The following is a 72089-nucleotide window of genomic DNA, read 5'->3' as shown; positions in this document are numbered from 1 at the left end:
TTCCTCTCTCCGTTTGGCTCTTCTGCCCATCCTCTTGGCACTGGCCTCCCAAGGGCCCAGGGTGGTTCAAATATTTGTGCTCCTGTTCAGATTGCTCTTCCTCCTGCCACTAAATACCCCTTTTAACCACAGCTCATCTCTGGCCAAATGGATTAACTAGGCTGCTGGCTTCTCAAGGGTTGGTGCTCTGCTGCCCCCTGGGGGTGCACATTCTATAGGCTAATTTGGGAGATTCCATACCTAGTGTAAACCAAAGGAAAGCTTTGAATTTAACATTCTTCCATTACACACTTTGCCTTCTTTCCTCCACACCCCCTTTCTCCTCTCACAGCTGCTCCTAAGCCCACAGATGTTTTTCACATCTGCAAAGCCTCTTGTGGTGGCCAGGTGAGAATGCCATGGTTTTCCTTCCAGGATGGGGGAATCTCCATCACCCTTTTCCCTGGGGATGGGGGTCTGTGGAGAGAAGGCTGTTTCCTAACTGACTGTCATTCTTTTTTTTTTTTTTTTTTTCTAGGGAGAAAGGAATCATTGTAGATTTGCTCCAACGCGGGCTCTGCTAGAACAAACACACATGTGCACATAACACCCACATGCCAAAAATTCAATTTCAGCAAATAACCAGACCCTTCTAATTAAAGTGTCTAATCCATTTAGATGAATGCAACAATTAATTTAGCCAGACAATAATTGGGCAATTTGAATACTTTTCCTTTTCATTCTCATCTAGTTGGATGGAAGACTCATTTCCTGCGTGGGGGCCACACCTTGTGATCTTTGAAATGGATTTCATTGCTCAGCTTCCCTCCAATGGAAGACCTCCAATCTCACTTGTCACCGACGAGACTGGTCCCTGCTTTCAGGAAACCTTGGTATATTGGATTGTTTCTCGTTCAAGCCATGCTGATGGAGAAACACATAGCATCAGTCAGATTTATCCCCTTCCTGAAATGCTGCCCAACTTCAGGTTCCTTCCCTGAATTCTCTGCCTGGGATGGGAAGATTTGGGGCTATGATTGTCTCCTGTGTTCTGGTCCTGCTCCTTTCAAAGATTGCCATATTAGCCCTATTAGCATCAGGGACAGAAAGAGGAGAGAAAGATAGTGCTACAATTTAAGTTTGTTCCCACCTAAACTCATGTTGAAATTTGATCCAATGTTTTGGGAGGTGGGGCTTAGTGGGAAGTGTTTGGGTCACAGACAGGAATCCCTTATGAATGGCCTGGTATTCTCTAGATAGTGAATGAATTCTTGCTCTCACCAGACTGGGTTAGTTCTCACAGCAATATTCCCTTGAGAGTGGGTTGTTATAAAAGCAGGATACCCCCAGGGCTTGCTGTTCTTCTTCACACATATCCACTTCTTTGACTTCCTTCACTTTGTTATGATGCAGAATGAAAATCTTCATCAGAAGCCAAGGCCATGCCCTTGAACTTCCCAGCCTGCAGAACCATGAGCTAAAATAAAACTCTTTTCTTTAAATTACCCAGCCTCAGGTATTCTGTTGTAGCAACATGAAACAGTCTAAAATGAATAGAAAGTAGAGAGACAAAAAGAGACTAAGGAATTGAGATAGAAGGAAAGAGAGAAGGAAAACTTTTACCCATGCAATTTGAGTATACAAAAGATAAACATCAGAGACATATTGTGCCATGACTAGGGTGCAGGCCCAGGAGTGAAGGGCTGCCTCATGCCCCTCCACTTGGTCTACTCTTTGTCTTCTAGCTCCACGAGGCCTTTCATTTATTATGTGCAATGCCATGTAAGGCCCTGAGGTGGTTGCTGGAAAGAAATAAAACAGGAACGTGAATAAGTATAATGTAAGTAGATAGTGATGAGTGCTGTGAGAGGGGTATGAGAAGCTGCAGCTGTGGCCTGGGACACCCACACAAAATGGCATTGGTGAGTCATAACTGGACAGAAAGAGGGGCAAGGGCACTCGAAGTGGTGTTTGCATAGCAAAAGTACTGTTCTTACTGAAATTCAAAGCAGATCCAGTTTTTTTTTGGGGTGACCTGATGCTTATTAATTGGAAGGGAGGTTACTTAAGAAAAAAAAAAAACAAAATTGTTAAGACAGGATTTGATGTAAAATTGAATATTTATTTTATTTTATTTTATTTTATTTTTTGAGACGGAGTCTCGCTCTGTCGCCCAGGCTGGAGTGCAGTGGCCGGATCTCAGCTCACTGCAAGCTCCACCTCCCGGGTTTACGACATTCTCCTGCCTCAGCCTCCCGAGTAGCTGGGACTACAGGCGCCCGCCACCTCGCTCGGCTAAGTTTTCGTATTTTTTAGTAGAGACGGGGTTTCACCGTGTCAGCCAGGATGGTCTCGATCTCCTGACCTCGTGATCCGCCCGTCTCAGCCTCCCAAAGTGCTGGGATTACAGGCTTGAGCCACCGCGCCCGGCCTGAATATTTATTTTAAATAATAAAATATATCATTGTAAATTATGCATTCTAAAAGCTGACAATACCACAAACATCACAAAATCCAGAATAATAATGGCATTTAAATGCTAACTAACTGACTGACATATTTCTATAGCACTTTCTTTCTACATTTTTTAGTTGCATACTCTTTAATGCTTCTTCATATGACAATAATTTTGGCATATTATTTTCTAAAGAGAGAATAGGAAGATAGTTCTGTGTTCTTTCTAGCACAGTTGATCAAAATTTGTTTTTGTATTATTGATAGTTAGGATTCATAAATCGTGAGACCCCACATACAGATGTACATGCTTTTGTGATTATGCTATGGGTTTGTGCCCAGCCACTTAGGAATTCTGGTAAACTCCAGCGTGAGGAATTTATCAGAACATGGAATGTTTCCATAGGCATGGAACATGCCCATATAGCATGCGCGTGTTCACAGTGCAATACAACCTCTGGCCCTGTACCTTTATGTCATGATGCCAAGTAAGTTGGTACAGTTGGTGTTAAGTGTACTCCCAGAGTCATTTATACATTGAGACAGCTAGCAATAACTTAACTATACTCCAAACGAAATATAACAAGCCCAATTAACAGCTTTCCCAATTCAGCTTCCTATTAGCTAGATCCCTATTAGCTAAACATCCATGGACACTTGGGCACCGCTGACGTGAAGGGAAGCATGATGAAGGGAGGCTGAGATGGAAACAGACTACCTGCTTTAACAAACTCTGGTTAAAATATATTACTTTAGAAAGTTTTACAAAAACATCGTAAGAGCCTTTGAATACATTGCCAGGTGCCTCTCCTGGAACCTTAGAAGGGGTCTCTGAAATGAGGGTCCTTGACATTTAAAGCTTTATTGGCATCAAAATAAATTGATCGCTGCTTAGATTATAAATTTATTTGGGATGATGATGGAAACCACAGGTAATCCACCCTACTTACCCCTTAGAGCTTAAGAGAGCATGCTGCATAGTAATTAAGGGCATAAATTGTGAAGCCAGTAGCTCTGGGTTCAAGTTCTGGCTATGCAATTTAGGAGTTCTGTGGTTTTGGGCAAACCATCTAAATCTCAGCCTTTTCATCTATAGAATGAAGATAATAATAGTGTTGACATGATGTGCATAGAGTGTAAAGCACATAAAAGGCACTCAATATATGCTGGTTGTCTTTTATTCTTTGGAGGGGAGAAGAGTTAGCTTCCAGCTTCTGGAGTGGCAGAGTGAAGGTAAAAGGAAGAATGTCATGAAGGAAAGGATATTTGGTCTGGATCTTAAAGTTCTGATATGAGCTAAATATTTGAAATGGGGGTGCATGTTATAGCAGAGATGTGTCCGGTTTGGCAGGAGTACAGGATGCTAGAAAGTTTGACATGCATTTGACAAGATAATTTGGGGCCAAGGACGGTGATGAATACTAGACTTTATTTTCCATGATTTAACATAATTAGATCTATGATTTTGAAACATGAATTTTTTTTATTATACTTTAAGTTCTAGGGTACATGTGCACAACGTGCCAGTTTGCTACATATGTATATATGTGCCATATTGGTTTGCTGCACCCATTACCTCGTCATTTACATTAGGTATTTCTCCTAATGCTATGCTTCCCCCAGGCCCCACCCCATGACAGGCCCCGGTGTATGATGTTCTCTGCCCTGTGTCCAAGTGTTCTCATTGTTCAATTCCCACCTATGAGTGAGAACATGCGGTGTTTGGTTTTCTGTCCTTGAGATAGTTTGCTCAGAATGATGGTGAAATATGAATTTTAAGACATGGGAGAGGACTGCTAAGGAGTGAGAACATGGAGTCAGGAATGGAGTCAGAAGACCCATTAGGAGGTTATCAAGACAGTCTAGGCAGGAGGTGATGAAGACTGGAACTAGACAGTGTAAGAGATTCACACACACACACACACACCACTCCACATGCATGCAAACACACATCTAGAACAACAGACTGCACATTTATGGCATGGTTACCCTGTATCTCTCTGAATTGTTTGCCCTGATCTCTGCTGGGACTTGACAAACAGGAGATCAGCCTGGCAGAGTTGTCATCAGTGCCAGGCTGAAGCTGTGCCCTTTTAGACATGCTGGGTTCTTGCGTGACAGAATCATGCTCCCTGGGTTACTTTCAGTGCTGGCTGCAGCTGGCTGACTTGTCTTCACATCTGAGTAGGCTCTTTCTGGGGGCCTGTGGGAGCTGCCAGCAAGTGCTGGCCTCCATCAGGCTGATGGGCAGTGCAATTTATTTTATGCTGAAATGACACCAGGGTGACAATGCCTCTTGCAGGGGACAATTTGGTTTCTGTAATTGCTAGCCTGGGGGCAGGGGAAGAGGTCCCTCTCTCAATTCAACATCTGCCAGATTAGCAGGGATGACAGGGACAGGCTCCTTTGAAAACAGAGGTTCAGAGACTCCTCCCCTATCCACCTGTCCTGTAGTCTTTCAGCCCACAATCTTGTACAGTGGCTCTTCTGAGCCTGGCAGGAGCCAGAAATGAAGTGATTTGGGGCCCAAAGCATTAACCAGTCTGGATGCAGAATTTTGCTGAAAGGTTTTTACCTCGTTTGAACCTAGCACTGTTCTGGAAATTTCTGTCCATTGATTCACGAGCCTGTTGTAAACCCAATAAATCATTAATGGTAATTCCTACACATCCAGTTTTAAGATACAGAACGTGGAGGCATAGATTGCTTCAGAACAGGCAAAATGGAACTTAGAGTTCCTAGTTACAGATTATATTAGATTTTCATGAGACAAACTTCTCCTCCCCTATTTGTCTATATTTGCAACTTTATAGCAGTTGTATAGTGCCTAATACAGTTTTTGGCACATCAATTAGTACTAATTTGTTGACTGACTGATTGTATTCTGAGATGAATAATAATTTGAACCAGGTAATTAATTTCTATTATCTTACTGTGAGAAGGAGGGAGACCAGTATGTGTCTTCAGTTATTCATTTATTCATTTCACAAATATTTACTGAGTGTTTACCAAGTCCTAGGCACTATACTTGTGCTGAAAATAGAACATCAGATAGGCTACAGCTCCTGACTCAAGTTACAGCCTTGTGGGAGATAGATAACTACATAACACATTACCACAGGGAAGTGCCTGGTGCAATGGGAACACATTCCAGGGGCACTTAACCCAGGCAAGAAATGCAGGAGGTGGTGGTCAAGGAAGGCTCCTGCTGTCTCACTAGGGACCTGAGGGAAGAGTGAGAGTCAGCCACATGAAGAGTGGGTGGGAGGTGAAGGCAAGACCAATCCATGGTCAGGACACCAAAGAGCTTCTGGTCTAGGGAAAGAGTTGGACAAAGAGAAAGTAATGACTTCAATAATGTGTACGTACTGAGTGGGAGAAGGCATAGGGGCTTAGAGTTTTTACCAATTAAGTTTCTTTAGAGACAAACAATTGAACTGATTCCAGCTAGGTCAAGATGAAGGACATCATGTTTGTTCACAGTTTCAATGGGAAACCTGAATAACCAAGCAGCGCCAGGGTCACCACTATTGGTAAGTCCTCTTGGATTTTGTCTCTAAGACAATGAATGCTGTAAGCTCCGACTGCCTAGTCTCTGTGTGACTGCACTCATGTCTTCTTCTTCCTAGGATGAAGAACCAGATTGGCCCAGATTGAGTCAGGTGTCTCTATCCTTTCACCAACCAGGCATGGGCAAGGAATAGGAGGGTGGTGGATATGGCCAATGAGAAATCTCTGTGAATCCTATAATCAGCCTCCATTTCTCCCTTCCTTTTTCTTTTCTTTCCTTTTTTTCAAGAGTGCAACTAGGAAGGGAGGACACTTCACCAAGAGTAGGTGCAGCTGGCAGGTATTGAAGTCAGAGAAGGTTTCCTAATGTCTGCACTGAATCTTCCTAGGTGTAGAGCAGTTTGGCCTTTATTTGGAAGGCCCATGGGTTTCTTTTATTCCATGCCAACCATGCCTATGAATGAATCTCACACAACCAGCTCTAGCACTGCTGGACTTCAGTGGATCCTCCAATGTCTCTGACAAACTCTGGAGATGGCAGAGGTCTGAGAATTTTCTAGGCTTGTAACTTGAAGGGGTTGAAGGGAGAAGGAGGAAGGTATGTGTGGAAGGGTGGGGCAGTGGAGAAACTCTCCAGACATCAGGAGGACAAAGAGAAATGTGCTATTACTTTCTGTAGTCTAATTTGGGTTTACCCAGATGAATAATTTCCTCAGGCAGCCAGGAGGAGCCTTACGCCCCCTGAGACCAAGACCACTCGGAATTTAGCCTGTTGTTCTGACAGCTTTAAATAGGAATCAAACTCAGCTTTGGGACCTGTGGGGTCCTTCACTGCTTCACTCTGCCTCCAGGCCCAGGGAAGAATCCCCAGGGTCTGAGGGCATGCTCTGCCATGTCTTTGCAGGTACATGAAAATGGCAGATGAGTCTGCAGCCACTTACCCCTCTTCATTTCCTCACTAGGCAAATGGCTTAATACTCCCTGGCCTGGAGAGTGAGAAATCTGACCTTGAATCAACATCTTCACCCACTCCACCTGGGCAGGGCATCCTGCAGCCTTTTTTTTTTTTTTTTTGAGACAGAGTTTCGCTCTTTTTGCCCATGCTGGAGTGCAATGGCGTTATCTTGGCTCACTGCAACCTCTGCCTCGTGGGTTCAAATGATTCTCCTGCCTCAGCCTCCCAAGTAGCTGGGATTACAGACGTGTGCCGCCACAACCAGATAATTTTGTATTTTTAGTAGAGATGGGGTTTCACCATGTTGGCCAGGCTGCTCCCGAACTCCTGACCTCAGGTGATCCACACGCCTTACCTCCCAGAGTGCTGGGATTACAGGTGTGAGCCACCGTGCCCTACACCTTCAGCCTCTTATTTATCCCCCTGGGTGCTCTTGGCCAGTTGGGTGGGCAATTGCTCTCATCCTCTTAGAATCCTAGACTAATAGCCAACCAAATCTAGAAGGCATCTCAGATACCTTTTAGACTATCCTTTAATTTTACAGAAAAGGAAGATGCCCCCAGAGAGAGGATGAGGCTTTCCCAAGGTTAATCAGCTAATTGGTGACAGGACTGACACTAGAACCAAGAGCTCTTGAAGCCCAGTTGAGCCGTCAGTTATGTGGCCTCTCACACCTCTACTTTCTGTTGGGAGTACTGAGTATGCTGGGATCCAGAGACAGCTTTCTCTCTTGCTGTCATCCCCTCTAAAGTTCAGAGTTGGTTTCAAGACAACCCCAGGGAGAAGGAACAACCCTTGCACCTCCCTTCCTTCTAAGAAGCATTTTTCCTTGGATAAGGAGCTCTTGGTCTAGGAATCAGACCCAGTCTTTGCTGAGCAAAGGGAGCCACCTGATTCTAAGGAAGAGCTCCTTAGGCTTCTGTCACCAATTTAAGGATCTCCTGGCCCCAGGCCCTGACTGACCCTGAGGACAAGTTTGCTCTTAGCTGAAGGCCCTTCATCATGTCTGAATACAGAAGAGAAAAGAAGTGAACTAGTGGGGTTAGCCCAGGAGTCTCCAATCCCTGGGCCACGGACCAGTGCCAGTCCATGGCCTGTTAGGAGCTGGAACCAGCTAGAAGCCTGTTAGGAACCAGCAGGAGGTGAGCGGTGGGCAAGCGAGCATCACTCTCTGAGCTCCACCTCCTGTCAGATCAGCTGTGGCTTTAGATTCTCATAGGAGCAGGAACCCTACCGTGAACTGCACATGTGAGGGATCTAGGCTGTGCTCCTTGTGAGAATCGAATGCCTGATGATCTAAGGTGAAAGAGTTTTATCCTGAACCATCCCCTATCTGGCCCCCGCTGTTTGTGGAGACATTGCCTTCCACAAAACCAGTCCCTTGGTGCCAAAAAGGTTGGCGACTGCTGGGTTATCCCATTTGTCAGCTTGGGGGCTTGTCCTCTGGTCAATTTTGTAGGAACAGGGTGGTAATAGTAGTGGTCCAAGATGACCTGGAGATCCTGGTCATGCAGGGATGATGTGACCTGTTCCAGGTCAGCTCCTTTGCTTGCCAACAGGCCTTCAGATGAGAGAGGAGCTGAACCTATCGAGCTCTTCTTTTCTTTTAAGGGAGGGTTTCTTCAGAACTTGAAATGCCAACCTCACAACTCCAAGGGCAATGGTTGTGTCTCCTTTTTAGAGAGTGTTCTTCAGAAAGAGATGATTTTTTTTTTTTTTTTTTTTTTTTTTTTAGTAGTGGACAAGGTGGAGTGATCAAAGGAAATATTTACAGTCTCACATAGAAGTAATTTGGAAACCTTTAAAAACTACTAGAAATTCTTATTTAATACAAACTCTTGAGTATTGGGCTCCCCAGTTATTTCTAATGTACAGCCAAGGTTGAAAAACCACTGGCCTTAACTAAGACCACACTGGAATGTTATTTTTATGAGAGTAGGGACTTGGTCTCTTTTGTTCACTGCTATGTTCACAGCACTAATAAAGGTACCTGGCATATAGGAAGTCTTACTCAAAAAGCCTTGTTGATGAGTGAATGAATGAATCCTTTGTATATCACTGGGTGTATGCTCATCATTTCGTCAACTCTTCCTGAGAAAGTGACGTCGGAAGGGCATAGAGAGACCATCTCTGCCTTGGACAGGGAAGGATGGAGTGAGTTGTGTCTGGGCTCTGACCAACATGCAGTTAAAATGATTTAAATAGGACAGAACAAAGCCTGTTGGCACATGGAAAGAACTCTTGGTCCACAGTGCCTGTGAAGGAGGCCGGGTTGAGAACGTGATGACAACTTTTGTGTTTAATTAATTAACATGGCTACAGAGGGATCAGGAACATAATTTAATGGAGGCTAAGATTACCCACTGGCTGGGGAAAGCTCAGCTCAAATGAAGCATCTGGAGGCACTATTTATGTAATACAATATGGAATAAAGCCTTGTTGAGAAGTAGGCAGAAGATCGCCTTTCACTGCCCAAAGTTTTTGTGAGGCATTTGAGACAGCTGAAGTCTGAGAGGCATGGGGATGGTCTATTGTGCAGGCTGCAGCTGGACCTAAGAGTCCGAGGGCTCTTCCTGCATCCAGGGCACTGTCTCCATGGAGACCTGAGGAGCTCATCCTCTCCCTCCTCTTCTGTCTTCCATTCTGTGTTCTGTGGGGAGCTATACAGCAGGTTCCAAGGAGGAAGAATTAACACAGAACCCATATAGAGGGAATGAAAGAAGGACACTGCATATGAGAGGACAGAGCATAAGCTGAGAGTGTGAAGGTGATGGGGATACAGGGCACACATGTCATGGGGGCAGAATCTGTTCAGGGGCAGCTTTCCAAGGGCAGGCAGGGTGGAAATGCTACAAAAAATGGAAGAGACATGAATGGATAGAAAGATTTGAATGTGTGTTTGAAGTAGACAGCATGGGAAGTTCAGAGGTTTTGCTCCAGTAACAGGGAGAGGGAACAAATAAATACCTGCTAGTGACCTGCTCTGTGATAGGCAATATGCATATGTTTTCTCAGTTCATCCTCACAATTCCTCTATGAGGTAAGGAGTGTCAACTCATCTTACAGATGAGTGTGCTGAGGCTCAGAGGGATGGAGTGGCTTGCTTAAGGTCATCAAGTCAAGTAAATGGAGAGTTGGATTACACCTAAATTTGCCTATCTCCAAAGCATGAGTTCAGAGAGGAGAAGCGTAGATGCTCAAACTTTGTCTCAGTGTTTCAAGAGGCTAACTCCATGTTGATATAAGTAATGCAGGTGGGAGTGTCTTCCTTCCAATTGCCCAGTCTATAGACTTTCTGTATAGAGGAGAAAACAGACTACCTGGAGGATATGAATGACTTGCCGGGGGAAATACATCACCAGTCCAACTTGACTTTCCAAGGTTTTGCCTTCCAGGTTCTCTTATGATGGGACACTCCCTAAATAGAGGAGGGCAAATCCTTTCAATGCCAAGCAGTTGGGGCAGAATTTCCAGGATATGAAGAAAACTAACTCCCCACATCCATTTTTTTTTCCTTTTCATCTGGAAATGTGAAGCAGTTGATGATAACCACTGCAGTGGAAAGAGACCAGGCCCAGGAGACATGACATCTGAATTCTAGGCTTGCCTCTGACACTGTCTCTCCAGCACCCCTTTCTCCTTCTTTGGGTAAACAGAATCCCTCTTTCCTATGGGGAACTCCTTCCATGAGGTTTTGATGAAGCTAGTCCACGGTCATTGTCAGTAAGGGCCCTGTCATCCAGGTCAGAGCTGCTGGTCACTGTCCGGTCAAGTGTGGAGATAAAGAGAGAGACAATTCTGACAATGTTGGAGCACTCGGATCCTGCTATTGTGGATTCTGTGTGTTTCAGTTATATGATTCCACAAGTAACAGATTGTTTGCAAAGATAACCCCAGTATTTTCTCCCATCTCTGTCTGCATGCTCTTTTGCAATGAGATTTTTTTCTCCTCCTATGGACAAATAGAGTCAATTTTCCCTCCTCTTGAATCTGGGATGGCTCTGTGACTTGATTTGACCAACAAAATGTGGTGGAACTCACACAGCTGGCTTCTAAGCTTTCATTTCAAAAGGCCCTGAAGCATCAGGTCTCACCCACTGGGCACCCTGAGACCATGATGCTGTAAAGAAGCCTGATCTAGTCCCCTCGAGGATGGAAGAACACATGGAGAGAGGGACCCAGCCAACCCATCAGGTTAATGAAGCCACAGTGAACTCAGGCAAGACTGGAAGAACCCTCTATCTAACCCACAGAATAATGAGGGACAATAAATTGTTAATGTTTTTAAGTCACTAGTTTCGGGGTGGTTCATTATGCAGCAATAGATAATCGATTCATGAGAGCACAGTCACTAACTTACCCTGTGACCTTGTGTATCAATCACAGTTCTGGATGTTAAGCAAAACAAGATCAGCTTTTGCTAATTGGATCTGTATAGTAATTTATCTAAAGGATATTGAATCATCAGAAAGGCTGAAATGCCATGATCAGAGCTACTCAGACGAAAACATGTTCCTAAATTTGCCGCCATCAGCATCCCTCCATAGTTATGCCACAAGTTCAATTGTGTTCAGTTGTGATGCCAGAGTGACAGAGAATCCCTTACTATCCTTGCTTCTTTGCATCACTAGCTTCTGATTCAAAGTGTCCAGGGTGGTGCTTCTGATTGGACAACTCTAGGTCAAGTGTCTGCATCCTAGCTACAAGGGAATCTAGGAAAGTATCTGTCATTTCAAGCTGTTATAATGGGAGGCAAACTTGTAAGACGGTGATTTTTCCAAATGTACAAAGCAAGCCAAAAAAGAATGACCAATGTTCTCTATAGTCCACCCCTTTTCCAAATCAATATCAATGCACCCCATTCTTTCTGTATTCATATTTCTGAAAAAAAATTTTCTTGCTAATAGATTCAGTTATCTCCTGCTTAATCAAAACCAGCACATCTTTTCTCTAGATTCTCATCAGATACTGCATCTAGCTTCAAGTTTAGGATCTGTGGTTGATATCTATTTATCCTCTAGCTCTGGCATGTATTTACATTTATATTCTGTAATTTATAGAATAAATTGTGAACCTAATCACAGTGAACATATCCTACATGAAAAAATGAGGCAAAGGGAAAAGATGGAGCATAACATTTGTTGAAATACATAAACATTTATATAATACAACATAGAAAATAATTCACATACGTCCTCCTGTCCTTGTTTTCACTTAATTGAAATATAGATATATTTTTGCTACAGTTGGTATTTAAGATTTCCTTCTTGATTAACCTGTCCATGTTTCCTTCATTTTCACTCAGTACTCAGTTCAAGTTTTTATAATTGGTGGGTTGATGCAACATTCATTTTTGAGGGATTTGATCTCTTAGTAGTTTTATCTATGTGGGGTTGCAATGGTTTTCCATCAGTCTATTACCACTGAAGTGGAGACAGGTCACCCTGTACCTGAATGAACCGAGGCACAGGGATTGAATGAAGAGTTTAATCCGTACTCTTTTGTGGCCCCAGTGTGTTGCAGCAATCCTATTTCCCCTTGATGATTTACAGCAATTCCTCCAGTAATCCTTTTCTGGGGGGAGGGCCTATTCATTCAGTGGGAATAGAAGCCATAAATGTTTAGGGTGGAGTCTCAACTTGCAATTCAATGAACTAATTGTTGTGTTTCCTAGTAGAAGCCTTCTTCCTTGGATGCTAAGATTTCTAAGCCTGCAATATAAGGATTGGAAACCAAAGCTTTACTAATGCATCATTTAGTGTAATAGTTAGATGTATCATCCCACTTTCACCCTTTGGGTTCTGGAGTCATGATTTCTGGCTAGGTAAAAACCAGCATTATTATTGTTTTTAATTTTTAATTTTTTAGGTACCTATGTGTATATATTTATGGGGCACATGAGATACTTTGTTACAGGAATGCAATACATAATAATCACATCATGGTAAATGGAGTATCCATCCCCTCAAGCATTTATCCTTTGTGTTAGAAACAATCCAATTATATACATTCTTTTAGCGATTTTTGAATGTACAATTAAATTATTATTGACAATATTCACCCTGTTGTGCTACCAAATACTAGGTTTTATTCATTCTTTGTATTTTTTTGTATCTGTTAGGCATTCCCCACTTTCCCTCCACCCCCTGCCACTACCCTTCCCGGCCGCTCATAACCATCCTCCTACTCTCTACCTCCATGAGTTCAATAGAAACAGCATTATTGATGATTCAAAGAATATACTTCATTCTTCAAGACGGTGCCTCAGCCATGGAAATGGGTTGAGTGAGGAGTAGCAACACATTTGGAACAGGCATATGGGAATATAAGCTCATGAAATTCACTTGTACTATTAGGACTTACTTGAGCCTGGTCCTGCTTGTATCATTTCCACAGATAATGATGTGCTGCTAAGCCTGCCTGATTTTATAAGTAGGTGGATCGATAATATCCTGTTCAGGATGAGTAGTCCAGGATGCATGATTATCTAGTGTCTGATGATCACTCATTCACTCTCAACCAGGGCCTAGTAGCAAGCTAACAGCTATTTCTTTTGAAATGATTATTTTTAAATTGACATATAATAATTGTATGTATTTATGGGGGACAATTTTGATACATGTATGCAATAGTAACTTGCTGAAGAAGACCTGGCTTTCTCCAAAACCTTAGGAAGCGTATTCTATGATTTTCCTATTCAACCTTGCTTCATACTCCATATAGTACCCTGAGCTGCCACAGGCACTTGAAATATCGTTGGATCTTTTGGATCAGTAGGGCCAAGTGAAGAGGTGCTTATATGACAGCCTGAACCAGTTGGAGAGCCCTCTCTAGCTCTGAATTTTGCTCAAAGTTGTTAACCTTGCTGGTGTCAGGGAAAAGGAACTGGATCAGTAAACAAAATATGGTGTACATTATCTCCAAAGCCCAAGAAGATCCTTGCAGTGTTATGCCATTTCTCTTCATTGTAAGAGGTACAGAAAGTTGTCTTACTTTAGAGAGAATGACCTCCGCCATTGGACCTCACCCACTGATTGGGCTTGTGGGCCAACTGTGCCTACCATGAGGTGGACTTAGGTAAAACTTCATTTATTGCTTGTCTCTCATTAGTACCCACTCACACCACAGTAGTGTTCTGGGTCTTCAGATTTTGCTATTTTCTTATAGCCAGTGTTTGACATTTTCAGAAAGACACTGGGTATTTACTTTCCCCCAGGACACAGATAGTCTGGTAAAAGGCTGTAGGACTCTTTGGGGGACTTCTGGGAGAAAGATTAAAGGTATAGCTGCCATGTAATTGCAGGGTTCTTACTGAAGGGTACTCACCTTCCTCTTCCTTCATGGAGAACTGAATCTGAATGAACTGAGGTACAGGGATTGAATGAAGAGCCAAGTATCAGTAGGACATTTTAAGCTTCAGTAACAGAAAATCTTGACTCAATTGGCTTGAAAATTAAAGAAAATGTATATTGCATAAAGAAATGCATGCAGACTAAGAAGTACAAGGGCTGGTTAATCCAAAAGCTCAAAAATATCACTGAGGACCTGGCTCCTTATATTTCTTTGCTCTGCCCTTCCCAGTGTCTTGGTTTGCTTTCCACTGTGGTTGCAAGTGGGCTTGCACCCTAGCTGTGGGGACCACATGCAGTTAGATTATGTCCAACATATGAGAGACTGTTCCTTCCTTAGAGTCTGTGTTTTGGAGGGCTTCCCTCCTGGAAGTCTCAACTGGACTTCTGTTAGAAAGGAGGAAGAAGTATTGGTGAGCAGTTTATTGGATGATAAGTGAACAAGGTCTGCTATCAACTGCAACTCTCAGTCATGATGACACAAGTCAGGACTCTATTCATCAGGCCTGTTAAATCAAAATAAAGACTTTACTCATATGTCCATCTCTTTTTTCTTTTTCTTTTCTTTTTTTTTGAGATGGAGTCTCGCTCTGTTGCCCAGGCTGGAGTGCAGTGGCCGGATCTCAGCTCACTGCAAGATCCTCCTCCAGGATTTACGCTATTCTCCTGCCTCAGCCTCCCGAGTAGCTGGGACTACAGGTGCCCACCACCACGCCCGGCTAGTATTTTGCATTTTTTAGTAGAGATGGGGTTTCACCGTGTTAGCCAGGATGGTCTCGATCTCCTGACCTCGTGATCCGCCCATCTTGGCCTCCCAAAGTGCTGGGATTATAGGCTTGAGCCACCGCGCCCGGCTTGTCCATCTCTTTTACCTTTGGGACCCCATGAGCTGCCATGCCAAAGATCTGTATGGGCTTGTATTAGTCAGTGCTCTCTGAAGAGGCAGAACCAATAGGATATATCTATAGATATATGAGAAGGGATTTTATTAGAGAAATTAACTCACATGATTATGGAGACTGAGAAGTCCTATGACAGCCCATCTGCAAACTGAAGACTCTGGGATTCTAGTAGCATTGCTCAGCCCAAATCTGAAGGCCTCAGAACCAGGAAGCCAATGGTGTAACTCTCACCATTCTCAGTATGAAACCAAAGGCCTGAGAACCCAGGAGGTCACTGATGTAAGTCCTGGAGTCCAATGGCCAGGGAGCCTTGAGTTGTTGTCCAGGTCCAGGAGAGGAAGAGTATATCCTGGCTTTAGTAGATAGATTGACATATTCACCTTTTTTCCCACCTGTTTTTGTTCTGTGTCCCCAGCAGATTGGCTGGTGCCTGCACAAATTGAGTGCAGATCTTCCCCACCTAGTCCACTTAGACTCATGTGCTAACTTCCTCTGGAAATACTCTCACCGACACACCCCAAAATAATGTCTTACCAGATTTCTAGGTATTCCTTAGTCAACTTGATGTCTAAAATTAACCACAGAGTCAGCCCCTTCTGATTATCAGGCTGGTCAGCTGCCTCTTCTGGTAGCCAAGCTCTGGTAATTATTGCTCTTCCCAGGCCTGTGATTTTCCCAAACCAATTTAAATCATGCATCTCATTTCCAGCTACATCTTCTCTCTACTAGCATCCTTGGCTTACAGAGAATAGCCATGCTTTTTATGAAGATGTTGGCACTCCTGTCACTAATGTATTTACCATTGCCTTAATGAAGGTAGTGTGTTTTGGGTCCTCTTGGGGGATATAGGAGGTGGGGAAGCACTTGCAATAAATCCATTCTAACATTGCTATGTCCCTAGGTCTTTAAATTTACTTTGTCTAAATTATGGCTTGTAATTTCTGGCATCTCAGCTGCATTGGAGCACTAACATACTGTACTATGGAGCACTAATGAGTCCAGGTTTCTGTCAACTCACTCAGCAAACAATTAAAACAACTAGATGCTCAAGCTAGTGCATCAAATACAGAATTACTGCATATATCAGCATATCAATAAACTCAACCTGATCTAAAATTATGTTTTTCCCTTGTTGGTCTAATACCCTCAGAATCTACTCCCTCACGTGTTTCTCATGTCTCTACTAATACAATGATCAGAGTCATAAACTTTTGTCTGTAAGCTTTTCCCTTAAGATATTGTATATGGATGAGCTTCATCCTATACTCTACTCTGCCCCAGGAACATGTTGAGATCTAACCCTAGTTATAGGAAGCAATGAAGAGTAGAGCAGGTGGAACGCAAAGAGAATGAACTTCCCCTTGCAAGGTAATACCCTCAGGTTAGATCATTGCAAAATTTTTAGGCAAGATGGGAATACACGCATAGGAAGGGAAGAGGAGTTGATTTGGCTAACAAGAGAGATAGGAATCAATAAAGTTTAGAAATTCAATGCTCTGAGTCATCTAAATGCTCCCATAAATCTCTGTTCCAATTCTTAGGTCTACCTCTTTCCCATTCTATGCTCTAATTTTCACCTAAGCAAAAATTTGCAAGGCTCCATATTAAACTAATCTTCTAGGCTAGGTGTGGTGGCTCATACCTATAATTTCAGCACTTTGGGGTGGGCAGATCACTGGCGGTCAGGAACGTGAGACCAACTTGGCCAGCATGATGAAACCACATCTCTACTAAAATTACAAAAATTAGCCAGGTGCGGTGGTATGTGCCTATAATCCCAGCTACTCAGGAGGCTGAGGCAAGAGAATTACTTGAACCCAGGAGGCGGAGGTTGCAGTGAGCCAAGATTGCACCACTGTACTCCAGCCTGGGCAACAGAGGAGACTCTATCTCAAAAAACAAAAACAAAAACAAAACTAATCTTCTAATTCAGCAACCTGCAGGATCAAATTTTCTGTCTGATTTTTGTCTATTTCACGATTGTGGCTGTAAGACATAAGAGATTCTTCAAGCAACAGGTGGAAAATATTTGGTTTTTAGCTTGTGTCTTGACTTGAGAACTTAAGAATTTGTGTGTTTTCATTCTTTGTTTTAAAAAATCCACCTAGCACTATTGGAAGCAAGCAGTTTATCCCATAGTCCTTGATTTTTTCATGCTTTTAATATTGTTCTATGGTGGCTACTGTTTCATACCCTACACCTTGACTTTAACAGGTATTTCATTCCAGGTGACTACAGGTAGAAACCTAATGGTTTGCCACTATTTACCATGTTTTGGCAGAGTCTCATATTTTACTCCAAGCTGAATTTTTACTGTATGTAGCCCTAAGCATGTGAAACAAACCATCTCAGATTCCTGTTAATTTCTGGAGGGTCTATTTCTACCCAACTCTTGGTAATAGTTTGGCATTAGCCATGGTTTTTATTTGCAAGCAACATAAATAGACCATGGAGAAAAACAAAAGTTTGACTAAAAGGATACTGGGTAGCTTACTGAACCAGGAAGGAACAGCATCCAAAATTAAGACCCTTGAGATAAAATCTTCCTCTACTCACTTTTCATTGGGTTATCATCTACCAGTCACAACATGGGACAGGAGTGTCTGGATGGCAAGAGGTTAGGTCCAGTGAGTTTGCCCTGGAGAAAAAAAATAGCATGGAAAGTGAATACCTGGCATTTCTGGCTTTCATAGCTGGAGATGGGTTTCCCACCAAGACTCCTAAGGTGCAGAATTGCTCAAAGGAAGGAGCTGAATTGCTGAACAGTCAAAGCAAATGGTAGATGCCCACTAGCCCTTGAGCAACTTATTGCCTTCTCTGTTCCTCAGTTTCCTTCTCTGTAGAAAGAAGGGTTTGAATTAGATGGTCACTCAAGTTGCTCCCAGATCTGTTCTTCTGAGTCTCTGCCACTCTCCTTTGGCTTCTGTGAAGTAGACAGTTCTAGTTCACATTGTTCCAACTAAGAGGCAATGTGCCCTTGGACCACTTCTAGTCATAGAGCACCAGGGGGTGGGGGACAGAGGGGGTGCTCAAGGTGACAGCCTGAGGGGGTGAAGGCTGCTCTTCCTGGCTCCTGGCAGTTGTTGAGTTGAGCTCTTGTGCAGCTGTTTTTGCAGCAGGTTTCACACTGATGCAGAAAATAGAAGCAGTGTCAGGCCAGCACCATGAGTGATCCAGAGAACAAAGTCATTTTTCAAGACACTGCCCTGTTTAAACACTGGGTGTCGAGGTGACAGATTTTGTAGACACTTTATGGGAAAAAAATCCACCACCTTGAGTGATTTTGAAGCCTTTAGAAATATTTGGCAAGTGTGAACAGTTGGTTCCCCACACTTTCTCTTTAATCAATTGCTTCTTTAAGAAGTGGCTGTGCTGAAGGGAGAGAGCTGTATAGTTCCTCCCCCACCTCTGGCTCCCTTTCCAGCGCAGTGGGTTTTCAATATGAAGAAGCAAAATTTTCTCCACAATCCCCAAAATGGTGCCTGCATATTAAAAATACACCAGCTTTCTTTGCTGTTTGCCTGTGGATTTGTTTCATTTCATACCTCACTGAAGCCTCCTCTCTGTTCAGAACACACTGTACCCAGTTGTAAGGAGAGAAGAGGGGAGGGGAGAGACTTGAGAAAGCATCACTTGTTTTCTTAGCAAACTGAAAAATGTTAAAATTGAAGCTTGAACTTTGAATGAACAGAAACCTGAGGACTTTAGGAGGAGTTTTCATTCACTGGCTTGCCTGGAGCTTTGACCTTGGTCTTTCCTTCACCTGAAGGTGGCATCTACAAGTCCAATCAAAAGGTGGACTACCTTTCAGCCCTTGTCCAGCCAGAATCCAGAAACAGATCCATATTTCCTCAATGGGTGAAGAAAACATTTGTGTAATTGAATATGACATGCCTCATGAGAAGCCAAGCCATTTCTTCTACATCTACTTGCCACCTGCAGTAGTTAAATGTGTCCCTCCAAAATTCATATCCACCTAGAACCTCTAGCTGTGACCTTATTTGGAAAAAGATCTTTGCAGATGTAATTAGTTCAGGATCTTAAGATGAAATCATCCTGGATTTAGGGCGGGACTAATCAGAAGAGACATCTTTCTAAGAAGAGGAGGGGACACAGAGAGACACACAGAGAAGGTGATGAGAATGATGAGAAGACGGAGGCGGAGATTGGAGTGATGATGCATCTACAAGCCAGGGAACATCAAGGACTGCCAACAACCACCAGAAGCCAGGAGAGAGGCATGAGACAGTTCTTCCTCCTATCCTTCAGAAGAAATCAACTCTACTGACACCATGATTTTGGATTCTGGCCTTCTAAAATGTGAGAGAATAAATTTCTGTTGTCTTAAGCCATGCAGCTTGACATAATTTGTTACAGCAGCCCCAGGAAACCAACATACCATTTTGAATGCCCCTTTGCTCCCCAGTTCTCAGCCCATAATATCCTGTAAAACTTTCTTTTCTCTAAAGTTTCAGCTCAAATGCTACCTCATGGTGAAGTTATTTGAAACTTCATTAACAATTCATCATTTCTTTACTCCTTGTTCTCACAGCCTTTGGCACTGACTTTGTTTTATTATTTAGTTAGTGGTTTACAGTGGTGCTCCTCCTTCCTTGATCATGGCTTTCTGAGGGTAAGGACAGATCTTCTCATCTCCGTCATTCCAATGCTCAGTAAAGCACTTGGCATATAGCAGACAGTAGTGAATGTGTGTAGAGGATGGATGGAATGAAACCATAACATCCTCCAAAGGTGACACATCAGGTGCTGCCAAACTTCTGAAAAGGGACAACTTGTCCCTGGTGATCTTTCACACCCCTTACCTGTATGCATTTCTTTTCTTCTGATGTCGTCTCTGTCCTCTGTGCTTAGCTGCTGACTGTTAATACATTTCTGCTTAAGTGTTAACTGATAATCTTGGTGTTGGCTGGTCCCTGTTAAAGGTAAGGCTTTTTCCAGGATCACCCGTACTCACAACATAGAAAAGTTTCACACCTCAGGAACATCTGGTTGGGGCATGGGAGGTGACCTACTGGTTTTACTGGGGAGATGGAAGATGTGAAGGAGCACAGGCTTCCTATGCTGCTTCTGAAACACTGCAGATCTCTTCCTGGAAGATATGGTCCAGGTGGCTCTCTCTCACTCTGCATTGTGTCCACTGCTGCTCCTCTGCCCCATTTCAGCCCACTCCCTCCCATCCTCCCCTGATTCCTTGCCAACCACCAAATGATCTGGATCACTTGGATATAAGAAATACTGTCTTTTGTCCTCATTGGGCTTTTTGTTGTTGTTACCGCAAGGCAAACCTCAGGAATTTGACAGAATTAAACAGTTTTATTTTATTTTTTAAATGTTTAAATGAAAGAAAGGAAAGGGAAAGTGGTAATCAGACAACTTTCTGGGCATACAGCCAGGTGAGTGGTAAGAGTTGCAGGGTGCTCCGTGGACTGCATGGACTCTCTGTGCCCTGGGGATGTTGTGTACCTTCCCATGCAGCATAGATCCAAGGGCTTGGGTGGGGGCCCACGAGGAGCTCTGCCAGTGTGGTTGGGCAGAGGTGATGCGGAGAACTGCCTCCTGAGCAAGTCAGCTCATGTGATGGGGCCTGGAAGAAGGTGGCTAGGAAGAGCCAGTGCCCCTCCCTGCTAATGGCCACCACTACCTCTGTGTCCTCACAGACTTCTGCTGGCATGTTGGAGGTTACTCTCACAGTGCTCAGTTGCTTGGTAAAGCATCTGAGAATAGCAGAGATCTGTGGAGACCATGGCAGACTCCAGTTCGGAGGCCACATAGTCTGAAGCTGAGGTTGATTTATGAGGTAGGCTTGGATTCTCTTGCTTCAGCTCCCTCCGGAACTCTCTCGAAGGTTCTGATCATTTTATTTTCTTTCTAAATTACCATATTGTCATTCACCCTTAGCAAATGGTCCTGGGACTTAAAGGGAGCTGCTTTGGTGGAGTCATTAATCACAAAGCCTGGAGGGATCTTGGGGAGCGCTCTCTTCTCTCCTTCCCTGCTCCACTTAGATTGCAGGATTCTCTGTCTTTTAAGTGTCCTGCTCCACGACTTGGACTTCACTCTGAGATTGGGCCAGGACTGTCATGGGGAAGGCTTTCAGGAGGAGAGAGTGAGAGAGAAAATGTCTTAGTTTGTTCCTGCTGCTTTAACAAATTACCACAAATTGGGTAATTCATAAATAAAGGAAATTTACTTCTCTCTTCTTAAAGTCTGGGAATATATTTGGTGAAAAGAAAAGAAATCGATTTTTCACAGTTCTGGAGGCTATAAAGTCCAAGATCAAGGCGCCAGCAGATTTAGTGTGTGGTGCGGACGTATGCTTTCTTGTTGCTTCCTCTCACATGGCAGAAGGGGCAAAAAGGGAGTAGGGTGCTCCCTTCAACATCTTCTATAAGGGCATCAATCTAATTTCTGAGGATTCCCCTTCATGACTTAATCACCTTTTAAACACTCAACCTATTAATACTATCAATCGGGTATTAGGTTCCAAAATATGGATTTTGGAGGGACACATACATTCAAACCATGGCAGAAAGGTTGGTTCATTCATCTCATCCACGTATATTGAATACCTAGTTCATGCCAGGCTCTATCTTAGGCACTGGGGATATAACCATGAACAAAACACAAGAAAACGAACCCTCAATGAGCTTATGTTTTAGTTGTAGAATGACTTAAACAGTACGTGTATTGTTGTTTCTTTTCCAGAAGGCAGAAACAAGGCAGGAGATCCAAAGACTTTATTGCTGACCTGGGGTGGAGAGTACATCAGAGAGCAAGCCAAGTGTCTGTCTTATCATCAAATACCCCTGTATCTCTGCCGGGTTGTGTGAGGCTTGGGCGATGATGCCAAACAGACATCATTTAACCAACAAGGTTGCCCTCCCTGTACTCAAAGCCTGCTGGGGGAGGACGGGACTGGGTGGCAATATGGCCAATTACTCCAGTTTCTACAAGCACATCAAAAATTACTCCAGTTTCTGCAAGCATGTCACAGGCATCCTCTGCCGAGTCAGTTCTTGGACTGAATTGTCAAGATAAGGGCTGCTGAGTTTGCATTATCCCTCAGGGAGAGCCAACAAGCAGTATCACCCAGTCTCTAGAGCGCTTTCAAAATGGGGAGAAGAAAGATCAGAAAGGTGGAAGAGGGGAGGGGAATCCATATGTCCTGGGGCATGAGTCCAGTGAAGACATAGACGGTGTCAGGGACTCAAACCTATTAGAAAGGAGAACATTTCTGAGTGATCTTGGCTTTCCTTTCTCTGCCTTTTCAGGAAAACTGGTATGTCCAGTGTTTTTGTTTGTTTGTTTGTTTGTTTTTTGAGACAGAGTTTTGCTCTTGCTGCCCAGGCTGGAGTGCAGTGGCGCGATCTCGGCTCACCGCAACCTCCACCTCCCAGCTTCAAGCGATTCTCCTGCCTCAGCCTTCCCAAGTAGCTGGGATTATAGGCATGCACCACCAAGCCCAGCTAATTTTGTACTTTTAGTAGCGATGGGGTTTCTCTGTGTGGGTCAGGCTGGTCTTGAACTCCTGACCTCAGGTGATTCGCCCACCTCGGCCTCCCAAAGTGCTGGAATTACAGGCGTGAGCCACCGCGACCAGACTGTCCAGTGTCTTATAGTCCATCACCAGCCAGACTCAGGTTTTGTCAGGGGTACAGGGGAGTGTCTCTGGCAGAATGGGCAGAGCAGTAGGGCTGTCAGGCCTCAGGGCTGGGGGGACTTCCCTAGAGCATCAACAGGAGGAAGAGGACAGCAGGAGGCCAGCCACCAGGCTGAAGGGTCATTGGTCTCCAGGGAGAGAGAGCTCATGGTCTGGGCCCCAGAGACTTTGTTTGGCTATCTGACAGCCCTGGCATCTGCTGGGGCCACTGCACAGCCAGCATTAACTCTGGCAGGAGGCTGACTCATAACAAGCTCTTAGGTTTCCTCATCTCCAAAAATAGGGCCTGAATTTGATCTGTCACTTATAGCATTTAAAATAATTTTTTAAAAAACAAGAGAACTACCTTTTACGAGAAACTCTGGTTTTAAAACCAGTCAAAAAAGGCTGTATTGGTTGAAGCAGGACAGGAGCCAGAGTCCTGCCTGCTCAGCCTCTCTCCTCCCCTTACCATGGCCCTTGAAGGGCTCTTGGAAGCCCAGGTTCCCCAGAGCTAAGTGTGAGAACTATTGGACAGACATGGTGTAAGGCCCCTCAAACTGACATTCATGGCTGTGTGCTGTCGGTCTTCCCAGGCACAGAGAGGCAAGTGAAGGGCCAATGGAGCCAAGGATGTGAACTGCTGGCACTTTCTAATGAGGTCTAGTTATAAAGTGGTCTTCATAGCTTCAGACATTTTTAGTTGCTTTGTTCTCTTTCTTTTGGTCTCTATTTTCTAATTCTTACATGAGCTCTTGTTCAATGTCTCGTAATGTTGGAAAAGCACTTGGAATGCCAGAGTTTGGCCTCTCTGTTCTGGTAGAGTGAACCTGCCACAGTGGCACCTAGGAGCCCCCGGGTTCACCCTCTGCAGACAGTGAACTTGCAGTCTCTTGCCAGCATGGGGGATGGGCGCTGCCTGGTGATGGAATGGAGGAGGTTTGAGAGCTGCTGCTCCTGAAACAGCTTTCTACCTGTTCTCCTTATTTTGACAACTTCTCTTCACCTCTACTTCCAGAAATATTTTGTGCTGCCAATGCCAGGGCATTTTGAGGATTCTGTGGTATACATCAGGTTGACTTACAGCTTTCCTCACTTAGATTTCTCAAATCTGTCAAGTTCATTATCCTTTGCCCATCCACTTTGCAGCTTCCACAATTTTATTGCTATTTTCTCCTTTCCCATTTTGCCTTGTCCTTGTGGGTTTACACCTTTGTAAACAATCCCTTTGCTGTAATTTTAGTGAGGCTTGGGGAGGGAGTGAAATTAGATGTGTGTCTTCAGTTCACGACCTTTAACAGGAAGTCTGGCCATGAATTTTATCTCTTAAAAAAAGACCCTTCCCAGTTTCCCACTAAGCAAGGTCCCAGATACCTAGCACAGGCTTTATGCATTATCAGGAAAGCTGCTATTTTCCCTGTGTGATGGCCCAGTGGTCACTGTCTAGGCCCAGAATCTTCTCCCAGTCCTGATGATACCCTGTCAATCACATTCCCTCCACCCGTCATGCTTCATAACCCTCCCTATTCCTGTACATCATTCTCTCCACTTAGATGCCCTTGGGCCCTTGTCAAGACACTTTCAATCCATCAAGGGGAAAAAAAAAATCAATGATTTTTTTTTTTTTAACTGAGCATCTAGGAAGGTCTGTGAATATGGGAATCAGATTTTCTGAGTCCCAAATTGGGATTTTTGTTCTGGTATTAGGTTAAAAAAGATTGTTTTGCAGATGTAGGTTAAACATTAACTTTTTTTAAATGTAGGGAGCACCAGGACAGAATATTTGAAATCTAGTCTGCCCAGAACACTTGAGATGTCATCATTGCGTCTGTGGGGAAAAGCAAGAAAAATCTCTTTTCTCAAGGAGCATATAATCTAGCTCGGATTGGAAGTTGGAAACACTCAAAAAGACAGAATCAGGCATGTTGGCAAGTGCCAAATAAGTAATATAGAGTGTCCCAGCAGCTTTGAGGACAGGAGGTCCTGGAGGTGTTGGGCTGGACAAAAAGAGGTTTGCTGGAGACAGGCTTTAAAGATGGGCCTTGTAAACTGCTCACAAATGTCTGAGACTGGTAGTGAAGAAACTAGGAGATTACACTGCCCTTGTTGCCAGCTCTTTCCCTGTTTCTTGGAATGTGTGGTCTATTAGCCACAGACACCAGTCACCTTTCACCATCTGACTGGGCTTCTTGGTAATTCCTCCTCAACCTTAGAATGTCCTTTGAATCATTTAAGATTACATTGTGCTTTAAGTAACAGACACCCCAAATAACTGTGGCTTAAACAAGAAAGTTTATCACTTTCTCAGGAAAAGTCCAGAGGATCTAGTTTGGAACTGGAAGGGAGGTTCTGTTCTGTGACGTCTTCCCGGATGCAGGAGCTTTCCAACTCCTTGTAGTTCTCATCCTAATAGACCAAGAGGGAGGCTAGTGCCCCAGCCATCACATCCACATTCCAGGCAGCAAGATGGAGAAAGGACTAAAGAAGAAAGGGGAACACAGGAGGAGCATGAGCTATTTTATAAGACAGGGTCCTAGAAGCTGCTATGAATCACTTTTGTTTGTGTCTGTTAGGCCAGTACTTAGTCAAGTACAGTAAATTAAGTTGGGATATATAGCCTTTACTCTGGGTAGACAACTGTTATTGTGGGAGAGGGGAAGAGAAGCTAGTGAGACAACTACACATCATGGCCACACTGTTGCCATCAATTTCTCTCAGACCTCATTTGGCCACCCATAAATCTGTCCCTCTCTCGTTGGCACATTTCTCCATTCGTTGATCTTGTTCTTTGTGGACCCTGTCGCTTACAGTTGATAAATGTCAGAGCTGCAAAGAAACTAAGTCATCCAGTCAGATATTTCCTCAAACAGCTGAAGAAATGGAGGTGCAAGGAAGGGACCCGACTTGTCTAAGGTCAGTCAGATCACTGAATAGTTGCAGAATTGTATTAGATCACCAGGATAAAGGTTTGTCCAAACTGAGCACCTAAGTGGTAAGGGAGCAAGAGAGAAATAAAGTGCTCAAAGCCAGGGCAGTTAACCAGGAAAGTCTGGACGAAGAGAGGGTTAGAATGAGTTTGGGGAAAGATAAAGTCATTTGGAAGGGAAGACAATGTTTCTAGAAGGGAAATGCCCTACAGAAAGCCACAGAGTCGGGTTAGAGCATTTTCCTAGGGCCTATGAGTCTGAACAAAGTGGAGGGTATGTTGTCAGCTCTGATGAAAAATTAAACCATGAATTGAGGTAGGCGATAGGGAGCATTGGTTGAATGGGGTTTGAACTGCACCCAGGAGCTTGGGATCAATAAAGAAATATGTCCATCTCAGGCTTTTTAAGTTTAACAGGCTCTGGTTCAGTACCATCTCTATCCATCTGTTCCTGTCTCTCTCCCCTTTCATTTCTGTCTCTGACCCTGTCTCAGTTCCCAGCTCCCTGTTTCTGTGTTTTGTTTGTTTCCTCTCTCTAGCCTCTGGCAACAGCTTTTATGCTTACAAAATGTTTCCTGTAATCCCCTTAATAACTGTTGATGGGTTTCCAAGTCTGAACCGGTGCAGATCTCCAATCTCCAAACCACTGAGGTCAGTATTCCCTTACTCTCCCTCTTGTACTTTATGTAAACAAAATCCAGGCTGTTTTTCTCTCTGGCCTGGACTCTCAGAACAGTGACAGACACTGAAAAGGCTGGATAGTTGTCCTCCTCCTCTGTGATGGGGATTGGGAGACATGCTCCCTCCACAGTTCCTGTGGATGAAGAGCCTCTCCTGCTCCCTTGAAATCTACCAGCTCTGAAATTTATGATGAATTCCCTGTCCCTACTCCCAGAGGTGGCTGCCAAGGAGACAGGTTAAAAGCCTATATTTATGGCAAGTGACACTTTCTGAACAAGATGTCGATTAGGAAGCATGTTGGGTTCTGCTGTTGCACAAACTCCAGGGGCTGAACGGCAAGTGCGTAGGGCACCCCCCACCTGTCTAAGCCCGGAGGCCTTCAGGGACAGTGCGGGGCATGGATATCTGGTAGTGCTGTGCTGAAGTTGACTCTCACTGGCGGATTGTTAAATGTTCAGGAATGTTAAAAGCTGGCTGTTAAACTGTTGATTCCTTGAAATTGGCTGTAGTGGGCGTATTTACATCATGGAAATGGGCAAATACTGTAACTCAGCGTTTGTGTTTCCTGCCCACTTGGAGAACTGGTTTACCAGTAGGTTACTGAGCTATCCTCATTTTTGGGCACTTTGTAGGGAAAGTGGCAGCTGCCTGAGATCCTTATGGCTTTGTCCAGGGACCTGGCCTGGTTGAGGAGAATTGCTTCACCTGAGGGTGGGAAGGTTGACATTAAGAGAGTAGTAGAAAAGTGAATGAGAATAAACCTTCATTCTGCCAAGTGAGGCAGAACTGTGGCCAAGCTTCTTATCTGGTCCATGGACCCAGGACAGTGGGAAAATGTATCACAGTGACTACGTTTGTTTACAGTGAAAAAATTAGCTCAGTTATACTCGCTAGTCAACACATTCCTCTCTTGGTTATATTATCTACTTCATCCTTGCTTCCTTAATGCCCACTTCCTTTTACTAAGGGAAGGGGTGCCTTTGCAATCAGAAACCTCAATATAAGAATGTCTAAAATGTTATGACTAACATATAAGAGCAGGCTAATAGCTGACAATATGCACAGTGCTGCAAAGAGCTGACTCATGTCCAGTTGTAAATGTGAACCGTGGGACAAAAAATGCCTAATTCGTGAAGCAAATACTCAAATGCATCTAGTCAACCAGGGCTTTTTGTACACTGGTGCCCCTCCTTGTGAGCATGACGTGAAAGTTGCTTCTGCACTCTAAAGTGAATGTTTTGGCCTTAATTGAACATTAAGCTGCAGGGGGCCTCTTGGGTTAATACTGGACGTTAGCCTGTTGATGAACATCAAGCCCTCCAGACTATTTCCTCTATATAACTGTTGCGGCACACACTCAAACACACAGAGAACATAGATCCTCACGGACACATAGAAGAAGCCTTGGAGAGTCAGTATAGGAGAGATTCACCCAGAACTACGAATCTAACTGCTGAAAACAGACCCAAGGAAAGTAATGCAATTGCCATTAACCAGAGTGAATGGCCTAGCTGATGGATGCCGGCAACGTGCGGAGGCTTGATAATCGCCTGCTCATCCCAGGATGAATGTGACGCTTTCGTTCCCCTGCAAAGTATTTATTTGTGCGAGATTAGATTTGACTGAGGAATGCTTCTTCCTTTTCTAAATTATTAATGTCTAATAAAAGGTTATAGCCAAATTCCCTGACAACCTCACATGTGGAAATAAAGCCATCATTTTTTACGCAGCTGCCATGCATTTTCCCTTCATGATGAAGGAATACAAGAAAAAAGGAAAAAGAATTGGGGTTACGTTCCGTTCACTGGGGGGTGTTTCTCTTGCTATTGGTCTCCCTCCTTCAAGGTGTTTTTGGTGGGGAAAGAGTCTCCTAGTTTTTGGCCCTTCTCCGTTTACAAATACAGCATTGTGGCTCTGTCCAATCACTTTAGCCTCAGAGTCCTTGCCTACTTTCAGGCAGAGCTGCCATTGTGGGTTGATGATGAAGGAGGGGTTCTCTGATGGTGATGGTTTATGGTTTGGAGGCAGTGTGTCAATCAGCCTATCTGTCAGTCAGTCAACAAGTCTTTATTTATCTCAGTGGGTGGAGAGCAGCCCATTAGATGGTTGGGACACGTGGTCTGCCTGCCTGCAGTCTCTGCCTTTGGCACCATCCTACACACAGCTGTCACATTAACTCTTTCTCGGACACAATTCTGATCCTGTTGAACTCTTGCCCAAACACTTTTAGCAGCTCCCCATTCCCTCTAGGGAGGAAAAAAATCTATGTAGCTTAGCCAAAAATTCTGGGGTTGCCTCACTGTAACCCATCTTCAAAATGTTACTTCTTGTCTCCCATAAGCCTCTTCATGACCCCAGATGGAACTACTTGCTGTTTTTTTTTTATATATATCCTGCAGCTTCCCACCTCTATGCCTGTGCTTACTCTGTTCCTCTTCCATCTTATCTCTCTGTGCACAATTTCTTCCATCACTTCAGCCAGAAAGCTCTCTGATACCATATAATTTGTATTATTTTTCTGGCACACTAGGTTTTCCCTTGCTGCCCAGCAATTCTTGTGGCAAAAGGGTACTGTGGTAAAGAGCACAGATTCTGGAACCAGACCCAGAATTTGAATCCCAGCCCTGCTACTTATTAGCTATGTGACCTCTCTGAGTCTGGGTTTTTCATCTCTAGAATGGAGACCATTATAGTACCTATTTTGTGAGGGTAATTGCAAGGATTAAATGGTTTTATCTTTGTAAAGTGCTTAGAATATAGTCTGGTGGATAGTAAGCACCATAGAACTATTAGCTGTCATTATTCGTAAAAGAAAAAATCACAGCACTATTAACTTACAATGGCTGGAATTCAGTATAACTTACCTGCAAACTGAGCAAGACTGATTCCAACACTAAAAGTCTATACTAATATTGCTGACATATAGAAGTTAGCATTTACAAAGCATTTGCTCATCATTGCGAGTGCTCTAAAGGCCAGGCACAGTGTCTCGCTTGAACTCTTGATGTAAGTATTATTTTCTCCATCTTAAAACATAGAACACTAAAATTCAGCAAAACTCAGAGACTTCCTCAGAGAGACCTAACTTAGATGGACAAGAACCAGGGTCTTCTGACCTCCAGCCACACCAGGTTTTTACTGCTGCCTCTGTCTATGATCCAAGTTGCTATTCTGAGGCATTTGAATCCTCAGAGGAAGGAGTATAGAGCCATGTAGATCAGCAAGGGCCTGCTGTGTCCTGAGAAGCTGAACTGCATTTCACAACCCGTGATCTCAGGTCTTACAGAGTGAAAATGTTTTCAGGCCTACGTAAAAGTGGGCAGTGGACTATGGTGGGCTATGTACCAGTAATCTGCTCTTTAGCCCACTTTCAGGAGCACTAGAGGCCAAATTCCTTTGTTTCTACCTCCCAGGTGGCAGTGGTGTGTGTGAACTTCAAGAATATTAACTCTCTTCACTATTAGTCTAATAAAAATTAATTAGGTAGGCATATCTGCAGCAGAAATCCCCAAACAAATCAATGACATATTGTCTAATTATACATGTCTAGGCCAAATAGAAATGTTTCAGGATCATTTGCAATTTTGAATGATCTGACCAATTGCTCTCATCTACCCAGTTTGGAAACAGAACATCTGCTTTTCTAGATATTCAGTCCTCGACTCTCAATGCATTTACCCTCACTCCACACAACGACCTCTCAACCCATCACTGTCTACCCAGGCAGTAGTTTGGGATGTCTTTGTCCCATGCATGTACTATACGTAGTAGTTTATCTCAGTGTGCTTGACTCAGCATGAAGGTTCCTGGATGGCAGGGTTTTTCTTCTTATAATTCTCTCTGTAAGTGGCCCAGCACAGTGCCAAGTAAAATAAGTAGAACTTTGATGGTGATGACAATTAGCATGTCTGAGTCTGGAGCAAATTAAATTTTCTAAATTATTGAGGCCTGGACTCCTAGGGTTTTTGATGATTTGGGTTCTAGTCCAGGTCCCAGCACTCATTAGTTGTGTGTCGCAGTCAGAGACCTCGCAGGAAACAATGAGCACATTCAAAAGAAACAATGAAGAGGGTTTAAAGAAGGGATATGCATCGGGGGGAAGGGAAATCAACCAGGAATGGTGATGCACTCTGGGACCAGCAATATCAGGGACACTGCTACCATCTCTAGGCCTGCAGGAACAAAGGGAGGGACCTATGGTCAGAACCTGGAGAGGCCCCTGGCTATCACTGAGAGAGGGCTGCCTGACAGCCCCTGAGGCTGTAGACAGAGGAGCATGGTCACTGCCGGACTACGACCCCACAAGGAGGGGTCAGGGGAGGAAAAATCCCAATTTCTCTCTTCTCCCACCCTCTGTTTTCTTGCTATTGCCTCCCACTAGCCTAATCCAACTCTAAATCAGAGGGTAGGGGACCTATGGATGCACTCCCTAGAAGTCAGCCTCCTAGGGCACAGGGCAGGGTGGAGAAGGGTGGAGAGTGGGTCTGGGGTGGGGTAGTGGGGGACAAACTGACGGTATCCAGCCCACCATGTGACCTTAGACAAATTCCTTAAAAATTATTTGATTATTAGCTTTTAATTTATTTAATGGGGCTAATTATCTTATCGTGCCATAAAGTTGTTAAATGTGAGAACTATACAACATTATATAAATGTATGAGGTAGTGATAACTTTTTTTTTAAGCACTTAATTGGCTTTCATTTGTTTGGCTCAGTTTGACCAAAGACAGGTCATGGCAGATGCAAACCTAGAGCAAAGAGAAAACTCTTGTAGGCACCTAGCAGGCCAGGGGTCATGAAGGACCCAAGCCATTCATTGCTGCACAAAACTTTTGAATTTGCTTTTTGATTCATATTGAAGTAATCTTTTTCTCTTTGCTGCAATTTATTCAGGTTTATGGAGCACATAAAGACCTGCAAAGGTGGCCTTTTGATGTAGTTACGCAGCTATAAACTTATACAACTGTAATAATTGCATTTTAATGATTTCTTTATATTGCCATAATTGGAAGAGTTAATGATCACATCAACTGGACAATGAAAACAATGCTCCTGGCAGCCAGTGCTCTTCTTACCCTTTCAGGCTCTCTGGAGAGTATGGAAGATAGATGTTTCCTGACTCCCCCTTATCTACAGCTAATGGACCCCCAACTAGTCATCACTAAACCTCCCAAAGTTCCCCTTGGAAAAGCTTTCATTTGATACATACATTTTATTTGCCCTTGTTTCGGGAGCAAACTTCTCACCTCGCTCTCCAGAAGGAGCCGGGCTGGCATGTTGATTATTCCTCTTCCTCTTGCAGCTACAGTTTCTTTGCACAGTAGTTTTCCATTTCAGGCTTCGTTACTGAAGAAAGATCTGGGAAATAAAAGGGTTTTGGGCTGGTATGTGCACGCGTGCCTGTTATTTAATCATGTCCTAAGTGCTGAGAAAAAAGTCCCTCTGAGATCAGAGCTGGATGAAAGATCTTGATTTTAGCTGGAGGGGAAAGGGGGAGCTAAAAATCAGCTTGTCTGAAAATTCTCATAAAATTTGCAAAATCCTGAAACTGAAAGTTCTGCAGTGCAGAGGCATTTCCATGCAATGTAAACAAGGTCAGTTAGAGCCTCTTGGAACTATGCTGAGATGGGGGCCACTGTCAGTCAAGTTAATGTTGGGCTTGGGATGAGGATGGAGGGAACTGACCCTCAAAATAGAGATGGCTTTGGGCAAGATTAGAAAATAAGCAATCCCTTTCCTCCCACCTTTCCCATCTGCTTCTGGCGAAGGGAGAAAAAGGAAGCCAGTTAACCCCCACCCTCACCCCCACTTAGTTTGACATGCAGTGCTGAAATTCTGGGCAGCTCCTGGAGGGGTGTCAAATTGATTATTAGTGATAGTGATAATGGTGGTGGTGGGGTCAGTAAGGGGAGGGTCTCAAAAAGGGCTGTGAAGGGGAAGTGAGGAGTGCATATTCTGAGCAGAGAATAGCTGGCTGATGCTCAATAAGTAACTACTGATTGACTTGATCATTTAAATTGGCTCTGCAATACATGGTATGAGTCAGTGCCAACAGACATCCTTATTTCCTTATGCCTTGTTGTAGCTAATCCGAAAAGTAGTTTTATGCGTTGAACAATCACTAACCCATGGTGCAGAGAGGAAGCAAGGGCACAGCCAATATGGCAGGGGAGGCCAGCCTGGCATGAACTCAGAGAAGTTTTATAAAATGGTTCGTCCTCATGAGAATGCCTGGGAGTTGACTACAAACTGGTCTTGGATAGGCAGGAAATTGCTCCCCTTCCAAGAGCTGTCAACACAAAGAACCTACATCTGTATCCCCTTAGATATGAGGGGGTAAAAATCCTCTGGAGAAATTTACTTCTGACTTACAACTTTGAATTGGGCTGGGAGAAAGAAGAGTAGAAGGAAGGAAAGATTCTCCTCAGTACCACTTGGGCTTACTTTGAGTCTGAATAATTTGTTCCTAGAAGTGTAACTGGGGCTTTCTTAAAGGCCTTCTCTTCCACTTTCCACTCTCCAAATATCTCCTCTGCTCTGTCTGAAACATTATCTGAAGACATTGGGACTAATGGTCAGCCTTTAGAAGGTTAGCGCTCCACACATGAGAGGAGTACAGGGGTACCACTGCATTGTACTATATCTTAGTGTGACTTGACCTGACTGGCAACTTTTTTTTTTTTTTTTTGAGATGGAGCCTTGCTCTGTCACCCAGGCTGGAGTGCAATGGCGTGATCTCGGCTCACTGCAACCTCTGCCTCCCGGGTTCAAGCATTTCTCCTGCTTCAGCCTCCTGAGTAGCTAGGATTACAGGCGCCTGCCACTACGCCCGGCTGTTTTTTTTTTTTTTTTTTTTTTTTTTTTGTATTTTTAGTAGAGACTGGGTTTCATCACGTTGGCCAGGCTGGTCTCGAACTCGCCATTTCAGGTGACCCAGCCCGCCTCAACCTCCCAAAGTGCTGGAATACAGGTGTGAGACCACACCCGGCCCCAATTAGCACTTTTGAATTATGACAATGAGAGGAGATCAGCAGCACTGGAAGAGGACGAGGCTGATGCAGGGAAATGAGAAGAACGAACAGCATTTGGTAGACTCAGAGCAGTGGTCTTTGGAGGGAACCTTAGATGAGGAATTTTTCTTGGGGTAAGGAGGAGAGTACCAGGAGGTGAGGAAGCCAAGGCACACTCCACTGATTTCGGTCATTTTTTATCAGTACAGATCTGATTGGTGGGAGTCCCTTTTATTAAGTAAACTTTTGTTTCTTTCTTACTCTTAATATGACCTATTGTTTTCTGATTTGTCAGTAGGAAGATCCATTCTAGATGACAGGACAAGATGACCTGGGATTACAGTTCAACTAGAGGCTTTTATTAATAGGTTAGATCTGTGTAGGCAACTGATTGACCATAAAACAGATGACATCATGGTATTGAGTTTTATGGTTTTCAACTGTCTTTCACAATCATCTCATCTGGTATTCATAAACATTTGGTGAAGGAGAGGGCAAAGAATCTTAAGCTCATGGAAAGGTGCTGACTTTGCTGTGGTACTCAGCAGATAAGTGGCAGATCCAGGAACTTGGATGCTCAATGCTCTCATATGCCAGTGTCAGTGGCTAAGATAGAAACATCTTTTATTGAATATCTTTCAGTACAACCCTGCTAATGAGGAGAATGAACAAAGTGGCTTTGGAAGGGCTTGGTCTCTATGTTGTTAATTATTCAAGGCAATATACTCAGAAAAAGGATGCAGGGTTCTGAGAATGTAATTGTTAAAAGTCCCTAAGAACCCTACAGACTATAGTTGTCTGGCCAATCAGGTTCTTTCCAGCCCAGGACTGTAGCCATTTGGCATCTTCTTCAAGTGTACATGACTACAAATCAATGGTGATGAGGTTCTTTCCATTAAATCTCCTTCATTTTGCAGAGGCTTAGGCATAATAAATGGGATGGAAACATCTGCCAGATGAAAATTAGGACTATTTGCCATAAACACACCTTCCCCCTGCCACCCTCTGCCATTATAGGAAGAGATCCAGAAAAAGAATGAAGAAATGAGTGACTCAATTCAGATGCAACAAGAAATAAATTTCACAAAGTCTCCTTCTCTTCTTGTGCTTTTCCAGCAGCTGGATTCTTTTTGGGCTTGACTTGTGGCAGCACAGCTGTTCTAAATTTCTGGCCATTTTTGTATGTCTCGGAATCACTTTCTGCATACTTCTTTTAGAATTCACTCCTTTATTTTTATGAAATTAAAACATCCTCATTAAATTATGAACATCCATTCAACTCTCATCCATCCAGTCATACCACTGCTCATCTATTTAATTAACCATCTGTTTATCCACCTGTCCATCCATCCATCCATCCATCCATCCATCCATCCATCATCCATCCACCCACCCACCCATCCATTCATCTAACAAATTAGCACATAAAATCACTGTATTAGGTGCTGTGGAAGACCCAAAGACCACTAAAATGCAGTTTCTGTGTTAGTCAGGGTAAAAATCAGAAGACAGAGATCACTTTAAGTATTTATAACAGAGAGAATTTAATATAAGAAACTGGTAATAGAAGATTTGGGAAGCCAAACAGGAAACGGTATGGGAATGCAGAAATCGGCAACCATTGGAAGATGCTACCACCTTAGGTTGGGGAGACAAAGGGAGAGAGAGATGTTACCAGAGCCCAGAGGTTGAGGTCATTAGGTGGAAACTGGAACCATGGCGGAAGTGTTCAGTGTGAACTTGAACCAGGGTAGATGTGCCTAGTGGGACATGGAGGAGTCACAGCTGCTGAAGAGGCGCTAGTTGAAACAAAGAGGGAGAGGAAGAAATACCCTGACTTCTGCTTTCGTCCTCACCTCTAGCCCTCTGAAAGTACCTCCCACTGGCTGAATCCAGCCAGAAATCTGGGAGATGTAACCTGCATGGCCCAATTTCCCCTGTCCTCACCATAACACAGAATAGAGCAAAGGAAGGGTGAGGAATGTATCTGAGGGTAAACAGGTCCAGTACCAGCACAGCCTCAGTTCAGGGATTGGGGGAGGAGAGTCCAGGATCTTTTCTGCTCAAATGCTAGTAAAATCTCTCTGATTTTAGAATAGCTTCAGGAAGGAAGTGGAAACTTTGGTAAAATATCCCAATGATCCTTTTAGGAATCCAGTAAAACACTGGGTACTCTTTCCAACATGACTACCCTCTGGAGGGGCTGTGATTAGGGACATTTTGTTTGTCCCTAGGGACAGAGCATAATGGTCCTTCTGCCCCATGCCCAGTGCCCAATAAATGTTTTTTCATGATGCTTTCTCATCACCCACCACACCAGGCCCTATGTATTCCACATTCCCATCAAACCAAATCACTCATACTTGTTTATATCATTTTGCATTGGCTGCAGCTGTTCTCTCTGCTAGAAGATTCTCATACTTCTTGTCTCCTTGGAGAATTCTTACTCATCCTTTGATAACCAGATCAAATGTCATATCTTCTGTGAAGACTCCTTGGATCCTGCCTGTATGTTCCTCTAGCACTTTCTTCATCTCTCCGTGACTGCACTCAGCATCATGTGCACTTGTGGCTAGTTGTTAGTGTGTCTGTTTCTTCAACTAGTCAAGAATTCCTGGGGAACAGGGACCACATATTAATCACCTCTCACCCACACAGAAGTATAGAGCAGTGTCTGGTACAAAGTAATTAATAAATATTAGTTGAAGGATTGGATGTATCATCATTGTATATGTGCAAAAACATATAGCTGGCTAATTAAAACCTCTCTTCTCTGAGGCTCTCAATCCTTCCTCCCTCCCTCAGGGGTGACGATAATTAGTTATTGAGGTAACTATGGTGGTTGACCAAGTGAATCTCCAACCCTGGCTTTCCCATGCCTGAGACCCTAGAAATACCCCCTAGAAAGAAATTCCTAGAGAAGGTGGGTCTGAGGGCTGTAAGCAGTTACTGGTATGTTCCTTTTGATGTTTTAGAAATGTGTCTTCTTAGCCCAGCCCAGCCCAACACGGCTAGGCAGAGTTTTTGTCTGTTTTGAACAGCTCACACAGCTTTTTAAGCTTGATCATTTGGGTGCATTTTTAGATATAGGAAACAAGATCCTTTCTCCCTTCCTCCTCCATATTTTATTCTTTTTATTTTTCTACCAAATGACAGACCTCCTCTGCCTGCACTTGGCTTTGGACAGACCTTTGGCGTCTTGACCTGCTCTGGTGGCAAAAAGCACTATCGGGTTGTGCTCTTTCAGGGCACCTGACCCATTTCTGAGTCCTACAACTTTTGAGCTCATTGATTGATTCTCATTCTTCTCCATGGCACTCCCACAGCTGAGGGGGCAGGGGATCTGGATAGGAATCTCCTATTGTTCAGGTAAAATGTTAATATCAACAACAACTAACATCATTCTTCTTAAGAGAGTCAATCTTTTCTTTTTAATCTTCGATGCTTTCTCAGGTAGTTCTGTAGAACAGAAGGAAAAGCTGGTAACTGTCAGCCACTTTGTGGTGGATAAAATGAGGCCAGGAGAAGAAAAAAAAATCACGGTAAGAGGCAGTGAGAAGAACCAGATGTTGAGGTGGGTTCCTGAGTCTCAGCCCAGGGGGCCATCTGTGCTGTGGAAAAGTTAAAAATGCACCTGGAATTGATCTCAGGTGCTGTCAGGTGAGGAGCCTGGACCCAGACACAGGACTGGGGAGGAGCCCTTACCTCAGCTGGTGATGGAGTCAGGGGACGGAGTCCTTTCGAGGTTTCTGCACAGCTCCTCCTCCACACCTACCTTTTCTCGCCTGCTGGTGAGAGGTGGGAGACGAGTAGTGAAGCTAAGATTGTCACTGGGACCAGACAATGACAATCTTAGCTTCAGATTTCTCTAATCTTGGTCTTATTTGTGTTTGTGGCCTTGGGCAAATTACATCACTATCTAAGTTGGATTTTGCACTTGTAAATGGAGAAAATTCCTACCTAAAGGCTGTTTGAAGGTTAAATGGGATAGGGAGTTTAGCCATGTACCTAGCGCATAGTAAATACCAAAGAGGGAGTATTTTTAATGATGATGATATTTGTCATATCAGCTCACTCCCTCTCACTTGTCCCTGGCCCTTTCCTCAGCTTTGGGGCTGGGCTGTCTTCATTGTCATTTCAGGCCAGTCATAGAAAGTCTGCAGCTCCTGAGCTCAAACTCATGGGTTTCCTCCACAGTCTTTTGTTTCCTAGTCTCTTTCCCGATAGTTTCCAGTTCCCAGTTACAGGAAGACCTCCTGGGAAGAAGGTTAGGAGGAAGAGGTCTCAAGAGTGAAGGGGGAAGGCTGGGCTCTGTGGACAGCGGCAAGATAGGGAAAAAGATCAGCTTATTCAAAAGGAAGGAGAGGCCCAGAGTCACTGTTTTGAAACGAATGTGTGTGTGTATGCGATAGAGAGAGGGTATGGTAAAGACGGTAAGCACTGTTGCTCAGTTACTTGGAAATAAGAAAAAGCTATCAGAATCTGCAGCTAAGCATTGAAACAGAAAAGGATCATAGAGAACGGAGTGATGAGAGAATAGCCAGACCCAATCTCTGGACAGTGCAAAGCAACTGGGCCCGATTCCAAGGTCTCTTCTTCCCATACCCTTTCCTTTTGGGGGTGCCTCTGCCAGCCCCCACCACCTTCCAGTAAGTTCTGTTCCTAATATTGTAAATTGCTCTGACTTCCGTCTTGCTAGGAATTGACCTCGCTTTCATATTTTCCAAGGGTACTCGTCCTGCAGAGTGTCTGGCTCCAAGCACCAGGCCTTCATCATTATCTCCCACAGCGGAGCTTCAAGGTGGCCCTGGCTGTGCTCTCTTTATGTGATTTCCTGAAAATCTCTTTATGGGATTTCCCTCTTGGGTGTAGGCTCAGAGGCTCACTTCTCTCTGCCACATCCTTGTGCCACGTGCTATTTCCCTTCTTCACTTTTATACCTGGGGTGATTGGAGCTGGGCTTTGCTGCTGAGCAGGCCTGGCCTTCACTGCTCTCTAGGGAAGGTCAGATCTGGCTGCCTGTGGACATTTCTGGGCCATTTGACAAATGGGTCCATGTAAATGGGGGTGGCAAGTGGCCGGCAGGGAGGGCGGGGATGAGATAAGAAGGTGGCTCTCCCTTACCCTCACTGAAAGGTTTGGAAATTCCGCAGTCATGGATTCTCCTCCCTTTTCCACCTCAGTCCACAGCTTGCTTTCTTCGTTGTCATTTCCTCTCTGTTCCTCCACTTCCAGCAATGACTTGGTGGCTCTCAAAAGAACAAATGTCTTCAGGGATGCCTACAGCTGGAGGAGTTTGGCATCTTACGATCTCTAGAATATGCCCTTGCAGGGACCCCAGATGTTGGTGAGTCAGGATACCCCCTGATGTGTGCTTTGACTTGGATCCCAGCCAGGGTCAGGGGAAGAGGCAGGGGTGCCCTGTGCAGGGCTGGGGTGGAGCAACATATTTGCAAGATGGTGAATCAAGCTCCTGGAAGTTGGCTTACCAGTCCTTTGGGAATATCTGAAGACAGAGGGTTCTTGTTTGGCACTGTGTCTACATTGGCTATGGAAATGGGTGGAGGAGGTCACAGCCTGGCCCATTTATATGGCAGTGTCCACACTTCTCCCCAGATTGTGCTGCTTAGATAGGCAAACATCCTCAGGGCTGTCCGCACTATCTTTGTGTTTTTTTTTTTTTTTTTTTTTTAATGAAACAGCATGTTTCACTGATATGGATACTCAGGAACTAGATTTGAACTCACCCATTGATCTGCACTATTCTATAAAGATCTGAGTTTGTAAATTTATTTCTAAGAACATTAGGCCTCTTCCCCAATATGTCCTCAAGAGTTGTGCCAATCTAACCAGATCCATAACCCCTGGGAAGCTCCCAGATTTGAAACACCACTAAAATCCATCCAAGGATCAAAAATCTGAGTCTGCGAACAAGAACCTCCAAATGAACTGGCATCTTGTTTGGTAATACAGAAGCTCTGGGCCTGTGAAGGAAGGCAGAGTGCAATGGGGCAAGACAGTAGATTTGCCTGGGTCCAGGTCTGAGCTACTCTCAATGGTTCAGGGCTTGAGCCACATCTTGGGACATAGTGCGACCCTGTAGGCTTGGGCAGACACTGAACTAGACCCATTTGTGGGGAGGGGCACATCTGGAGGAAACAGCTGCTGTGAGTAAGTACTGGAGGCAGGAAGCCGTGGCTTCATCCAGAAGTCTGCATAGGTGAGGGTGTAGGGCAAGGGAGGGGACAGCTCCAGTGAGAGGCCTCCTGAGAGGTGGGTTTCACGCAAAGACAAGGAATCCAGCTCATGTGATTCTTGGAGGCCAGACAAGCATGTGGTTGTCATCAAGTATATTTCCCTAAGTTGTTTCTTACAGCATTTATTTATTTATAACACTCTGTCATCTCAAAAGCAATCTCATGTGGCTTTATTGTATAGATGTTATTAAAATTGTTCTTGAGCTTTAAATCATTAATGTGAAATGCCCAGTATAGACTGGGATTGCAAAAACAACTATAAATAGATCTATAAATTGAACCAGAACTCTATTTTTTAAGGCTTTTAATTTTGATATTTCATACTTAAAGAAAAGTTACAAGAATGCCACAAAGAACTCCTGTTTAGCCTGTACCTAGATTTACCAGTTGTTTTCATTTTGACCCATTTGTTTCATGATGTTATTAGGTACTCTTGAAAGCCAAGGGCAACACTCTAACTCTCAGGCCCAGGCTCAGGAAACGGGTGGAAGAGGTCACAGGCTGGCCCATTTATACGGCAGTGTCCACACTTCTCCCCAAATTGTGCATCCTCAAGGCTGTCCACACTATCTCTCTCTTTTCATGAAACAGCATTTTTCACTGACATGGATACTCAGCAACTAGATTTGAACTCACCCATTGGTCTACACTATTTTATAAAGGAGGGAGGTGTTTGGGGGGTGGAAGGGTCATGTGATCAGAGGCAAAGTGGTCCTGGAGAGACAGGGGACAGGGCAGGTCAGCAGAGTAGCAGAAAATGTGCTGAACTGGCCACTGAGGCAATTTTCCAGAGGGATGGGATCACTGAAAGATCAACATGTCCAATTCCAGCTCTGTGATCTTGAATAAAGTGCTAAACCTCTCTGAGCCATTATTTCCTCACTGGTAAGCAAACAGATTAACATCTACTTCATTGGGCTTTATGGAACAAGCTGGTGTGTGTAAAGTATCTTACAGTGCCCAGCTCACAGTGCGTGCTCAATCATGGTATTTTTTAATAATGATGAAGATGGCGACGGTTAGAATAATAAAAAGAATACCTCCTGAAGTTGAGATGGGAGCCAGAGGCTGGGACCAGCTTGATGCAGCTGGTGGGTCGCTGGTTTTGCCTGCAGACCAGGAAGGAGCACACAGACCTGGATCCCAGATGGGATTCATGGTTCCCTGGGCATGATGGGGAGGCTGCTGGTGTGGGGAGGACCATGTGAGGAATTCTTCAGCATGAGAGAGCCAAGTTCCTCTGGCCAGGCTCTAGAGGGTGGAGATCTTGGGTAAGAAAAAATTAAAACTGACAGCCATAGAATGCCCCTCTTTTGGCCCCAGGAAGGATGAATTGAATATTTGAGATGCTGGAAGCCCTCCTACATGGCAAGTTCAAAGAACTGAAAGTGTCTCGCTTCTCTGAGGATTCCAAACAGACTTTTGCTAAAATGTAATTAAGTTCCAAGTCCCTGGAAATCAATCATGCTCCCAGGAACTAATACCTTGGCTTGTTGATTAGAAGTGAGGGGGAGCCAGGGGCAATTACTCTCCGAGAAGCAAATTCTTGGCTCAGAGATCCAAATGCTCAGACAGCCAAGGCCAGAGAGCTGAGGGTGGGGGCGGGGGGTGGGAGTGGGGGTAGGGGTGGAAGTGGAGGTAGGAGAGGGGGTGATGAAGCAGTCTCTGGGAACTGTGGCTAATTACATATGACCTGTTTCTTTGGGCTAAAGTTCTTCACTGGCTACAAAGCCCATCTCCTGATCTATACTTGAGTCTCACGAGCTTTTCTTTATATTGGGGAGAGACTGAGTAGAAGCGATCGCTGGATCGCAGGGCTCAATGAGGCCAGCAGTCATTGTTTAATCCATTTCCCTCCTGCCAAGCCAGAGGGAGAGCAAGTGGAGAGACAAGACAGCCTGCCCATTAGCCCCTTGTTGAGAGGCTCCTGAGTGCCCAGCCCTGCCCTGGGCACTGGGCTTGGTACTTGCTCTCAGAACTTGACAAGCATCCCTTGATAGGAATGCAAGAATCCTGGGTCCAGCCAGAGTTTTGCCTCGAACCAACCACATGACGTTGGTCCAGCTGGCCTTCTGGCCTCAGTTCCTCACCTATAAAATGAAAGGTTTGCACCACACAGTCTGTAAGGTCCCTTCCAGCACAGACACCCTTCTCTCCAATTCTTTGCCACATGGGAGGGCATGGAGGACAGCCTGGTGGTTGACAGCCAGGGTAAATGCAGAGAGAAATCGGAGACAGAGAGTACAAAGAGATGGGCTAGATGTGGTAGAGATGATGGATTGAGGGTTGAGGACTGTGTACAGACTCAGAAAAAACAGTCTGCTGAGCGCGTGACGCTGGCTCTGCAGCTGAGGCTCTTGGAGGGCTGAGAGGACAGCAGGGGAAGGGAAGTGAGTCCCATTGTGACCTGAGTGCTGATCAGCCCGGTGCTAGATCTCTCAAACTAGAAGAGGAGGCCCAGCTTCATTCAGACCCAGGCAGAACTGTCTGAGCTGTTCCTCTCCAGCTCATGCTCCTGGATCTGGATGTGCTGTGGGGAGTGAGGGTAGAGAAAAGGACAGGAGGAGAGTCAGAAACCCTTTCAGAAGCAGTACCTCAGTGTCCTTCTTCTTTTGGGGTCTAGGGCAGCTTCAAGTGGGCTCCAGACATAAAGCCTACTGATTGTCCATGAGTGGCCTGTGGCAGGGCAGCCTGAGGCAGACAGAGACTAGGTTCAGAGGCAGAGGCCGAGCAGAGGCTGCGGGATGGGCTTGAGCCTAGTGTCAGTGGTGCACCTGACCCAAGGCATCTGTGGACACTTGGCTTTCTATGATCCAACGCCTGGTCTGGAGGGGCCTCAAAGGGTGTGTGTGAAAACACTGGGAGACACTTCACAGCCCTTACTATAAACTATGTGAAAAGAAAATCACCATTGTTAACCTTCAAGCCTGGACTCCTGAGCCCTTCTCTCTCCCTCCAGCATGTTGGCCCCATGCCCTTAGGCCGAATGCAGAAGGCAGCAGCTCCTATCTCTGACAGTTTTCATTCTGGGATTTCCTTCAAAATTTTGGGCTGGATATCCCTTTACAGATGAAGCAACTGAGCTTGTCCCACTGAAATGAGTATCTCAGGGGATTGGTTAAAAGCAGGGACTTGGGAGTCACAAGGACTTTGGTTTGAATCCCAGATCACACACTTATTAGCTGGGTGACTTAAGGCGATTTTTTTTATAATTGGAGACTCATCCTCTCATCTGAAAAATGAGGACAAAACTAATATCCTCCTCATAAAGCTGTTGTGAGGATTAAATGGATCATCTATGTAAAGAGCTTAGCACAGTATCCAATTCTATAATAAGAGGCTGTTAATACTACTGCTACTACTACTATTATTATTATTAAGTTCCTAGCAGAGCCAGACCTAGAATTCAGGCCACCTTACTCCAGGTCACCTTGGCATGAGCTCTTTTGGGTTCCTTAGAGGAAGGGCGAGGATTGAGACGAACTCTGGACGTTTGAGCTTCAGAGCAGCAGTTCTCCTGGTGTCTGCACTCAACTCTACTTGGGTAGTTCTATACCCCCTACTTCCACTTCCCCATCTCTCAGAGCCATATCTGAGTGGGCTGAAGGTCTTCTGACCTCCACTTTCACACATGGCAGCTGCCTCGCGCTGGGCTCACTTGAGTCTTTCTCCTGACCTGCTGTTTGTGCTGTGCCATTGAGGGCTGTCTGCTTTCCTAAGCCAAGCTGCCAATAGCCAATTTTCCATGAATCATAATCGCCTTACCCCATTAGGCAGGATAATTAAGATAGGATGGTGGGCCGTTTGCTCAGCACACACAGGAATCAACAGCTGTGCTGGCTCTCCAGAGAACCCCGGTATCTGTCCACAGCTGCAGCTGCTTCTCTCCCCATGAAACCTGGCATCATTCCCCATCCTGCGGGATTGGGGGAGGGGTGGCAAACTGTCCACAGTCCCTGGGGTCCTTCAGTGAATTCCACAAGAAGTTACTGAGCGCAATTGCAGGAGATGAGCTGCCCAGTTTGCTGAGAGCTGGTTGTAACTAACATTTACTGGTGTTAATTTACATCCATTGAATACTGCTTGTGTGCCAGGCCCCATGCTAAACATATTACATAGATGATCTCATTTAATCCTCACAATAGCCTTCTAACATTGCTATTGTTATTAACCCCAGTTTACAGATGAGAAAACCGAGGCCGCCAGAGGTTAAATAAAGTACTCAAAGATAGAGCTGGGATTTGAATTTGGGCAGTCTGACTCCAGAGTCTATGCTCTTAATTGCCTCTTCTTTGTCTATGTGTAGAAAGTACAAATGTTGAATAGTTTTTCTTCTTTTTCACCATTTTTCTAAATAGTATTTTTATCTACAAATTCCGTCTAGGCAACTCCCGCCTTGGAGGGCATGGTGCTGAAACCTCGGTTATTTTATAATTAACAGAAGGTTATAGATCCCCTATCTCCTTGGTTATATCCTGAAGACAGTTAAATGAAGAAAGCTAAAAATGTTGAAGGAAAAATAATCCTGTGTTATGAAACCAAAGAGAAATCACTTTGAGATATGTGTTGTTTTTGGATTATCCATCAATGTGGATAATCAAGAGCTGACTATATTTTTATGCACAACTTAATCTGCACCTTCTAAACAACTTCTGCAGTACAATTTTAGACAACAAATTGTTTCAGATGAGAGACTCTTGCTCCTCCTTGAAAACCATTCTTCATTTAGAATTATCCTCGCTGCCAGCCATCAGGGCTGACAAGAAAGCAGAGACTTAAGCGGTTGATACAAATCCTGGCCCTCGGCTGTCCCTCATTTGCTCATCACAGATTCTCTTTGTATCTCCTCCTTCAGGAGATGTCCTGAGCAGGGAGGAGGAGCTGGTCCAGCATTATTGCAGGCTTCAAAGCTTTGCATGAGCCTTCCTTTCATCCTCCTAGAGGCATTTGTTTATTTGAGGAGCCCTCAGCCAATTCGGGAAATGGGATCAGCTCAGGGGGGCCTCTGAGCAGCTGGGATCGAACCAGCAGCCTATCCTTCAGGCAGAGCTCCCTGGCGTGAGACCACATCAGGAGGGCCTGGCCACCTGCTGTCGTTTCCTTGAGCCCAGGCAGCCTGTGGGTAATAGGGCCATTTCTCCAGGAAAAAGAAAGTGGAAAGTGCGATGGGCACCTATGCCAAAGCAGACTTGGTATTTGGCATCCTGTAGACCTTGATTTACTTAATTGATCTTTTTGCAGCTCCTGGAAGAGGCAGCGATCTCTCCAAACTATGGGTGAAGAAACTGAAGCTTGGGGAGGTTGCCACTTTCCCAAGGTCACACAGCTTGTCAGTGGTCTATTTGGGATTTGAACTCCGATGCAACGCCAGAATCCTTGTTCTTTATTTCTACAGGGCACCACTTCTCTGCACCTGCCATTTGGTCTTCATTTGGGAGGCAAGGGCTCCCTTTAGATCCAACTCCAGGCAACACTGTGATTCCTCTTTTCTTGGATTGGACTGGCAGGTGCCCCTCAACTTCATAGAAGTGAAGAAAATTGTGTCAGAAACATTATAAAACCATCTTCAAAAGAAGATGAAATTAGCTGTGCAACTTTGAAGCATAAGGTGTGGTTATGCTTCAAAGTTGCATGGTACAAGAAAAGTCAAAAAACTTTTGTCATGTAGAAAATACAAAAAGTAAAAAGTGCTTTGGTGTCACTTGGCTGATAATTTTCCATACTATCATGTCTACACAGCTTGTAGTCTGCCCTTGTGCCCATGCAGCTTTGTTCTTTTGTAATAGCAAATACTAATAGCAAACACATATATAGCACTTGTTATGTGCCTGTGGCTGACTGTTCTAAGAGCACTTGCTTTATAACTTACTAGCTTCATAACTAACTTAGTCTCCACCAAACTCATGAGATAGATACTATCATCATCCTCAATTTACAGAATTTACAGGTGGGGAAAGTGAGGCACAGAGCAGTTAAGTAACTTCAAGGTCATGCAGCAAGTAAGCTGCAGAGGTGGGATTTGAACTTGGGCAGTGTGATTCCAGAGTCTGTGTTCTTAATCATGCTTATATAAAGTCTCCCGCAGCTTTGTATCACTTCAGTGCACAAATTTCTTGCTCTCCTTTGGTGGTGTATTCTGTTGGGTGTGACCCTTCAGCTGGGGTCCCTTGCTTGGCTGTTTTACTCTGCACTTAGCATTTCTGTCTGAAGGCAGCTGTTGTATTGAAGACAGAGCCGTGCAGGACCAAGGGCCTTGGCTTTTCCTTCTCCCTGTGTGCAGCCCAGTGCTGCACCTTGCAGGGACCTTGCATGCTTGCCCCTCTACTCAGGAGGAGCATTTGCTTCTTTGATAAATGCATTTTGGCTGCACACCCTGTGCTGGCCCTGGCCTAAGCGTTAAGAGGCATGGAAGCAACACAAAGCCCACTGGGGACCTCTCCTCTCTCCTGTACCCTCAACCCAACTCCATCCTTTTCCAGAAGTCAAGGAAAATCAAAGATCCAGGGCAACCTTGAAGGGAAAAGTGATCACACAGCAGCAGCCTGAGGCAGGTGTGGGCAGGGAGACAGCAGCCTCAGCCTTCGGTTGCAGTGAGGGGCTGGGTGTGCTAAGGAGTCCCCAGGCAGCTGGGGACCCCAAGTCTCTGCAGCCTCAGCGCTGGCTAGACAATGTGCTCCCGGACAGTGGCCCCCAAATCGGAATCATTTCTGGGCCTTTCACTGTGTCTGGCCCAGAGCAGACCTTTAGCAACCATGTTCCGGATGAGCGAATTTGCCCCTTCGTCACTGTTTGGTGCTCAGGATTTCTCAGGGAGGCTTGGGGCCTGCATTAGCCACAGTCTCCAAAAGAAAATGGGTTCATCCCAGTTGGTTCATCTCAGATGGTTGAAATGAACAGGACTTAACAAAGGGATGATTTACAGAAGTGCGGGCAGCATGGAGAGAAAACAGGAAATGGTGGGACACCCAGAGACAAGCTTCACTATCCCTAAGGCTGGAGAGATGGGACTGAAGTGGGGTAGAGAATGGCGCCCTGGAGCAACTGTGAAAAGGAGGCCACCCTGCAGAAGCTACAGCCATGCAGGGGTAGAGCCAGAGATGTGGCCCTGAAACAGGCAGGGCATGGAGAAGAAATGCCCTGACTTTTCTCTCCTCCCATATTCTGAACTCTGGCAGCTGTTCCTGCTTCGCCACCCCCCTGGCTCCCCCACAAACCCTACTGGATGCACAGCGAGGGAGCCTGGTGACACAGTCCTCTGGTGTCAGCCTCTTGGGGCCTGAAGGGTGGAGAAAGGATGGGGAGAGGGGTCAGGATATGGTCCTTTCTGTCTCTCCTGTCCACACCCACTGACCACTGGCAGGAGGCCTTTCACTTCTCCTCTGCTGGAGGACGATTCTAGGAGCAGCCAGAGCCTGGGGGCTTGGCCTGGTTTGGAGGAATCAATCTCTCCCTCTCCCCTCCTTTCTCCCTCCTTCCTTCTTGCTCTTCTTTTCTCTTGCCCTCCATTTAGACTCCAAATTTTACAGGCCTCACTTGTCCCTCTGACTCTGGGCACCCAGGCCCTGCTTCTCTCATCTCCTCCTTCCCAGCCTTCCTTTCCCTTCTTCTAACCCACTGAAAGAACCTTGGCTGTTAGGCCAGCCCTGGACCAGCCCAGAGCCAGGGGTAGCTTCTGAGCCCGGGGTGGGAAGTTGCCACAAGCCAGAGTGTGTGGCAGCCTGAGTGGTCAGGCTCTCTGCTCAACTTCCCACTCCCCCAAACCAAAGCCACAGGCCTCCGGGTAGCAAGTAACCACCTGTGTTGCTCAGCACCACAGCTCTGGGCCCTTCTCCTCCACTATGGAGCAGGAAAGCAAGTGGTTCTATATGTCTACAGATTTTGCTCAAAGAGAATTTTGCCGGGGAGTGGGCAGGGGAGGGGTCAGCATAGGGCCATAGCATATATCTCTTTATAGCCTAGGAAGAAGTTGAGTGAAAGAAACTCTTTTCCAGTGGCTAGCCCGGTGGGGCTTCCATCGCTTTGTTCATTCATTTGTAAATGTTTCTGAAGCACCTACTATGTGTCTACCACTGTGCCAGACCCTGAGGATTCAGAGACGGCTGTTGCTTCTGATGGGTGGTGGCCCTGTTCGGTGCCTGTGGGTGTATTTTGCCAACTTGAGCTCATTCTAATGTGTACCATGCAGGCTCTTACTGATATCAGGTGATGGGACTCAGCCTGCAGTCAGCCAGATTTTGTGCATGTGGGTAAAGAGAGGCACGAGAGAAATTTCCTATTTCCTAGAAATTGTGTGACTCTGGACAAGCCACCTAGCTTCTATCTGTGGCTTCTCTATCTGTGTGAAAGGTATACCCTTCCTTTGAGGAATTACAGCTTTCCCATCCCATGGGGCTGTCAATCATGAGGCTTTGCCTGCTACATTGGAGGGCACTTGACACAGACTGGCCAACCAGAGTACCCCATTCATCCATCTTGTGCAGTGATTCCTCTCAATGTAGGCACAGAACCCTACCGGTGTCAGTGGGTTTTCCTCGACTGTTTCCCCACCTCCCAAACCGGCCTTTCGTGGTAGTCTTTATCTGAGTTGATGATAATTCTCGCATTCCTATTGCTCAGGCTCGAAATCTTGTAATCATTCTGGACACTTTTCTTTCTATCAATTCACATCCCAGTCATTATTAAATCATTTTGGCTCTATTTCAAAACATGCTCCAAATCTTACCACTGTTTCACTCTGGTGGAAGCCACCGTTATCTCTGCCTGGGTTACCACAATAGTCTCCTAGCATCAGTCACGCCCCCTACAGTCAAGTCAGTTCCAGCAGCCAGCGTGAGGTTTTTTTTTTGAGACTAAGTCTCGCTCTGTCGCCCAAGCTGGAGTGCAGTGGCGCCATCTCGGCTCACTGCAACCTCCGCCCCCCAGGTTCAAGCGATTCTCCTGCCTCAGCCTCCCGAATAGATGAGATTACAGGCACGTGCCGCCACGCCCAGCTAATTTTTTGTATTTTCAGTAGAGACGGGGTTTCACATTGTTAGCCAGGATGGTCTCGATCTCCTGACCTCGTGATCCGCCCGCCTCAGCCTCCCAAAGTGCTGGGATTACAGGTGTGATCCACCGTGCCCGGCCTATGGTGAGCTTTTTAAAATGCGTGTCAGGTCATGTCATTTCTGTGCCCCAAACTCTTCAGTGACAACCCATTTCCCTTTCTATGTGGCCAAAGGTAAAATGTGCCTCCCAGCCACACCCATTATTTCTCTGATCCTATTATCTCTAGTTCCTTCTCTCTCACTCTGCCTAGTCACACTGGTTCCTTCTTTGTGCCTCCGTCATGCCAGGCACGCTTCCACCTCCAGCTCTCTGCATAGGCTGTTCCCTTTGCCTGAAATGCTCTTCCTCTATACACCTGTGTCGCACCCTCCTTTGCCTCCTTCAGCTCTGTGCTCGAAAGCTGCTTTCTCAGTGAGTTCTTCTCTACCCTCTACCTCCAGTTTAATAACATACCTCCTGGTACTCTTATCTCCCTTCCTTGTTTTATTTTCCTTGTGATTATCACTATGTTGCACACTTTATATTTTACTTACTCATTTTGCTTTTTATTTGTTCTCCACCCTTCTTCCAATAGAACATATTTTATTGTAAATGTAAAATGGGATTTACATTTGTTTTGTTTATGGCTGTATCCCTGGTGCCTGACCACAATAGGGGCTGCCTACATCCTGTTGAATGAGTAAATAGACCGGACATATCGGCTCTGGGAGAGGGAGTCTCTGCTCCCTGCTCAGAATGAGGGCTTGGGGCTGTTCTCTCTCCCGCTGTTCCCACTCCCCCAAACCAAAGCCACAGGCCTCTGGGTAGCAAGTAACCACCTGTGTTGCTCAGCACCACAGCTCTGGGCCCTTCTCCTCCACTGTGGAGCAGGAAAGCAAGTGGTTCTGTATGTGAGAGCACCTCCCTGAGTGTGTGTCCCACAGGCACAAGGAGAGCAGATGGAGACATCAAGTCCTCAAGACAGTGTTGGAGTCCTTGGACACAGCATGTCTCTCCTGGACCTGGCCAGCTCCATCCTGGCTTCCCAGTCCCTCCAGAAGCCTCCTCTTTGGCATAACTGGTTTGAGTTTGGGTTGATCACTTTCAACTGAATGAACCCTGGCCAAAAAATTCTTGGCCCTTGGAAATTGTGAAGATTTAGCCAAGTGACAGGGTCAAGACACTTGCAACAGGTGCCCGACCATAGAGGCACCTATGAGTGTCTTTGGCACCTATGAGTGCCTAAACACCTCTATGGTGTCTAGAGGCACCATAGAGGCAAGGGTTGGTACACATTCTGCGGAGTTCTTTCACCCCAGACAGGCGGGGTAGAGTATTCTGGCTATGAAAAAACACTTCTGAGAGCAGAAGCTGAACTTCTGCTCTGCCCTTTGCACATCTACTAAAGACAGACCTTCTCTGCCTGTGACTCAGGGCCATGCAGGAAAGAAAATGCAGGCTGGGAGTTCTCACCTGATTCCAGCCCCTTAAGCCTTCCAAGACCACTGCAAGTGACACAGGGAGGAGGTGCCCTAGGTACATGAAAAACCTTGACCATGATTCTGAAATCTTCAGACAGGATCTTGGCTCTGCTATCTCAGCTGCATGGCCTTGGGCAAGTCTCTGCATCTCCTTGGCCTCAATTTTCTCATCTGTAAGGTGAGGGGATGAAATAAATTACTCCCAAAGTTCTTTTCCACGTAACTTTCAATGGAAGCAGTAGAGCATTATGGTTAAATATGTAGGCTTTGGGGCCAGGCTGCCTGAGTTCAGTTCTACTGCTTACTACATGACTAACTTCTGAGCCTCAGTTTCCTCATATTAAAATGGAATACAAAATGATATCTACCTCATGGGGTGGTTGTAAGAATTAAATGAGTAGAAGACATAGAGGGCACAGAAGTAAGCTAGGCATATACTATGTCCCCAAAAATATTAGCTCTATTATTATTTACCATTATTGAAAGAATTTGCCCTGGATACTGGAATGATTTCTGCTTCATCTCTAAGGGTGACCCCTTCCAAAGGCAGAGCCCTTTTCCCAGGGGTTGTAACTCCCCCATCTTTGCATGAGCACTGACCATTCTCTCCCTCTCCCGGCAGTGTCTGGAGGGAACAGAGTGCCTTGAGGGCCAGGAGTCAGCTTCCTCACCTCCAGGCTGAAGGCTGGGGCTGGCTTCACTCACTTAATTTGGAGAATTTCCATAGCCCTTTTAGCATATTTTGCTTGGGCTAGCTTATTTACGCCAACCATACATCTTATCACTGTCATAAATTTTTATTCCTATGGACATGTCTAAACTTATGGGTTGAAATAACGTAATTTACATGCTGTTTAGTATGCAGATTGGGTTAATCTGCTTCTGCAGATTCACCACCAGGCCTGTGTAGCCGCTCTCTCCCTCCAGGACCTCAGCCTGATTTGAATATTGCATTCTGTTTTGTGTGGGGTGGTGAAAGATGTGTGGATCACAAGCCTCCCCTAGACAGCTGCAGCACCCCACTCCCTGTGCCTGTGGCCAGCCCTGCACACAGCTCCCCCAGGCACAGGTGTCTTTCCCACTGCATGTCACCCCCACAGACTCCCCATCTCAAGGCTAAAAAGCCACCGGCAATCAGGTGAGCTCTCTTCTGTCTTAGACTGTGTTCTGAGATGAGGATTTCAATGTGAATGAATCCAGCGGGTGGTGAACCCAGGAAGCACTGGCAGGTACAGAAGGGAAGAAAGCCAAAACAACGTGTCCTGGAGCAGGTTACCCTTGTGGGCATGTGGGCTCAGTCCCACTGGGGACTCTGGGAGATGGTTTTGAACATGACTCAGAGTTGTCCCATCGAAAGGGTGAAGAAGCCAGGGGTCCTTATTCTCTAACTCCTTGCCGTCATTGGCTGGATCCATGGTCCTGATTGTCTAACTGCTTGCCATCATTTGCTGAGGGCTGTTGGCTGAGGGGTATTAATCCTCACCCACTGCCCCCGTGCATCTGACCTGCCCCATGTGTAGACTGAGGAAAGCCTTCAGGAAGGAGCGATAGGTGTTCGCAGAAGGACGTCATTGGCACTTAGCTGAATAAAGAAGGACAAAGAGATATGAGTGGGGCACGCTGTTCAAGCCTCTCTTTCCCATTTTCATCCTGATTCTCCCTCATTTCACCTAGGCTTTGTATCCAATTCATTTCCTCAAGGAGGCCTTTCCTAACTCCCCTATTTCAGACAACACCTTCTCATGCTCTATTCTCCTCTTCTACTTGTTTTTCTCTCTCCGTATTTTTTTCGTCTGAGTCATTTTAGTGTGGAAAAAGACAGTAAGCCAACAAATATTTAATATATCAGGCAGTCAAGGGCATGACAGAGAAAATTAAAGCAGGAGAAGACGACTTAGGAATGTCATACGGGGATGGGTTGCTATTTTATATGGGACAGAGGGTGTGTCAAGGTTGTCCTCTCCAATAAGACATCAGTGAGCTGGAAGAGACCTTTAGGAAGCGAAGGAGTGAGCTGTGCACAAGAGTTTTCCAGGCAGAAGGAACAGCAGGTGCAAAAGTCCCAAGGTGGACACATGTTTGACTCATTTGAGGCCAACATTGTGGGAGCACAGCATTTGAAGGGGAGAGGAAGGAAATGAGGAGGAAGATGGAGAGGAGAAGAAGAGGTAATAAAGAGGTCTGATTATATAAGACCCTGGAGTTCTTGGTAAAGACTTTGGATCTGTGTGTTAGTCAGGGTTCTGCAGAGAAACAGAATCAACAGGGTGTATATATAAACAGACTTACTATAAGGAATTAGTTCATGCAGTTATGCAGGCTGACAAGTCCCAAGATCTGCTGCTGGCACCCTAGAGACCCAGGAGACTCAATGGGGTAGTTCTAGTCTGCATACTGGCAGGCCAGAGACCTAGAAAGAACCAATATTTTAGTTCAAACCCGAGGGGTGGGGAAAAAAATACCAGTGCTTCAGCTCAAAGGCAGTCAGGAAGGAGGAGTCCCCCCCTTACTTGTGGAAGAATCAGCCCTTTTGTGCTAGTCAGCTTTCAACTGACTGGATGAGGCCCACCCACACTGAGAAGGGCAAGTTGCTTTACTATCGACAGATCCAAATGTTAATGTCACTGAGAAACACCTTGACTGAGACACCCAGAATAATGTTTGACCAAACATTTGGGATCTCCATGGCTCAAACTGGCACATCATACTCTGAGTGAGATTGGAAGATACTGGAAGTTTTAGAGACAAGTGGTATAATTTGACTTATGGTTTAAAAAATTACTCTGGCTGCTATGTGAAGAAAAGTCTGCAAGGGGCAAGGGTTAATCAGGGAGAATTTTTCAGAAGCTATTGCAATAATTCAGGCAAGTGATGGTGGTGGCTTGAGGCAGGATGACAGTGGATAGAGGTGGTGAGAAGTGGTTAGATTCTAGATGTATTTTGAAGGGAAAACCTGAAGGACTCATTGATGGGTTGGAATGTAAAATGTGACAGAAGGAGAGGCATCAAGGATGATACTAACGTTTGGGGCCTGAGTAATCAGAAGGTAGGAGATTCCATTAATTGAGATGTGGAAGACTGTTGAACCAGCTGGTTTGATCAGGATAAATCAGGTGTTAGATTTTAAACATGTCAAGTTCAAGATATCTGTTTATATTTAAGCAGGAATGTAGAGCAGGCCATGGGATATGTTTGACTGGAATTCAAAACTGTGATGTAGTTTTGTTCAGTTTGGCACTCAGTAAGTACTTCTTGGCCAGGCGCATTGCCTCATACCTGTAATCCCAGCACTTTGGGAGGACAAGGTGGGAGAATCGCTCGAGCCCAGGAGTTCAAGACCAGCCTGGGTGACATCATGAGACCCAGTCTCTACAAAAGACATTTCAAACTTAGCTGTGTATGGTGGCACATGCTTGTAGTCTCAGCTACTCAAGAGGCTGAGGCAGGAGGATTGCTTGGGCCTGAGAGGTCAAGGCTGCAGGCAGCTGTGCCACTGCACTCTGGCCTAGGCAACAGAGAGAGACCCTGTCTAAAAAAACAAAAACTTACTTCTTGAATGAGTAATTAAGAGACTGGTCAGATTTGTCCCATGAGTCTCCAATGACCTTCTGCATATCACTAATCCTTGTAGTCCAGAGAGGCCACCTCCAGCAGGTGACATCAAAGTCTCTGCTCTAGAACAAGGACTCATCAAACTGTTTGCCATAATGCTCTTGCTAATTATCTGACCTGGTAGAGACGAGTAGAATCTAGACTAGTGGTTCCCACTGGCATTGCAACCACCTGGAAATCTTTTAAAACATTCTATTGCTCCATTCCCAAATTCTGATTCAGTTGATCTGGGGTGAAGCTTGTACATTAGTAGTTTCAAAAGATCCTCAAATAATCCTCTGGATCCTAAAGCCTGTCCAGAGACTGAGAACTATTATTCTAGGGTTCTGCCTTAACTGACCTTCCGTACTTCATTGTTTGTTTGTTGTGACTTAAAAGAAAAAGTCAGCTCTTGGCTGTTCGCGGTGGCTCACGCCTGTAATCCCAGAACTTTGGGAGGCCGAGGTGGGTAGATCACCTGAGGTCAGGAGTTCAAGACCAGCCTCGCCAACATGGCGAAACCCTGTCTCTAGTAAAAGTACAAAAAATTTAGCTGGGCATGGTGGCAAGTGCCTGTAATCCCAGCTACTCGGGAGGCTGAGGCTGGATAATCGCTTGAACCCAGGAGGCACAGGTTGTAGTGAGCCAAGATTGCACCATTGCACTCCAGCCTAAGTGACTAGAGTGAAACTCCATCTCAAAAAAAAAAAAAAAAAAAAAAAAGTCAGCTCTTTTGTCAAGGCTCCAGAAAAATTATAAAATCTTAGAAAGAAATGTTTGAAAAAAATCCCACCAATTAGAAGAAGAAAAGTTCTGTGCGAAAAGATATTTGATATAGCATTATTTTTAATAGTGGTAACTTAAAATCATCAAATGGAATATTATGCAGCCAGAATCGTTTTGTAGACAGTATAGTAACTTGCAAATATGTTATGAGAGAAGGTTAAGTAAAAAAGTAATATGCTAAAATGTGTCTACATTATGAGTGCAACCGTGCAAACTTATCCATGCATATAAGTAGAAGACTTTAGGGGAACAAAGAAAAATGAAAGCAGTTGATGTGTTAGCATAATAGTATAGTGAATGATGCTTCTTTCCCTTTTAAATGACTGCTTTACTGTTGTTAAGGTGTTTGCATCGTAAGCAGCAGAAATAAAGAAATGGCAGTGTTGCTCCAAGCACACAGCCATATTCCCTGCCTATCCAGGAAAGGTCCTTAGATTTTTTCTCACTGTCTCTGAAACACTGGGATCAACCCCCGGACTCACTGGGGAATCTATTCTTTGTCAATTAGTTGCCTAACGTGCCAGCACTGTGCTAGCTACTGAGTTGGAACTGGGTTTGGGAATGTATAAATCAGTCATTGTTCTAGAGGAGCTCACTGTAGAGATGGAGAAATTAATGTATTGTCAGCAAACTATTATAATAATTGTAAGATAATGCTATCAGTATGATCATAATGGCATGAACAAAGTTCTGTGTAAACTCAGTAAAATCTGCTCCATGAGCCCAGGGAGGTAGAAAAGAGGAGATGATATTTGATCTTAGTCTTGAAGTTAGAAAAGGGATGGGGGTAAGGGGGGTAGGGAGTAACAGATATTCCAAACAGAGTGTGTAAGGACAAAGAGCCATAAAAGGCATAGAGTGTTTAGAAAATGGCAAATAGGTTTGGATGGAATATTTATTATTTATTAATTTAATCAACAAGCAATTGTTGAGTATTTGTTGTGTGCCAGGTGTTGAGTTAGGTATTGGGAAGACCAAGAATTATGAACCTTGTCTATGCCTTGAATACTGATCATAATAATAGCAAATATTTATTGAGAGCTTACTCAATGCTTTATATGTATTAACCCATGTATTCTTCCCAATAACTGCCGGAGAGGGTACCATTCTTATTCTCATTTACAAATGACGAAATTGAAATTTAGGGTAAAAGATTTGTCCACAGTCACACATTTGTCATGCAGTGGCACCCTTAGAGATCACAGTCTAGTGGAGGAAACAGATAAGGAAGCATGAAAGCAGAGTGACAAGTCTGAGATGGAGGTAAGGGAGCTCTGAGTAAGAACCCAGATGCTGTCAAAGTAGACTTCTTGGAGAAGATGACTTAAGCTGAGTCCCGGAGGATGAGTGAGCATTAGACATGGAAAGGGGGAGTGTGAGAAGGAAAGAGAAGAGCTTTACAGTCATGATGGGTGATGAAGCTGGCGAGGTTGATTGGGGCCAGTTTAGGAAAGCCTTGAACATCCCATTAGGGAGTTGAGCCTTTCCTCTATAAGTAATGATGAACTAACAAGCTTTTTTGATCTGTTTTTAATCAGGAGGCTGAGTCACTTGGGCAATGATTCAGCCATACCAACTGTGAACTCTCAATGACTTGGGCTAATGAGAAGAATGACATGGATAATCTAAAAATAATGGACAACTGGAAAAAACATCAGCCTGCTTGTGGAGTGCACCAGGTCATGATTTTCTCCAGTGCAGGAGGAGCTGATTTGCTTCATTCATTCTAGAACCTCTATTCTAGCTGATGTTAAATCTTCTTGTTTTTGAGAGCACCCGTGGCCATCATGCCCATCTCTGTAACACAGGGGTCTGGGAAAAGAAACTTTCTTCTGGCCAAGGATGGAAGAATAAAAACATAACTGAGTTCCAGATATGCTAATGTTTTCCACTACTGCATCTCTAAGATATCAACAGGACCTGGAAAGGTGGCAATGACCTCATGGTTCCCAGGTGCTGGGGTTGCTGCAATGGCTGGAGCTGAGGAAAACTTGAAGGTTTTAGAGAAGTTCTGCTTCCAGATGAAGGATGCAGAATAATGAATGCTACAAGCTACATGGAGTGGCCAGTTGAAGAAGCTATAAAAGTTGGAGCAGTGCAGGAAGCAACATGCCTGGGAAAGGGGATTTTTTGCACTTTTTATTGCAATAATGCAGAAATATTCTGTGAATGGAATCCAGGGGAGCTATCAAGTCCATGTTCGGGTGGCTGTAAGGGGAGGGATTTTGATCCTCTTCTGAGACAGCTGTCTTCAGGCTCAGGCAGAGATCACATTATTTTATTAGAGCCTTCAATAGTTAAGAGAAAGTTATTGGTTGAATTGGGAAAAGGACCTAAAAATAACTGTAAAATGTTGAGCTAGCTCTGCCCCTTTCTGTACTAGACATAGCCCTGGATGCAGAGAACCAGAAACTTGAGGTTAAGACCTAGCTCTGGCACCAACTTGGACAAATCATGTCATCTATCTCCACCTATCTCCCTCACTGTGAAATGAGAGGATTGGACTAAATGATATCTAAATCTCCCCTGGCCTCCATTGTTTCTGCTTCGTGGATGCCATTTTATGGATCGAGAAATCAAAGGCTATTGACGAAAACGTTTGCAATGTGCAGATTCACTTGGAACACAGAAAGACTCAGAGAGCTGATCAGTACCAAGGGAGGTTGGAGTGCTTTGCCTTGAATGCAAGAAATAAGGATGTGCAATGTCTATGTAGAATTTTAAAACAATAACAGATGCAAGTAAAAGTCGGTCTGCTTTTTATTATTATCATGCACTGACAGTTCTAAGCAACATCAGTGATGAAATATTCCTCACCTTGATGGACAACTCTCCCCATCCTCCATCCTTGGTATACCACTGTTTATCTGTACAATTCTCTTTTTATTCAGTGCTCTTTCAATTCCCCTACTACAAAGGGAGAAAATCTCTTTAAGGAGCTCTTTTTTTTAAAAAAACATTTTTCTTTTCTTTTCTTTTTCTTTTTCTTTTTCTTTTCTTTTCTTTTCTTTTCTTTTCGTTTCTTTCCTTCCTTCCTTCCTTCCTTCCTTCCTTCCTTCCTTCCTTCCTTCCTTCCTTCCTTCCTTCCTTCCTTCCTTCCTTCCTTCCTTCCTTCCTTTCTCTTTCTTTCTTTCTTTCTCTCTCTCTCTCTCTCTCTTTTTTTTTTTTTAACCACTTCTTAGCATTGATTTGTCTCTAGTAAAGAAGCATGATGAATTGCTTTGAGTTACTTCTTTAGTAAGAAAGGTATGCTATAGTAGAGAACTGGAAAGGGACCAAGGAAGCAGGGACAATAAACATGGAGAGACCAGAATACGGAATGGGGTATGGAATGGGTACACAAGGCTGGGTGGCTTGTGGGTCAAATCCTGAACACATCGCTTGTGGACAGGGTGTGGACAGCTCCCTGAAGGCCCAGGTTAGGTTGGGCATGTGGTGCATGAAAACAGACACTGCCTGCCTCTCAGCTCAGATTTCTCAGATCTCCAGTGCCCCAGACATTTCCTGGGGCTTCCCCTTGCCTCCCCTCAGGTGGATTTCCTAGGAGTGATCCCTCTGTACTACACCTGCAGTCACACCACTCGCCATGCTTCTCTGGGTTGGATTTCTTCTCTACCCTGCCCTGGTGTCTAGAATATGAAGAGGCTTTGCCCCCTGGGGACTTGCATATCCTGCATTGGTGCCTCCCTTTTGCAGGCTTGGCGCCCTTGGTGTTTAACCTTCTGCGAGCTGGCGCCTGCTGCAGGGTGCATTTGCATGCTCCAAGGAGCCACTCCTGATAGCAACAAAATAATCTATGCACATTCTTTGGGGGCTGAATGGGCTGCTCTGGAGAACAACAGAGGGGTCTCCCAGAAAAATACGAGTGTGGTGGAGGAAGAAGCTGAAGGCAGGGTGTTGACCCTAAAGATAGAGACCCTTGTCCTCTCAAATTAAATAAGAAGCTTCGGGTTTTTGTTTGTTTATTTGCAAAGTGAGAACCCAGTTAGCAGCAATTAAATTGACAAAAAACCCAATCCAAACCAGTCCAAACTGAAGCCATGAGGGCCATGTTCTAGTTTCTTACAGATTTACAATTTGCTAAATTTTGTCTTTGACACACACACCAGACACATATTCCCTCTTGCACATTTAGTTTCTAATTGCTATCCTAAGATGATTTATTTATTCTTACAGGAAGAGAAAAGAAAGGGGCAGCTTTCACTGAAGTTTGTCTTATTTCTTTCACCCTTTCTTTTCTGATTATAAAAGCCACACGTTTACCACAGGAAGTTTAGCAGATGAATGTTCTAAACAGAAATAAATACTTCCTATGAACCCCATTACTCCAAGATGACCACTCTCCATTTGCAGCCATGGTTGAAATGGAATCGCTGGGGGAGTTCCACTGGCAAGAACTTGCTCTATTCGGTTCAGCTTTTCCTTAAGAAGACCCCTGAGGTACCAGCCCTCTCTGGGCCTAGGGGAGGGGGACTTTCTGTTCATGTTGAGTCTCCTTCCCAGCCTGACAGAAGCTTCTAGCTCTTCCTCAGTCGGTTCCCTGCAGGTCTGGGAACCTTGTGCTAGTTCTGTTCTGTGGCCTCTGTGCTGTCGCCTCTGAAGCTGGGTCCTTTGATTTTGTCTTGCAATCCTCTTGTTGCTCACAGCTGGCAACCTTCATAGTCATTCACACTCACACACATACAGCATTTCTTCATTTATTCACATTAAGTCATTTCACACTCATTTTAATAGTTACTATTCACAATACTGTTAGTTTATGGCACCACACAACATTATAATGTTGTAATGAACAGTCATCATTTCTTTGTGCTGCTCAGCCAGCTTTGCACCATTCTGGGTTTGGGACCTCCCCACCCACCCCCTGCTGGGTGTGCAGACTACTCTTCTCTCACAGTGGAAACCAAAGGGGAGAGTTCTTCTCTCCCAGCCTCCCAAAGGCCATGTGGGAGCTCGCCTGTGATCTTGGTTCAGCCAAACAGGCACTACCATATCACACTTTGACTTTAAGAGAACTTTGCTAAGAATCTGGAACAGGTCAGACTTTCTTTATGGTGGCGGCAGAGGCTTTGAGATTTGGCAGTCAGCCCTGTTGGTTTTGAGCACCCCTAGGCTGCGGTGGCCTAGACCAGCACAGACACTGCCCTACCCAGATGGGTCCTGAGTCCCTGGCTAGTCTCCACTGGCCATCCTGGGTTTCCATCGTGTTTCTGGGCCTTATTCTCCAGCTTTCTGTTGATTTTGTGAGTTATTTGATATTCTTCAAAAATATTCCTTTTCATTTAACGCTAGCCAGAACTGCTTAAATAAAGAACCCTATACTGTTTGACTTTTGTCTTAAAGTTTGAAACGCTACTTAGTAAGTCATAACATATTAATTTGAACTCCATTTGTAACATAACTTATCTTTCTGTAGGCCACATAAGTCAGGGAGATGGAGAGAGAAACAGAGGGGACAAAAATACAGTCACAACAGTACTCACCTGGCTCCACCCTTAGCTGCAATCATCCAGAACTCAGGTCCTGCCTCCTAAGATCCTCCACAATAGCATTTCTGTGCTTCTCACTGCCTGGTAGCCCTGTAGACTTCTCCTTGTCTATCTCAGAGATTTCTGGTGGTGCTGCTTTCTTCTTCCATGGTCTGTTTGTCTGTGGGCTATTTGGCTTGCTTGAGTCATATCCACTAATCAACTATTAAGGCCAATTCTTCACTTTGGAAGACCCAGAGATTTCAGCTATGATTCTGGGCTAGACTTTGAGCTTCAGAAATGACCACATGTTTAGTGGTGACCTCACGGGCAAATGCTGCAATACTTTTCTGGTGCCTGTCTACCTAAGTCTTTTCTTCTCTGTCACTCCAGTTCTGCCTGTCCCCAGGGATATGATTTTCAAGTTTCATGACTTTATGTCAGGTCACATCCAATGTGATCTGACTGGTTGGGGAGCAGGGTGGGGTCAGATGATCTGGAATGACCGCCTCCTGTGCTGGAGTAAGCGATAAGCAGACAGGCTCCTCTGCAAGTGCTGGGAGGAACGCCAGTGCTGCAGGTAGAACACAGCATGAAACGGGTATGTGGAGGACGACAGGCCCGAAAAACCCTGCCTCAGGCCAGAGTGGAAGGCCAGAATGTGGACTTTTCCAAGCAAACAGGTTTTGCAACATCTCTAGGAACCCAGGAGCCAGCAGTGAACAGGAGTCTAGGTAGGCAGATGGGAAGCAGCGTCCGTCCTAGACACTCAGCTAGGGTTTGGGACCAAGAATGCAGAAATGAATAACTCTGAGTTGGGGGTGGGAGGTGTGGCACAGAACTAGGACACATCTGTAGAAAAGTATTTTTCTCAAACCATATCTGTATTTTAGGTATTCCAAGTCTAAATATTCCATGGTTAAAAAAGTTTGGAAATTATGGAATTTTAAATTCTTCTCTTGGAGATTCATGATGCACAAGACTATACAAGACGTTGAATCCTATGTTTACAAATAAAACCAAACCTGTTTAGTAGGTAAACAGGGCTATGTAGGCAGAAGATATTTTCTTTTTTTAAATTACTTTTTTCAAATTCATGAGCATTTGAAGTGGCAGCCAGCTGAGTCACAAAATCACTTTTTAAAAATTATGATTATTTTGTAATTATAAAACTGCGTATATAAGACACATAAGTGATTTCAAAAATATTAGAGAAACAATACCTTAAGAAATAGATTATTACCATCCCTACGAAGTTCCCTTGTGTGCCCCTCCTCATTCAAATTTCTCTCCTCTCTCTAAAGGTAACTCCGCCCTCAATTTTACCACTTTTCTATGTATCCCCAAACAATATTGTTTAGCTTCACCTTTTTCAAATATTATACCACTTGAAATAATTGTTTGCAACCTTCTGTGAATTGCATTTTTTCATTAAACATTATATTGATAAAATTAATCTATGTTGACATGTTCTATAATTATTTCATCTTTATGGCTGTTCAATATTCCATTGTATAAATACATCCCAAGCTAGTTGTCTATTTACCTATCGAACGTTTGGGGTACTTTCATATTTCTCCTGTAGTTATTACAAACTATGCCATGTGAACATTCTTGGACTTTTCTCCTGCACATATGAATAAGCCTTTCTCTACAATCTATTCTTCCAAGTAGATGTTGCTGGGTTACAGGAGTTGTGCACATCATCCACTTTACTAGAAACTGTTTTCTAAAGTAGTTGTACCATTTTATAGTCCAACCACTGTTTACATGCTAACCAACACTTGGCATTTTCAGAATTTTCATATTTTTTACAATTAGGTGGGTATGAAATAATATCTTATTCTGGTTTTAATCTGCATTTCCCTAATTTGTTATCTCTACCACTATTCTCCCAGTATTCTCCAGTGAGAAACAGAGGTGATCCCTGAAACTAAAGTTAATAGGATGTGGGCTACTAAACAGCCTTTGTAGCTGAAAGATAAAAATACAAACTGCATAATTCCTGGTTTATTGTTATATGTTACTCCGGTTGACTTCAATGGAAAAGGAATTTTGAATGAAATATCATGGAAAAGACAATACCTATAGCAAGGCTGGAGGACCAGGCTCAGGGAAAGGTCCAGAAGCAAGGAAGACCAGCAGGGACCATGGTAGGATTCACTCCACAGGGCCGTTCTGGTTTTGAATCACTACTGTTTACATAGGCCACTGCTGCAAGGGAACCACTTAAAGGCAATACTAGTGTTTCTGCGGGGAGACCGGGGGTGGGAGGAGTCAGATGCAGATAAAATTTTACTTCAAACTCAACAACTCCACATCAAGAAACAGCTACCAGCATTCCTGGAACTATTATGCCGTTATTTGCTGTAGCTTGCTTGTCCTGTAGCCTACTTTGGCATCTGGCATCCCTATTTGTTGACATAGTCTTTCTTTTTGAATTATTTATCATCTTCATCATTTTTAAGTGTACAGTTAAGTGGTAATAACTACATTTATATTCTCTTTTTCCCCTTCATCTCCCTTCCCCTCTACCCTTCCCTGGTAACCACCAATCTGTTCTCTATCTTCATGGATCCACTTTTTTAGTTCCCACATGTAAATGAGAACGTGTAATATTTATTTTTCTGTGCTTGACTTATTCCACTTAACACAGTGGCCTCCAGTTGCATCCATGTTCCTGCAAATGGCAAAGTTTCATTCTTTTTTATGGCTGAATAATATTTCACTTCATATACATACCATATTTTCTTTATTCATTCATCCATTGATGAGCACGTATGTTGAGTCCATATTTTGGTTATTGTGAATTGTGCCACAATAAGCATGGGAGTGCAGATATCTCTTTAATATGTTGAATTCCTTTCTTTCTTTTGATTATATACCTAGTAGTGGAATTGCTGGATCATATAGCATATCATATAGTAGTTCTATTTTTTATTTTTTTATTTTTAGAGATGGTTTTTCACTATGTTGCCCAGGTTGGAGTCGAACTCCTGAGTACAAGTGATCTGCCATCTTGGTCTCCCAAAGTGCTTGGATTATAGGCATGAGGCACTGTGCCTGGCCCTATTTTTAGTTTTTTGAGGAACCTCCATACTGTTTTCCATAGTGATTGTACTAGTTTACATTCCCACAAATAGTGTATGAGGGTTCCCCTTTCTCCATATCCTCGCCAGCATACCTATCTTTTTGATACAAGCCATTTTAAGTGGGGTGAGATATTTCATTGTAGTTTTAATTTGCATTTCTCTGATGATTAGCAAGATTGAGTATTTTTCTATACCTGTTGGCTATTTGTATATCTTCTTTTGAGAAACATTTTTTCAGATATTTGCTCATTTTAAAATTGGGTTTTTTTTTTTTTTTTTTTTGCTATTAAGTTGCTTGAGCCCCTTACATATATATATATATATATATATATTCTGGTTATTAATCCCTTGTTAGATGGACAGTTTGCAAATATTCTTCCCCATTCTGTGGGTCACCTCTTCACTTTGTTTCCTTTGTTGTGTGGAAGACTTTTAGCCTGATGTTATCCTGTTTGTCTATTTTTGCTTTGGTTACCCATGCTATTGCTGCCTGACATAAAAAAATCTTTGTCCAGACCAAAGTCCTGGAGTGCCTCCCCAGTGTTTTCTTCCAGCAGTTTCATAGTTTTAGGCCTTAGATTTAAGTCTTTAATTCACTTTGATTTGATTTTTGTGTGTGGTGAGAGATAGGGGTCTAGTTTTATTCTTCTGCATATGAATATCCAGTTTTTCTGACACCCTTTTTTGAAAAGACTGTCCTTTCCTCATTGTATGTTCTTGGCACCTTTGTTGAAGATGGGTAGGCTGTAGACGCATGGATTTATATCTGTGTTTTCTATTCTGTTCCATTGGTCTATGTGCCTGTTTTCAGGCCAGGACCATTATATGATGTTTTGATTACTGTAGTTTTGTCATAAATTTTGGAGTTGGGTAGTGTGATGCCTCCAGCTTTCTTCTTTTTGTTCAGGATTGCTTTGGCTCTTCAAGGTATTTTGTGGTTCCATATAAATTTTAGAATGTTTTTTCTGTTTCTGTGAAGAATGTCATCGGTATTTTGACAGAGATTGCATCAAATTTGTAATTTGCTTTACAAATTGCTTTATAATTTGTAAATTGTAATATTTGTCATTTTAGCAATATTAATTCTTTTAATCCCTGAACATGGAAAATCTTTTGATTTTTTTATCTCCTCTTCAGTTTCTTTCATCAGAGTTTTATAGTTTTCCTTCTATAGATCTTTCACTTCTTTCGTTAGATTGATTTCTAGATTTGTTTTTTTGCAGTTATTGCAAATGTGATGGTTTTCTTGATATCTTTTTCAAATTGCTCGCTATTGGTGTATATAAATGCTACCAATTTATTTATGTGACTTTATATCCTGCAACTTTACTGAATTTATTTTATCAGTTTTAACAGTTTTTTGGTGGAGTCTTTAGGTTTATCTAGGAATAAGATTGTGTCATATGTGGACAAGGCTAATTTGACTTCTTCCTTTCCAATTTGGATGCTCTTTATTTCTTTCTCTTGCATAATTGCTCTGGCCAGGACTTTGAGTGTTAAGCTGAATAAAAGTGGTGAAATGGATATCCTTGTAAAGGGAATACTGTTGATTGCTGCTGCCCCCAGAGTTCCAACTTAATTCTCTCTCTCTGTTTTATGCCAGGGAATTTTGGCATCTCAATTTCACTTATTGTAGACCAGTGCTGAGTGCTGAGTCCAAATTTTAGTCAATCAAACAAACTGTTGACTACTAAAGACGATGCATTAAATACAGATTTCCATATATTGATTAATATATTCCCTATATTGATCAATTCTGCCTTATCCAAGGCTATTTCTATCCTCCTTGGAATCTACTTCTACACAAATACATATTTTCTGGGTTTCTAATAATAAAAATGAGCAGAAATATGCAATTCTTTGGGTGTGTATAGCCTATGTCCTCTTGCATGAGACTTTCCTGGGATTGGTTATAGTTATGAATCTAGAAGCAATAGGTGTACATTGGCATGAGCTTGAGGAGCATAGGAATCCTTTGAAAGACAACTGCCTCAGGTGAGGTTATTATAGCAAAGATTGGCTAGTTTCCTTGGAAGGAGAAGAAGTAACTATTCCTGTTGGTAAGGGAAGCTTGGGGGATTTGGGGGATTTTATTTCTTAGATTATTTCTAGTGTACAAAATATCTCCATTCAAAATTGCAGGTTCCTAATCCTCCCATGTCCTAATTTTCACATAGGAGAATTGATGAAGCTATAAATTAAACTTATAATGTAATTGTGCAACATGTACAATCACATTTGGAATCTTATTTTCAGCCATATCTGCTTTATGGCTACAAAAATTAAGAGATAATTTTAGTGCTTCAACGTACTCTCTAGTTCTCTGACCGTGCCTTATGCTGAAAGTTTAAGTCTTTGAATCTGTCATTTTCTTTGTGTAAGCTCTCCAGTTTCATCAGAAATAGGTAGCCTATCTCAGTCTCTACTGTCATTGTCACTGTCATGACAGTCAAATGCCCTAGTCACTTGGCCTTCCAAAGCCTGGCCTTTAATAGGCACTACATTCCAAACATTCATGAGTGATAATTTGAGAAATTGTAATGGCACCACAAGGCATGAATTTACAATATCTTATTTCCAACATGTAATGAGATGATTGCTGCCCTCTTACTCAAACGGGTCAGCAACCCAACCCCAGGATTCCATTTATGAGGTTCTCTTTCTGGAAGCACTCCTGACACCAAGTACTGATATCAGTCAGGCTTTACTCAGGATTGCAGAAACCACTGTAGGTATTTTGAATAAAGGGAACTTAATAAAGGGAATTGGATATATTTCTTTTGGAAGCGCTGCAGAAGCAAAAAGGAGAAGGAAAGGTGCTGGAGGAGTCAAGAGTAAGAAAGGGTGACACCTAAAGATTAGAAGCTGCTAATGCCCTGGATTGGAACCTATTAGCAGCACCTGCCATTGTGCTGTTGGAGGAACTATCTCAGTCAGTTCTGGACCCATCAAATGTTGACCTGGGTTGGAACCACAGACAGAAGGTTGCCTTAGGCCAAACTTCTGGAGTTCAGAATCTCTATCTTCACTGTTACTACAACAACAACCAGCAACTGCCACACTGTTGGAGCCAAAAGCAGAAAACTTCCCTCTTTATCCACTTCTGATCTTTCAACAGTGACTTTAAATTCCCATTAGCAGAATCTAAAAGAAAGTCCGCTGGCAATGGAAACTGAGGAACGTATTTCGCAGTTTCCAGCCTTGGCAGTATAGAACGCAGTATTAAAGGGTAGGTCTGAGCTGCCAAGTGTGGGTAATGGGGTAAATAACTGGCACACATAGCCTTGAGGGAGATTGGCCTGTAATGTTCATTCCCATTCTAAATTCATTAGTTTCTTTTAATCATTTATTACTGAAAATTTAAAATACACAAAACAGAATAATTTAATGAACTTCCATGCTTATCAGCCAGTCAGCAATGATCACTTCATAGGCAATCTTGTTTCACTTATATGCCCCTCTCTAGAACCTTCCCTTTATTTTGAAGCAATTCCCATACATCATATAATTTAATAATTCCTCAATAGCATCAATATTCAGTAAACACTTGAATATCTTTCTCTTAATGTCTTCTCACCCTTTCAACAGTTTGTATGGATCAGGATCCAAATGGAATCCATACATTGCTACTAACTGAAATGTCTCTCTCTCTCTCTATATATATGTATATATATCTATATAGAGAAAGAGAGAAAGGAGTTCAAGGAGTGCCATTTCTCCTTTCCTCGCCTCTAAATTTTATACATTTATATGTTTAAGAAGCTGAGTTGTTTGTCCTACAGAGTTTAGCACAGTCTGAGCTTTGATCATTGCATCCTCATAGTGTAATTTGACATATTTCTTTGCTCTTGTATTTCTGGGGAATCGGTAGACAGGTAGAGAGGTTTGATCATATTTAGGTTTGAAAATTTATTTAGAGATTTAAAAACTTGTCTCTTTGCATTGATTTATAACTTAATTGTTTTGTGCCTAGAGAATACTTTTTTTACGTACCAATTTTCTGAAAGTTTTGAGGCTTGCTTTATGGTCATGCACATGATACATTTCTATCAGTGTTTCATGAATATATTAAAAGAATGCATATAGTCCAATATTGAGTCAATTATTCTGTAGCTATTTATTAGATTAAGCTTGTAAGTTATGTTGCTTGCTGATTTTTTGACTGCTTATTAATTATTGAAAAACAGGCGTTAAAATCTTTCATTATGGTGGTGACTTAGAACATTTCTTCTTAAGAGTTCTTTTGATGTTTGTTTTACTTATTTTGAGCTATGTTTTCAGTGTGTATGAGGTTAGATTTTGTACACATTCCTGGTGAATGAGACCTTTTATTATTATATAGTAACTTTCTTTGCCCCATTATTCTATGTTCATATGTTCTAGTTATTTGTTTATTCAAAGTAATATGACTTCATTCAACAACTTTTAAAATTTTTGTGGTATGTAGTAGGTGTATATATTTATAGGGTATGTAGGGTATTTTGGCACAAGCATACAATGTATAATGATCACATCAGGGTAAATGTGGTATCCATCACCTCAAGCATTTAGCTTTTTTGTTAGAAACAATCCAATTATACTCTTTTAGTTATTTTTAAATGTAAAATTACATTATTATTGACTATAGTCATTCTATTGTGCTTTCAAATACTAGGTCTTATTCATTAGTTCTATGTTTTTGTACTCATTAACCATCCCCACTCCCTACCTCACCCCCACACTACTCTTCTCAGCCTTTGGTAACAATCATTCTACTTTCTATCTCCATGAATTCAATTGTTTTAATTTTTAGCTCCCACAAGTAAATGAGAACAGGTGAAGTTTGTCTTAAGGGGCATTTTAAAAAACATTGGGTCTCATAATTTTTGTTTATTCCATTTACATTTAGTTTGATGAATTATACATTTGGATTTATTTTTACTATGGATTTTGTGCTTCCTACTTGTTTAACTTTTCTTTATTCTTTATCAAATTATGGAAATTCTTTTCCATCCTTAGTTTGCTATGAGTTTTTATCTTAAATTGGAGTTACAATTTTTCAAAGACTTTTCTGAAGTCTCTGAGATGATCCCATTTTAAAAAATTATTTTGTTACTCTAGTGAATTAATCGATTGATTTTCTAATGTTAAATTAGTCTTGCATTCCCAAAACACATAAAACTTGGTCATGACTGTTACAAATATATATGTATATAAACAGTTCTCACTTTGTATGGTGGTACACAGTGGTAAAGTAATTATGCAAGCTGAAACCGTGCAAAGAAATCTTAATCCATAGAAAAATTATAATTTTTCTGTGATCTTTAAAATTTTTTTCAAAACATTAAAAACTGTTATAAACATATAGATACATGAAAAAATAGTAAAAGTGGTGCATATTGAGTACACTATAAAACACAGAGACATTGAGAACTAAAATGTTTTATTTCTTTGCAAAAAAGCTGATCAAACAGTAGTTTGAATAGTGCTTGCCGTCTTACGATTACATAATTTTTGAAGCAAACATCTTTTACATGCCTTGGAGAATTGTCATATGCCTTTCTAGGTTTGGGCTAACTTCCAACATTTTGTTTCTTTTGCTTTCAATGCTATGAAATATCTCTGAGAGCTTTTTTAATGTGAAATTTGTTATTAGTGTCACTTTCTCTGGGACCTCTTCATCCTTTTCATCACAACCACCTTCCTTGTTTATGTCAATAAGTTTGTCTTCGCCAAGTTTCTCTGGTTGTCTACGTATAGTTTCTTGAAGGAGGCAGTGTCAACATTCCCATGACCATCTATTTCTTTTACAACTTTATTTGCATTCTCTTTGAATTTCACTTTCAGTATTATCACTTTTCATTTCTTTGCTGTCATTTCATCTTTGTTGGCCTTTTCCCTTTTAAAACTATCCATTTTTATGTCATATGAGCTTATCACTGAGAGACAAAGAGGAAACATGCTTTGCTGTCTGCGTATGACCTGAATAACAAATGTGTAGTGACCAATCATCAACAGATTTTGAAGGCATTATATGATTAGTCACCAATCATATTGCAATCTATTATTTACGTAGTGATTTGTGGACTGAAGATCTACAGTGATTTTTGTATTTATGTAATTATTAGCAGTTACTATATTTGAGGACTGGTATTATTTAAAAAGTAGTAACTGAAATGTCTGCACTTCTGAACTGTGCAAAGCAAGAACTGCCCGTGTATTGTTGGATTCAGTTTACCAATATTTGTTTAGGAGTTTTGCATCTATGTTCATACTGAGATTGGCTTATGATTTTTAAAAATAATAGTTGCCTTTTCAGGTTTGGTATGAATATCAAGGTACCTCATACCATGGGTTGGGGACTATGTCCTTTCTTTTTATTCTCTAAAACATATACGTGTTAAGATAAAATTTTTTCTTCCTTGAATATTTTGTTGAATTTACCAGTGAAATTATTTGAAACTGGAGTTTTCTTCGGGAAGATTGAAGACTACAAATTCAGTTTACTTAATGGTTATAGGACTATTTGTATATTCTATTTCTTTTCAAGTTCAGGTTGGTAAATTTTGTTATTCTAGAAATTTATCCATTATATCTAAAGTTCCAAATTTACTGGAACAAGGTTATTTATAATACCTTTTTGATATCTGTAAGTTTTGCAATAAAGTCTCCATTTTCACTTTTAACACTTATTTGTCCCTTTTTTCTACCTCTCTCTTTTCTTGTTTAGAGGTTTATCAACTTTTTTATTTTTTCAAATAAGCAACTTTTGACTTTGACTATTCTCTTTTATGTTTATATTCTATTTTACTGATTCCTGCTCTAACTTTTATTATTATTTTTCTTTTCCACTCTTTGGGTTAATGCTTTTATAAAAGGCTTTTATAAAACTTCTCATGATAGATATTTAGTTCATAATTTTCAGCCTTTCTTGTTTTCTAAACTTTTTACAAATATTTGCTTAGCTACATCTCATAAATTTTGATATATGGTGTTTTTACTATCATGAAGACTACAACATTTTCTAACTTTTCATTATAATTTTTTAATCTTCAGGCTATTTAGAAGTATATTGCTTAATTTCTAAATATGGTAAATTTTTTTTTATGTTGCAAATATCTGTTCCCAGTTTATCTTTTTACTTTGTATATAGATCTTTCTTCTTGCTGTTTACTTTTTATTTTATTTATATATATATTTTTATTATACTTTAAGTTCTAGGTTACATGTGCACAACATGCAGATTTGTTACATATGTATAAATGTGCCATGTTGGTGTGCTGCACCCATTAACTCATCATTTACATTAGGTATATCTCCTAATGCTATCCCTCCCCCTCCCCCCACCCCACAACAGGCCCCGGTGTGTATGGTAAATACTTTTAATGTTTGTTGGTTACATTTAGCTTAATTGCATTGTAATCGGAAAACACAGTCTGTATGATTTCCATCCTTTGAAACTGTTGAAACCTGATTAACAGCCAAGTATATGTTCTTATATTTTTATAATTCTTCCATGTGTGCTTGAAAAGAATCTTTATTATATAGTTTTAGAATACAGTGTTCTACATATGACTGTTAAGTCAAGTTTGTTAATCAAATTTTTAAAATATTTTATAGCTTCACTGGATTTGTTTATTTGTTCTATCAATTATGGAAAGAGAAACGTTAAGATTTTCTATAATGATTTGTCTTTCGTAGTTCTGTCAAAATTTGCTTTCTGTATTTTGAGGTCGTGTTACTATATACACACAAATTTAGTGTCATATGTTTCTGGTAAATTGAAATGATTATTATTAAGTGTGGCTCTTTAATTTTTGTTTTACTTTATATATTAAAATTTATTGATGATATTAATATAGCTGCACAAGTTTTTCTAAAAACAGATTTCTTGAGGCATAACTGGCATGCAATAAACTGTACATATTTAAAGTATATAATTTGATAGATTTTGATATTATGTATACATCCATGAAATCATCACCACAATCAAGATATTTTAAAATTCTCTTTGATTTTTTTCTTTTTTTGAGGCAGAGTATCTGTCGCCCCGACTGGAGCGAGGTGGTACAAACTTGGCTCACTGCAACTTCTGCTTCCCAGGTTCAAGTAATTCTCCTGCCTCAGCCTCCCAAGTAGCTGGGATTACAGATGCCTGCCACCGCTCCTGGCTAATTTTTGTATTTTTAGTAGAGACAGGGTTTCACCATGTTGGCCAGGCTGGTCTCGAACTCCTGACCTCAAGTGATCTGGCCACCTCAGCCTCCCAAATTGCTGGGACATCAGCCACTACGCCCAGCCTGTCTTTGATTTTTTTGCATACTGCTTTTCTTTTTTGATAGTTTCTATTGTTAGGTCTTCAAGTTCACTATTTTTTTTCCTTATTTTATGCTAATCTGCTGTTAAACTCATCCAGAATATTTTCATCTCACATGTTGCAGTTTTCATCTCTAGAAGTTCAGTTGGAATCTTTTAACATCTTTTACGTCTCTACTTAACTTTTTGAACATATGAAACCAGTGACAATAGCTATTTTAACATTATTGTTTGCTAATTCTAACATCTGTATCAGTTTTGGATCAGCTTTAGCTTATCGATTTTTCTCCTCAGTGTGGGTCATATTTTCCTGCTTCTTTGTATGACTGGTAATTTTTAATTGGTTGCCATACATTGTATACTTTACCTTATTTGATGCTGGTTATTTTTGAATTATTTCCAGTATTCTCGAGCTTTGTTCTAAGATGCATTTAAATCACTTGGAAACTGATCCTTTCAGGACTTTGCTTGTATGATCTGTCAGGTGGGAACAGAGTGGTGCCCAGTGTAGGGCTAATTAGTCCCCATTATTAAGGCACGACGTTTCTGTGCAATATGCTCAATACCCTGTGAGTCTTGAGGCTTTCCAGTCTGACTGGTGGGAAGAGTCACTATTCTTAGCTGTGTGTCATTGCTGGGCACTGTCACTTCTGGTCCTTTCAGGTG

Source organism: Theropithecus gelada, chromosome 1 (assembly GCF_003255815.1).
Source record: "Theropithecus gelada isolate Dixy chromosome 1, Tgel_1.0, whole genome shotgun sequence".
NCBI lineage: Eukaryota > Metazoa > Chordata > Mammalia > Primates > Cercopithecidae > Theropithecus > Theropithecus gelada.
Note: the sequence above shows the minus strand (reverse complement) of the source record.